This window comes from Eubalaena glacialis, chromosome 11, assembly GCF_028564815.1.
Source record: "Eubalaena glacialis isolate mEubGla1 chromosome 11, mEubGla1.1.hap2.+ XY, whole genome shotgun sequence".
Taxonomy (NCBI): Eukaryota; Metazoa; Chordata; class Mammalia; order Artiodactyla; family Balaenidae; genus Eubalaena; species Eubalaena glacialis.
In genome coordinates this window covers 20,638,961-20,692,655 of record NC_083726.1, presented here as the reverse complement: position 1 = coordinate 20,692,655, position 53,695 = coordinate 20,638,961, and the positions used below count along the sequence as shown (strand labels likewise).

Here is a 53,695-nt window from a genome sequence, read left to right as displayed (position 1 = left end):
AATCATTACCTACACTTTATAGAGGAAACTGGGAGGTTAAATAACTTGTCCAAGTTTACACAGATGGGTGATATGGAGCCACAGTTGGAACCCAGGGCATTATTGTGAGGGTTAAATAATCTATTATGCGGCCTATGTAGAAGTAAATACGTGACAGGAGTAGCACAAAGGATGGGAGGGGATGTAAATGGAATTATACTGTGGTAAGTTTCTTATATTATGAAGTGGTATAACAGTTTCTTATACATGAAGTGGTATAATAGTGGTAGACTTGATAAATTAAGAATGCATATTGTAACCACTAAAGATAAATTATAGAAGTATGTCATACCGTTATTTTACCATGACATTATAAAGAGCTAATGAAGGAAATATAATGAAATAATAAAATACTTATTTAATCCAAAAGAAAGCAGGGAAGGAAGAACAAAGGAACAAAAAATAAACAGAACAAATCGAAAACAAATAGCAAGATGGTAGATTTAATCCTAACTATATCAGTAATTACTAAATTGGACTAAATACTAAAAAGGCAGAGATCATCAAACTACGTAAAAAAGCAACACCCAACTATATGCTGCTTTAAAGAGACATACTTTAAATATAAAGACACAGATAAATTGAACATGTTGAAAGTGAAAAGGATAAGAAAGCTAGTGTGGTTAATATCAAAGGAGACTTCAAGGATTACCAGAAAGGATTACAAAAAAGAAAGAGAGAAATTTTATAATGACAAAAGGCTCAATTCATCAGGAACACATAACAGTTCTGAGTCTGCATTTAATAATAGAGCTTCAAAATACATGAAATCAAAAATTGACAGAATTAAAGGGTGAAATAGACAAATCCACAATTATAGTTTGACATTCCTCTTTGTAATCTCTGTAATCTTTGTAACTGATAGAAAATGCAGAGAAAAAATCAGTAAGGATATGAAAGATTTGAATAACATTATCAACCAACTTGATCTAATTGACATTTATCCAGCACTACATATAATAACTATAAAACACACATTCTTTCAAGTGCAAATGGAACAAGATAGGCCGTATATTGGGCCACAAAACAAGTCTCAATAAATTTCAAAGAATAATCTAGTGCAAGTTATTATTAAAATGAGGGTGAGGATTAGCTATTTGTCTCATAACCTATGGTTCTATGAATTCTACTGAGACATAACAAATTTTCTAGCACCTTCTTCCCGGTCTAGCAAAATTATTTGTTTATTAGGTTTTCAGAGGTCTTACTAAGATTAAGACCCACTTCTTAAGTCCCCTAAAGAATCGAATTATTTAAATAGAAACTGCAAAGAAAGATAAGAGCTTGAATTTAGTCTCCCTTCTCTTGGGTTCTGAAGTTCTCTATTCTCAGAAAAAGCAATTTTCCACCTGAAGCTTGGCACCATAGGATTTAGACTCCACCACATCTGTTGCTTACAATTTTCTAAAATAATATCAGTTGCCACTGAGGACAATGAAATTCTGCAAAAGAGAATCTGTTGATCAGGGATCCTCTCTGTAGAGCTCTTGTTACTCAGCTCATTTCTAGAGTGAACAGAAACACTGATGACCATCCCTAAAAAGATGCTTTGTGTGTGTATTGGGTACAAATGTCTCAAGAAGCAGTCCTTAGATAAGAAGGCTTTGAAAATATTTACAATATAGTAGGAGTTCCTAAACTGGGTTCTATTGGCCTGACTGGGAGAGTTTGCCTGAAAATGTGCTGAAGGCATTTTCCTGGAGAAAGAGCTCATCATAGCTTTCATCAGGTTCTCAAGGAATAGGAACCTTACCCTCTAGAATGCTAAAAGGACAGTGTATCATTTATTTTTTAAGTTGCTAAAAGCATTTTCATACCTTATCTTTACAAAGGACTCAACACTGCATTTCCATTTTTCATCTGTAATATAGAATTGTGCCCCCAAAACATCATGTGATCATTGGTTTTGCTCAACTCTTTTTCAGGGTCCATTTATTTATACCTTGCAGAATAAAACTTTGGAGACACCTGCTGGGGAAAATGTTGGCTTAGAAAATTGACTTGTTTTTTCCATTCATTTCAAATACATAACAAGCCTGTACTACTCTGAGAATCTGCTGGGTGCTATGAAGACTGCCATCGGGACTAAGAACCCTAGTCCAATGGAACCTAATCTGCGGACATAGGGCTCCAACATGGCGGTTGAGAGCGTGTGCATGAAGTCATTTGGGCCTAAATCTGGACCCAGCCCAGCCCATTTCCCACTAGCAATTGGACCTTAGAAAAAAAATCATGAAATGTCTTTGATCCTCGGTTTAGAGTCTTCATCTGTGAAATGGAGCTAAGCAGGTAACTACTATCGTATGTGATTTTTAGATTCTTTTGAAATTTTTTTATATTATTTTCTGGCTTGATGTGTGGATTGATCTGGACCCTTCCTCCTTCCTCTCTAACTTTGCCTCTTGGCCCCCAGACTCATATTGCTCCAGCCCCACCGGCTTTCTTGTTTGTGCCTTGAATAAACCAAACTCATTTCCACCTAAGGCTCTTGGCGTCTGTTGTTTCTTCTGACTAGAGGTGCTTCGCTGCATTTCTGCTTTTCTTTTGCTCACTCTTTCTTATGCTTGGATTTCCGCTCACACACATTCCCTTAGAATTTTTGTGACCATTCACCATGGCTGTATACACTTACTATGACCTTTCTCTTATTGTTTTCTCAGTACTTATTGTTAATAACACTTCTCTAGTTTGCTTTTTTAAAAAAATCATTTTTCCTCACTAGAACTTGTTCAGGGCTGTGGTCCCTAGACTCAGGACAGTGTCCAGCAAAGAGCTCATTTATATATATTTGTTGACTAAATGAACCAAACAAAATAAAGTGGCACGAAAAGGGCGTAGACTGGTGATGGTACAGATTAAAAACTCATCAGCATTAGCGATTTGGTTTTATACACTTGTTACTTAAACATCTACATTTCAGAAGAGGGGATGTGTGTTTACATTTGCATAATAAAACTCGGTCAAAAAAGTAATTGGTGTAGAACAATAGTCCCATATCAAAGGTGAGCTCAGATTCCAACTATGCAAAACAGAAAATCTCTCTCCCCACCCATAACGTTTACAAAAAATTCTTAGGTGGTTTTCCCCCTGGCTAAATGTGACATCTATTAAAATGACAGAAGGTTACAGTTACTTAAGGGCGTTGCCGACCTGCGCTTCAGAGGGGAAAGTTATTTCCACCTGGACTATACCTAAATGTTAGATTGGCCGCTGATGGACAGGTAAGATAAAATGGGCAAATGGGCAGATGGATGGGCTGGGAAGGAAGCATTATAGGTGGAGGAAGTCCCCTATAATTTCCATCAGAGCCACCAAAAACCATCCCAGATAAACCTTCAAGCTAAATAAGAGAACTGGACCTGGTCTATAAATGCAGCAGCTTCAAGCATGTCCAATCAGATCACTACCCAGAAGCTTCTCCTGTTTTGGAGTTGTTACTGGATCCAGGTAAGGAGGGAAGACCATAGCATGGATTCATTTCCTCCTCTTAAATGCATGGTGGTAAATAAGGTTAAGGCTGGAATGAGGAGCCTCGAATGCCAGGGCAAGGGTCTGCGCCTTTAAGATCTCTAAGTAGGGCGATCAGTGAACGACATTATAAGTAAAGTGGTTTGAGAGGAAAGAGACCAGAGTGAAGGCTGTTAATAGTTCAGGCAAGAAAAGCAACGTAGGCTCCAGAATCAGGGGAGAAATAAGAGTAATAAAAAAAGAAAGATGGACAAGGGTTGTACAGGTCAGAGGTGCCCAGTGGGGCTGTGTAGGCCGGAGGAGCCACAAATTATGCTGGGTGGCAGGCGGGTTTCATGGTATTTGTTCTAATGCTTTTGGCCCATAGGATACAACTATTCTGTGCCTCTTCAAAATAATAGCCTCTGGTGTCCACTGGCCATATCATGAAATAGAAATAATGAAGGCACTGTATCTTTTAAAAAAAATCCCCTTTTGTAGCACTTCCTTAAAAACAGCTACTTAATGAAACTCTGCCAGTGAGCTCTTGACAGTTCTGTCTTATTTCTGATATTAATGAAACAACTTGGTAAAGGGCTGAAGTGTCTTCCTGGTAAGTGTTTAGTTTATGTTTTTCAAAATTCTTTGTAATAAGTGTTAATTTTCTTCTTTGGCCTAATGAGTGTTTCTCATTGACTGCCTGTTCCAATACTAGAAATATTAAGCAATTGAAGTGATCAATTATGTTTTCAAGCTTTTTTCTTCCCTTTGGGTTTGCTACTTTTAAGAGTCAAGATAGTTTTGTGGGGTATTTTAGTCAAAGGGAGTAGTCTCATTTAAGTATTTAATTCAAAGTACAACACTCACCGGAGTATGTATTTGCTTCGGTGCTTATGAGCTGAGGCATAATTAATTGAAAGTTATTGACGTGGCCTTTTAAAAACATATGTACTGATAATATTCATTAGGGACTATAGCCCAAAATGTGATTTATGGATTTTCTTCTTCTTTTTTTAAAAGTTTTTGCTAAATTCTTCAATATCTCCCACATTGAGAAGCTGTATTTTTTTTCAGCTTTATTGAGATATAATTGACATATAACATTGTGTAAGTTTAAGGTGCACAGCATGATGATTTGACATACATATACACTGGGAAAGGATTACCACAGTAAAATTAGTTAACACATTCAGCACCTCCCATAGTTACCTTTTTTTATGGTTTTTCTTCTCATATTCTCTTTTAAATGACAGTGATTTCAAAGAGCAGAATGGAATTTTGATGTTTGACATATTGTATTGCTGTGTTATGGATATGTATAATAATAGCATTAGATTATATCATCTTATCATATTATGCAGTGTTAAATATTATAGAGTAGGCTCATTGTGTTTGCAGGATAAATGCTAAAAACTTGTATGAACGGAGTTGCTTCGTGTGCTAAATGAAATGATAAGCAATGTGGACCCACCACCCGCTCTTTCTGGTTATGTGGATTTGTTTGTTTTGTGTAGTTCTATAGAACATAAAGTTTGAAAACATTTAATGTGGGTCAGTATGATAATTTTTTATTTAAAACAAAATCTACATTACTTACAGAGATAAGAATGTAGATAATGTAAAATTATAGACCAGGGTTCTTAACCTAGGATTTTAGAAAGTCCACGGACAGTTTTCATAGAGTCCATTTTATTTATAATGTAAATTCACATTTCATGAGAGAAAAAGCATGTCTTTCACCAGATTCTCAGAAGTCCATATGACACCAGAAACTTAAAAAAAAAATCACTGTTATAAATGGAGAGCCATGCTAAGGTAAAAAAGATTTTGATTTCCAGAACTTTTTAATACTTTAATATTTAAAAGAATTTTAAAATACTTAAACATACTCGAATTATTTCTATATTTTCATATCCATATAAATGGTTTGCATAATTAGCTCTAGCTATTTAATTTATTTTTTTATCTCTTTTTATTGAAGTATAGTTAATTTACAATGTTGTGTTAGTTTCAAGTGTATAAGCAAAGTGATTCAGTTATACATATGTAGCTATTTAACATTTAAGAAGTTTTGTAGGACTTCCCAGGTGGCACAGTGGTTAAGAATCCGCCTGCGAATGCAGGGGACATGGGTCCGAGCCCTGGTCCAGGAAGATCCCACATGCCACGGAGCAACTAAGCCCGTGTGCTACAACTACTGAGCCTGTGCTCTAGAGCCAGCGAGCCACAACTACGGAAGCCTGTGCTCCTAGAGCCCATGCTCTGCAACAAGAGAAGCCACCGCAATGAGAAGCCTGTGCACCACAACGAAGAGTAACCCCTGTTCGCTGCAACTAGAGAAAGCCCGCGCACAGCAACGAAGACCCAATGCAGCCAAAATAAATAAATAAATTAATTAATTAATTTTTTAAAAAGTTTTGTAATGACAGAAAAGCAAAAATAAATTTTTGTAGGAAATTTCTGTAGAAAGAAAATTTGTACACATCAAAGAGAATTCAGACGGTAATTTTGGTTTATATAAGGTATATTCAGAAAATATTTTAAGTAAAGTCTTTTAATTCAGAGCAAATTAAATAGAAACACTATTTAATTTTGTTTTTTAAATATTAATCTTTTTCAGAATTGTCCATTTATTAATGAAGCATGGTAAGTTGGCATTTAAAAATCTTTACTCTTCCTCCCTTTTGAAAATAAAATATATGGGCTAGATTAATAAGGGTATGAAATGGTTTGCAAAACAGTTCAACTTTAGGTCTTGGAGGCATGCTTTTGAAATTAAGAGCATTTCATTTTTAAATAATGATTCAGATTCTGTTTGATTAAAGATATTTCCTTGATCCCTTTTTCCAAATCAGTCTCCTGCTATATAACTCCTTGCTAAAAATTTATAAAACGTTGAATATTATACTATAGAATGAGGTTGCTCTCTAAATACTATGTTATAGAGCAATGGATCTCAGCCAGGGTTGATGTTGTTCCCCAGGGTATATTTGGCTATGTCTGAGACATTTTTTGTTTGTCACAACTGTGGGAGTGCTACTGGCATCTAGTGGGTAGAGACCAGGGATGCCGTTTAGCACCCTGCAATGCACAGGGCAACCCCCCTGCAACAGAGTCTTCTGTCAATCTAAAATGTCAATAGTGCTGTGGTTGAGAAACCCTCCTTTATATCAGGAAAATTAAGTTCTACTGGTAATTTCCTAACTCCAGAGTTCTGCAATTGTTCTAACAGGCTTGTGTTGAACAAGACAAGCTGGGTCAAGCATTTGAAGATGCTTTTGAAGTACTGAGGCAACATTCAACTGGTGATCTTCAGTACTCCTCAGGTAAAGATGTCAGTGCCCTTCTGCTGGTAGTTTGTATTTGTTTATCCCATACTGCTAAATTGTCCCTCTCTGCTTTCCTCTCCCCTTTTGTAGCCCCAAGTTTGTTTTTGTTTTGTTTAAATTTATTTTATTTATTTATTTATTTTTGGCTCTGTTGGGTCTTAGTTGCTGCGCACGGGCTTTCTCTAGTTGTGGCGAGCGGGGGCTACTCTTGGTTGCGGTGCACAGGCTTCTCATTGTGGTGGCTTCTCTTCTTGTGGAGCACGGGCTCTAGGTGCGCGGGCTTCAGTAGTTGCGGCACACAGGCTTGTTAGTTGTGGCTCGCGGGCTCTAGAGCACAGGCTCAGTAGTTGTGGCACACGGGCTTAGTTGCGCTGCGGCATGTGGGATCTTCCCAGACCAGGGCTCGAACCCATGTCCCCTGCATTGGCAGGCAGATTCTTAACCACTGTGCCACCAGGGAAGTTCCCCCAAGTTTGTTATCTATATCTGAGAGTCTGTTTCTGTTTGTATTATTTTTTAGATTCCACATATAAGTGATATCATACAGCACTTGTCTTTGTCTGACTTATTTCGCTAAGCATAACATTCTCTCAGTACATCCATGTTGCCACAAATTGCAGACTTTCATTCTTTTTTTTTATATAGCTGAGTAATATTCCATTGTATATATATATATATATATACCACATCCTCTTTATCCATTTGTCTGTTGATTGGGCACTTGGGTTGCTTCCATGTCTTGGCTACTGTAAATAGTGCTACTATGAACATTGGGATGCATGTATCTTTTTGAATTAGTTTTCATTTTCTTCAGGTATATTGAATATATCCAGGAGTGGAATTGCTGAATCATATGGTGGTTGTTTTTTTGAGGACCCTTCATACTGTTTTCCATAGTGGCTGCACCGATTTACATTCCCACTAGTAGCGTACAAGGGTTCCCTTTTCTCCACATCCTCTCCAGAATTTATTATTTGTAGACTTTTTGATGATAGCCATTTTGACCTGTGTGAGGCGATATCTCATTGTTGTTTTGATTTGCATTTCTCTAATAATTAGTAATGTTGAGAATCTTTTCATGTGCTTATTAGCCATCTGTATATCTTCTTTGGAGAAATGTCTATTCAGGTCTTCTGCCCATTTTTTGATTGGGTTGTTTATTTTTTTTGATATTGAGTTGTATGAGCTCTTTATATATTTTTGGATATTAACCCCTTGTGAGTCACATCATTTGCAAATATTTTCTCCCATTGTGTAGGTTGTCTTTGTTTTGTCAATGGTTTCCTTTGCTGTGCAAAAGCTTTTAAGTTTAATTAGGTCCCATTTGTTTATTTTTGCTTTTATTTCTTTTGCATTAGGAGACAGATCTGCCTATGTTCTTTATCCTAAATAAATTTAACATCTCAATATAAAAATGCCAAGAGCAATCACATATTTAAGCATATAAACATGTATAAGCATCACACACACACACAAATATAAACTTTGACTTTGTCAGTTTCTTTCTCTGTTTTTAAATTAGATTACAAAAATTACCTGGCTTTCATCAACCACTGTTCTCATGTCAGAGGAAATTCGAACAGCTATGGTGTGCTGCCCACAGAGGAACCGGTCTACAATTGGAGAACAGTAATAGTGAGTACTTTTACCAGGGGACCAGCATCCCTCAGTAACAGGCAAATTTCCTATTTGTCCCAGCTTTCCCCTTGGTGAATTTGACGGTCAGTGTGGGGGACCATCAATGCTGTCAAGAAGGAAACTGCGCTTTATCATTGTTCTTCATCTGACTTCAGATGTGTTTGAATGATTTCTATAGAGGAGGTATTTTAGGGTTCTCACATCAATGCTTCTCAGTCCATCCGGAAAACTTCAGGAAAGTTACGGATCCCCTAAAACCTTCCCTGCACTGGCTTTACCCACAATCTTGTATTAACCTGCTCTATTTCCCCTCCCAAGCTCAGAGCTAGCTATGTGTATTGGACCAATTCATTTCTATTTTAGTAGCCTTCTGCAAACGGGAGTGTCCCCACCGTCTACCTCTCCTTCCATGTGTTCTTTTACATTGTTTACTTTCTTTCTTTCTTCTTCTTCTTATTTTTATTTATTTATCTATTTATTTATTTTGACCATGTTGCGGCATGTGGGATCTTAGTTCCCTGACCAGGGATGGAACCCATGCCCCCTGCAGTGGACGCGATGAGTTCTAACCACTTGACTGCCAGGGAATTCCCTGCATTGTTTCCTTGATGTGTCCCTTTTATCAAGCAGTCTTAATGTGGTAGAGTATAAATATTAAAAAAAAAGGTTTTTTTTCAGTTATCACCTTCAACCATACTATGTCAAATGTCCTTTTTCTGTCCCTGTAAATTATACTGTCAGGGCCTCTCCAACAAGACATTTCTTTCAAGAGGGAGTTTTGGTTCTACCTTAACCTCTCTCACCTCCCCTTAGGGTTGCCAGGTAAAATATAGGATGCCGAATATTTTTATCTGCTAGATCTGGCTACCCTATTTCCACTTCAGCTTCCATCCCCAGCATACACTGCACAGCCTCTTGTGGTGGGGACTCCTTGCCTGCTGGGCAGCCCTCCTGTATAGGGAGGGCTCAAGTCCACCCCCTTCCACCACCATGTCTAGTTAACCCATGGAGGCCCACATCTCCTTGCCGTATGTAATGGTAGGAACTCAGGCTGCTTCTTCCTGCCTCTGTTGGCTCTGCCCTCCCTCAGCTGCCATCTTTCTCCTCTTATCTTCTCTTGCCAGATGGGCATCCAGTTCAAGAATGGAAGCCCATCTTCCCTTTTTGCTGGCACCTCAATTTCTACTAATGATTCTTTTGGATCTTTCTTGCTGGGCATTTTTAGGGGAAAGGAGGGAAGCAACCCACTCTCCTTTCTCATAGGGAGGGGAAGATACAGAACTCCTCACAGAGCCTCAGATTACCCTCTGTCCCTTGGCCCTCTCCATATATGGGTTTGATGCTAGCTCTGCCCTGGGAGACAGCAGTTGAAGGTAGTGATTTTCAGAATTTGAGAGATGCTGAACACTCTTTTTGCCCTCAGCTTTTGACTTTGGCCACCAATTGGGGGCCACACGGGAAGCCCCACTTAACATCCTGATACATTATTTATATAGAACAGTGCTGCGGACCTCTATTTTGAAGGAAATATTCATCAGTCTCTGCAGAACATCCCTGAAAACCAGCTGCTGCAACCTACTCTTCTCCAGCAAAAGGGAGGAAAAGGTATGTGGATCCATTACCCCTTGCATAGGTAAAAGAGTCAAATCTTCATCAAAGCAGCTTTAAGGGAATTTCATATCTGAGTTTGGAATTGATTTGCAAAATATTCGCTTCTCACAATTGAGAGTAATTTAACTCTGACAGACAAACTACTCCAAGCTGTTTATCTTGGGTGAGCTTTCCTATAGCTTCATAGAGATGTTGTAAAGGTGCAAAGTGTCACTTCACTCAAATAAATCTGCATTCAAGAATAAGGTGTAAGATATGGAGAACAAACTCGTGGTTACCATAGCGGGGAGGGGCAGTATAGGAGTAGGGGATTAAGAGGTATAATGTATAAAATAAGCTATATATTCTACAACACAGAGAATATAGCCATTATTTTAGAATAGCTTTAAATGGCATATAACCTTTAAAAATTGTGAATCATTATATTGTAAACCTGTAACTTATATAGTATTGTACATCAACTATACTTCAATAAAAAAGGAATAAGATGTATAAATTTTAGGTATAGAAGGGGGAACTTTTCCGTAAATTATTTTAGCAATCTTATTTCAACTGTGAAGCCCTCAGGATAGACATCATCTCTATTAAGTTTTCCACAAAAAACAAGTTCCATAATAACTTTATTTCATAAATTTGAAATCCTGATTTCATAAATGAAGATGATCTCATCTAACAGGTAGGCAAAAGTGTTAAAGCAGGATAATAGCCTCTGTTGGCTAAGATGTGGGCCACACACATTCACATGCATTATTAAAGAAAGTATAAATTTTTACAAAGTTTTATAAGGCAATTTAGCAATACCTACCAAAATTTTAAATGTTCATATCTTTTGACTCTTAGTGACTATATAACTCACTTAGTGGTTGAGTGTGGACTCTGGGTTGATTATGTGAGCCTGGCCAAATCACTTACTTAACCTTCTGTACCACAGTCTCCTTATTCAAAAACAAACAAACAAATAATAATAATTGTACAGACATTGTAAGATTGCTATAAAAATTAAGTGAGAAAATCCACGTAAAGCATTATGCTCATAGTCTGGCACTATGGATATTTCCCAAAATACCTTAGATGCATGTGTGTGCATATATATGTATTACGATGTTCCTTGCAATGTTGTTTGTGATAGTAAATTACCTACGATATACAAAGATGTATAAGATGCATCCCAATTTTATAGTATAATTTAAAAAACGATACCTTATCATAGCTACTTAAAATTATTATTTTTTAAAATTTTTTTTTATTTTTTATTTTTTAATTGAGGTATAGTTGATTTATAATATTAGTTCCAGGTTTACAACATAGTGAGTCAAAATTTTTATAGCTTGTACTGCATTTTTATTATAAAATATTGGCTATATTTCCTGTGCTGCTTAGTATATCCTTGTAACTTATTTCTTTTATACATAGTAGTTTGTACCCCAATGTTGCTCCTTAATTTTCTACCCCAATCTTGCTCTTAATTTTCTACCCCAATTTTGCTCCTCCCTCTTTCCCTCTCCCCACTGGTAACCACTAGTTTGTTCTCTATATCTGTGAGTCTGTTTCTATTCTGTTACATTCATTTGTTAATTTTTAAATTTTTTTTTGTTTATTTTTTAGATTCCACATATAAGTGATAACACACAGTATTTGTCTTTCTCTGTCTGACTTATTTCACTTAGCATAATACCTTCTAGGCCCATCCACTTTGTTGTAAGTGGCAAGATTTTATTCTTTTTTTAATGGATAATATTCCATTGTATCTATATATACATCTTCTTTATCCATTCATCTGTTTATGGACACTTAGGTTGCATCCATATCTTGGCTATTATAAATAATGCTGCTATGAACATTGGAAAGCATGTAACTTTTCAAATAAGTGTTTTCATTTTCTTTGGATATATACCCAAGAGTGGAATTGCTGGGTCATATGGTAGTTCTTTTTTGGTTTTTTTGGCCGTGCCATGTGGCACGTGGGATCTTAGCTCCCCAACAAGGGATTGAACCCGAGCCCCCTGCATTGGAAGTGCGGAGTCTTAACCACTGGACCGCCAGGGAAGTCCCTGGTAGCTCTATTTTTAGTTTTTTGAGGAATCTCCCCACTGTTTTCCACAGTGGCTCTACCAATTTATATTCCTACCAACAGTGTACAAGGGCTCCTTTTTCTCCACATCCTTGCCAACAATTTGTTATTTGTGATTTTTTTTTTAAATTATAGCCATTCTGACAGGTGTGAGGTGATATCTCATTGTGGTTTTGATTTGCATTTCTGAATCTTTAGCGATGTTGAGCGTACACATCGCACAGATTTGCATGTGCCTGTCGGCCATCTGTACGTCTTTGGGAAAATGTCTATTCAGGTCTTCTGCCAATTTTTTAATTGGGTTGTTTGTTTTTTGATATTGAGTTGCATGAGCTATTTACATATTTTTGATATTAACCATTTATTGGTCATATCATTTGCAAATATTTTCTCCCATTCAGTAGGTTGCCCTTTTGTTTTGTTAATGGTTTCCTTTGCTGTGCAAAAGCTTTTAAGTTTAATTAGGTCCCATTTGTTTATTTTTGCTCTTGTTTCCTTTGCCTTAGGAGACAGATCAAAAAATATATTGCTACAATTTTTGTCAAAGAGGTTCTGCCTAGTGCTTTGTTTCCTTCTAGGAGTTTTATGGTTTCTGGTCTTACATTTAGGTCTTTAGTCCATTTTGAGTTTATTTTTGTAAATGTTTGGAAAAATCTTCTAATTTCATTCTTTTACATGTAGCTGTCCATACTTAAAATTATTTTAAATGAATATTTTTTGAGATAACTAGTTTTGTTCTTATAAAACAGTATACTGTATCCTAGAATTATAAAAGTCTAACTATGTGGTAATATTATAATCCAGCAAGGAATAATGTATAAAATCACATAAAGTAAATCTACTGAATATTACTATTGAATATTAAATAATGGTAGTAATTTAATATGAGGACAATAACACTTCTATCTCCGTCACCTATTTTTTTTTTAAACAAACAAACCAACTAGCTACTAAATCCAGGGTGTGCCGCCTGTATCTTTTCACTGATGTTTTCGGCTGTGGATCTTTGCCATTAGGGAACGTATCATTTACAATTTTCTGTCTTTAGAGCTTAGTCTTCCACCTGAAATAGTGATACATATAAAACAATGAAATTTCAAAATACTTCAGGAATTCATTATTGAGAGAAAAATAGTACATGCATTAAAATAGAACATATATAGTTATTAAAGAGCAAAAGGCATACTTTAAGTATTGAAACAGAAAGCTCTAGATACATTTTAGTTTTTGTTTTAATCCTTTTTAATCCCATAATTCAAAAGTAATAATGCTCATTATTAAAAATTCAACTGATTCAGAAGTATGTAAAGAATAAGTGAAAAAATGTTCTTCCTTCCCATGCTATGCCCCACAAATAACCTTTGTCAACAGTTTAGTATTTCCTCTATCTATAGCTAATCTCTATATTGTTCTATGACTTATTTAAGATATATTATTCACTGGAAAAAGTACAAAATACTCTGATACCATTTTTAATTTTTAAAGGATATGCATATGTTTATATATGCAAAACATAAATTATTTTCTAGAAGTATGTAGGATAGATTGGAGTTTTTACTTTCCGTTTGTGCTTCTGTTTGAATTTTTTATCATATAATAATTTTAGTTTCAAAAAGTAAAAATTTAAACCTTTTTTTTCAAAATTGAAAAACAAACTTTTAAAGATGAGGATCCATTATAATTGATTTGACCACTGGGTGAGAGCCAGAGAACTTCTTTAAGACTGTGACTTTAATTCATGTTGTGTTTTTTGGTAAGTCCCTTTCATTTCTCAATTCATAAACTCAAGATAATATAACGCAAAAGATAATCTTTGTAAAAACCTTTGAGGTTTTTGGATGAATGATGACAGATGCATGAGTAATACACCCCAGAGACTATTTAAAGCGGTTTGAGAATCCACTATTCTACTTTCTCAAGGGGAAAATGGAATTTGGCTGTGGAGCTTTTAGCTACTGACAGATCTGGTGGGACATGGTATTTACAGGCCAATTCAGAAGTCACAAAACCGGTTGTCACCTTTGTTCTCCAATCCACCAAACAAGCAAAAACCATAGCAACAAATCTTCCCAAAGTTTCCTTTCTAGTTATTCTGAAATATAAAGGGCTGTGCTCCTAAAAGAGATGAAAAACTCTGGCAGTGCCATTTTATTTTCACAGCAATGAAAAAATACCACAATGCTCATTGTCATTGATCACTAATAATGTCAAAATGTCATGAAGATATTTTGGCATTTCGACTCTGGTTTTTTTCTATTCTTTATTTTTTTCAAGTAGTTATGTAGAACCAGAGTTAGCATTTTTACATGTCTGTTGCTGATTTCATTTGTATTTGCACACTGTTTTACATTTTGCAAAATACATTCACCTTCCTTACCTCATTTGACTTAACTTATTTGAATAAAGCCCCTTCAAATGAGTTGCCTTTTGGAAATGGCTTTTGAGACTTCTCTTTAAAACCACTAAGCTTTGCAGTCCATTTTGCTCAGTTTTGTTGTTCTGTAGACAGTTTAACATACAACATAAAATTAGACGTCAAGGGGCTTCCCTGGTGGCGCAGTGGTTGAGAGTCTGCCTGCCAATGCAGGGGACACGGGTTCGAGCCCTGGTCTGGGAAGATCCCACATGCCGCGGAGCAACTGGGCCCGTGAGCCACAATTACTGAGCCTGCACATCTGGAGCCTGTGCTCCGCAACAAGAGAGGCCGCGATAATGAAGATGCCCGCGCACCGCGATGAAGAGTGGCCCCCACTTGCCACAAGTAGAGAAAGCCCTCACACAGAAACGAAGACCCAACACAGCCATAAATAAATAAAAATAAAAATTAAAAAAATAAAAATAAAAAAATAAAATGGCATTAGAGAAATAGCAATTCATTTAAAAAAAAAAAAAAAAAAGCTCTTGCCCCCTGACTGTCAGTGGGGGTAGGGGGGGTCAGCTTTAAAAAAAAAAAAAAAAAAAAATTAGACGTCAAGATTTAACTGTGACAAAAGACCACATGACAAATGGGAGACTCGGGTAGAGAGGCGCCATGCTTCCCTTCTCCAGTGAAGGACGGTACAAAATTTTGGACAACTTCCCTAACAAAGAAAGGTTCAGTTGAAACTGCAGTAGGCCAAATAGACCCTTGATTTTCAAGTCCCATAAAATGATACCATAAATGCATTCTAAGGGGTGAGTAGGAAGAAAACCAGTCCCAGTGCAACTTTGAATTCTGTAGTCACTCAACAAACCCTTCCCGAGGATGTTCCTTGTGTAGAGCCATGGTGAAGTATGACATTGTTTTCCTCTATTTTAGGCAGGAAGAAGCTCCGACTGTTTGAATACCTTCATGAATCCCTATGTAATCCCGAGATGGCATCTTGTATTCAATGGATAGATCAAACCAAAGGCATCTTTCAGTTTGTATCAAAAAACAAAGAAAAACTTGCCCAACTTTGGGGGAAAAGAAAAGGTAATCGGAAGACCATGACTTACCAGAAAATGGCCAGAGCACTGAGGAATTATGGAAGAACTGGGGAAGTCATCAAAATCCGGAGAAAGTTAACTTACCAATTCAGTGAGGCCATTCTCCAAAGACTGTCTCCATCTTATTTCTTGGAAGAAGAGATCTTCTACTCACAGTATGTTCAACCTGACCAAGGATATCTCAGTTTAAATAACTGGAATGCAAATTATAATTATACATACGCCACTTACCATGATCTAAGTCACCCTGATTGCTAAATATACTCTTATATATCAAAATTTTCTGGCATCAGAAATCCCTACAAGTTTTAGGATTTTTCTCTGAAAGCAAATACTGAAAAACAAAACAAAAAACCCAAACTTCATTATTGCTATCTTTTATGAAGTAGCGTATAATCTATACTAACTTGGTGAAAAATTTTGCCAGTGAACAACTTTAAAATGATCAAGTCCCATTTGAAAATATAGACTAAATGTCCTTCCTTTTACTATTGTCTATGTAATACTTCCTTCTAGATTAATAATGCTAGTGGAGATGCTTTGATTTACATATTGATTTAAACATTATTTTCCTGTCATACACTCAGACAAAAAAAAAAAATCATTCTAACATGTATCCAACAGCTTTAGCAACAAAACAAAAAATGATTGCCTGTGTTAGTGTTCCTGCTAAATTACATGCATGGCTTTAAAAATTTCAGTGACTAAAACTAGAACTACCATATGATCCAGCAATTCCACTCCTGGATATACATCCAAAGAAAATGAAAACACTGATTTGAAAAGCTATATGCACCCCAATGTTCACAGCTGCATTTTTTTTGGCCACACTGCACAGCTTGCGGGATCTCAGTTCCCTGATCAGGGATTGAACCCAGGCTTCTGCAGTGAAAGCGCAGAATCCTAACCACTAGACTACCAGGGAACTCCCATAGCAGCATTATTCATAATAGCCAAGATATGGAAGCAACCTAAGTGTCCACCAACAGATGAATGGATAAAGAAGACATGGTATATATACACAATTGAGTACTACGCAGCCATAAAAAAAGAGTGAAATTTTGTCATTTGCAACAACATGGATGGACCTGGAGGGTATTATGCTTAGTGAAATAAGTCAGGGAGAGAAAGACAAACACTGTATGTTATCATTTATATGTGGAATCTAAAAATTGAAACAAATGAATACAACAAAATAGAAACAGACTTAAAGATATAGAGAACAAGTTAGTTATCAGTGGCGGGAAGGAAGGAGGGAGGGGGCAAGATAGGGGTGGAGTTTTAAAAGGTACAGACTACTATGTATAAAATAAATAAGATACAAGGATGTAATGTACAGCACAGGGAATATAGCCAATATTTTATAATAGCTTTGAATAGAGTATAATCTAGAAAAATATTGAATCACTATGTAGTACACCTAAAACTAATATAATATTGTACATCTGAAACTGATACTGTAAATCAACTATATTTCTATCAAATAAATAAATAAAAAGTAAAAAGTAAAAACTTTAGTGGCTATTCTGAACCTATCTTTTTTCTGCACTTCAGACCTCATGGTCTGTAACCCTGCGGCGCTAAAGACACAACGGTCTAGGGAAAATGCCACTTATAAACTCCAAAGTTACACTTCCCACAAATCATTTCCTTGCATTTCTCTCTTGCTTTGGGTAGATCCAGGAGCTAAAGTTTCTTTCTCTCCTGCCACTCAGCCACAGGGAGGTGCTCTTGCACCGTTACTTCTCTGGCCCAGACTTGGGCCATGATCTCTTCCTTCTTTCCTTGAACTAGCCCAGCTAAACCAGATTGGAACAGTTGGAGGAAAAAAAAAAAAAAAAGAAAAGAAAGACTTTGATAAAAGATGGAGGCTAGCAAATAATAAACCCTAGAGCAGAGCCAGGATTTAGGCAGTCTTTCTTGGAAGCTATGGTTTATCCTCAACATTCCATAAGAAACCCTGGGAAGAAACCCTTTGTTTCTTACCTGCTGCTTGGCAGGTTTATGCATATGCCATCTGTATTACCATGAAACAAGAGAGCTTCCTTGACTATACGGGCCATCTTCAGTCCAGACCAAGAGGGCCTGGCCAGCAGGTCAAGAGCTCCTTGGAGCTTGCCCTGTTAGATTTTCAGCACTGGGACTTCCCTGGTGGTGTAGTGGTTAAGAATCCACCTGCCAATGCAGGGGACACGGGTTCAAGACCTGGTCCAGGAAGATCCCACATGCCGCGGAGCAGCTAAGCCCGTGTGCTGCAACTACTGAGCCCGCGAGCCACAGCTACTGAGCTTGCCAGCCAAAACTACTGAAACCCATGTGCCTAGAACCTGTGTGCCTAGAGCCCGTGCTCCGCAACAAGAGAAGCCACCGCAAGGAGGAGCCCATGCACCTCAACGAAGTATAGCCCCTGTTCGCCACAACTAGGGAAAGCCCGAGCGCAACAATGAAGACCCAACACAGCCAAAAAGAAAATAAATAAATTAATTAATTAAAAAAAGATTTGCAGCACTGCCATGATCGTATAGTGGTTAGTACTCTGCATTGTGTCCAGCATTCCCAGTCTCCCCTTTTCTTTTGTGCCCTCCTCCAGGGACTCTTAAGAAAGAACATGGTAGACCCGGAGTGACTAAATGGAGGCTAACTCAATATTGGCCACATCCGCATGTAGTCTGAGTTTGCTATAGGCAATCTTTGTGTCCTCCCAAAATTCATGTTGAAACCTAGTCTCCAGTGTGATGTTATTCGTTGGTGGGGTTTTGGAGAGGTGATTAGGTCATGAAGGTAGATCCCTAATGAATGGGTTTAGTGTCCTCATAAAAGAGATCACAGAGAGCTCCCTTTCCCCTTCCACCATGTAAGGGTACGAGAAGACGGTTGTATGAACCAGGAAGTGGGCCCTCAGCAGACACTGAATCTGCCAGCACCTTGATCTTGGACTTCCCAGCTTCCCAAACTGTGAGAAATAGATTTCTGTTGTTTATAAGCCACTTGGTCCATGGTATTCTGTTAGACCAGCCCGGACAGACAAAGTTTCAATTAGTGCTAAAATCAAAGTAAGACTCAGCTTTTACACTCATTCTCCCACAAAGAAAATAGGCTTGATAAAATATTAATCAAGCACATAAATTTTACCAAAGATTTGAAAGAGGAAATGGTGAAGAGGGTTTACAACAGATATCATTCAGCCAACAAATTAATAAAATTCTATCAACATTTTACCCATGCCATAGTCCCTCTTATACCCAATGCAAGCCTGAGGGGTTCATCTTGACGATTCTCCCAAAAGCCCCCAGTCAGCATCAACTCTCTTTTCTACAGAGAGTTATACAGAGTTGCTTCCTCTTGGGCAAAAACCTGGGCTCTGCCTTTTACCTAAAATACATTGATCAAAGCCCATTTTCACAAGCAAGTTCTTATAAAGATGCTCATACTAGCTGCTCAAAGACTAACCCTCTCCATATATTATGGGAAATGTTACTCCCTGCCACCTCCCAAGGACAAGGAAGAGAGACTTCTTAGCCTTTACTCATGGTCCCTCATTTTCTGGTATATGAAATCCCATCCTCCGTCTTGTCACTTTCATCCGGTTGAACAGATCAGTTAAACTCTTCTCTAGTGAGCAGGAGTTCCAAGAAGCAAACTCTATCCCGTTACAGTGCATCCCATGGGCAGCTTCCCATTATTTGGTCTTTTGGCCCAGGTATTAAGCATGAAATCTTTCCTTCCTTTAAATCACAGGATCCTCCTCTGGGCTTTGGTCCTGGAACTTAATGGTTCTTCTGGTTAGTTTATCCTCTTTTCTCTCTTCAGTTATTCCTATTCATAAGGCATAAGTAAGGGCTGAGAATATTTTCTTTTTCCTCATCCCAGCCATTCTGTGGAAACATTCTATGGGGCAGCCTTGCTCAAAGCCATCTCCTTTACTAAATTAAGGAAAAAACCAAATGCACAAAGTGGATGGCAGCATTAATTACAATACATAAACTGAAAAATAGCTAAAATAAAGGCCTTTCTTTCTTTCTCCCTCTGTTCCCTCCTTTCTGTCACCCTGTGCCTGGTAGAATATGTTGTGCTCTGGGTATCCAGTGCTAAGTGAAACAGATATTGTTCCTCTGTTATGAAGCTTCAATTCTATCAATATTTAATCAAAGATTTATAAATTCTATTATTATCTAACCAAAATGTACTTAATGGCTCACTGATGAGCAATTTCTTGATGAATTGGGTACACATATGTAGTAAAGTATGTAAAGTGTATTAATATGACAGCATTAATTATATCTAAACTTAACTGTACAGATTAATGTATATACCCATATAACCATCATCCAGATTAAGGTACAGAAACATTTCTAGCACCCCATAAGTTTCTCTCACTTCTCTTCTCAATCTATGCTTACCTTCTTGAACATCATATAAATAGAATTATACAATATATACTCTTTTGCATCTGGTTTTATTTTCCTCAATGTAATGTTTATGGAGTTTATCAATGTTGCTGGGTATACCAGAAGTTTATTCTTTTTCATTGCTTTTCGACTGCTGACTTTTAAAGGACAGTACCAATTTTTTTTTTACAGCCCTGAAACTTCTTCTAATTTCCAGACTTTATAAATATAAAACAGACCCTGATTATTCCCACACTCACATGGATAGTGTCGCTTTACTATCAAACATCATCCATACCTGTTCTTCAAAGATCTGGAATGACTTTTATACATTCATATAGCCACCACTTTAGTTTATATTTAGATACTTTGGTTCATATATTTTTTCCAACTCATATAATCTGGGTGGAATTTGATTTTGTATTTTGATGGTGTGGATTCTGATAGCAAAGATTTTAATGTAAAATAGGCTTTAAAAATTTACTCCTTTTTCATACGTTGATGAATGTTAATGAAAACATTTTTAAAAATTTATTTATTTTAGGCTGTGTTGGGTCTTCGTTGCTGCACGTGGGCTTTCTCTAGTTGCGGCGAGCAGGGGCTACTCTTCATTGCGGTGCGCGGGCTTCTCATTGCCGTGGCTTCTCTTGTTGCAGAGCACGGGCTCTAGGTGCGTGGGCTACAGTAGTCGTGGCTCACGGGCTCAGTAGTTGTGGCTCGCGGGCTCTGGAGCACAGGCTCAGTAGTTGTGGCACATGGGCTTAGTTGCTCCACGGCATGTGGGATCTTCCCAGACCAAGGCTCGAACCCATGACCCCTGCATTGGCAGGCGGATTCTCAACCACTGTGCCACCAGGGAAGCCCCGGGAATTTCTTATTGGCTGAGGCTTGGTCATGTGCTTATGCTTGGCTGCAAACAAGGCTAGAAAAGTGACTATCTAGAACTTTCCATTCTTATACGGGGAGACTGTTTCTGCATCCTATCAAGACTCATAAGTTCAAGAATTCCCCAAACATAGAAAGGGGTTCAGATGCTGGGCAGCCAAAAGAATGACAAAAGTTCATTAGAATTTTAAACTACAATAACAAGGATCAGAGCATGTATAGTTTAATTTTAAAGACCTTTGCCCTCTGGCTAATCTCCAAAAATACTCTTTGTTCTTAGTACTTCTGTGGTCACAGGAATTTAAACAGTTTCTAAACAACTTTTCCTTATCTTTCTGAGAAGGCAATTTCAGCATGGTATTTAAGTTCTCTAGATACCAAGTAAATTTGTAACATATTTCTATAACTGAAGCTAATTTAAGAAATTAAATCCCAAAGTTTGTAACTTTCACAGTATGGAGTCTTTACTCATATCTGTTTTCCTTTGTTCAGGGAATTCTTATAATGTTCCAGTTTCATGATTTAGTTTCATTGAGATTGTCCGAAGAGCTAAAACTAATATAATCAACCAGTTACAAGTATAAAGGTTAACTGATATTCTTTTCCCAAGAGCATTTTTCTGATTGCCAGAGCTGGCCTTGAGGATGTGAGGAGTACACTGGAAGTGCTCAGAGCTCAGTGGTGTCTTAGGACCAGCTCTCAACCAATGAAGGTTGGGGCTTGGTAGATACTTACCTCTGCTTCTTCACCTCTTAGAATAATGCTGAGACGCGTTCTTACACTTTCCTATTCCCCTAATGCTGTTTCCTGGAACCACCTCTCAAACTACTAACATTCACCTTCTTGTCTCAGTTTTGGCTTCTGGAGGAAGGGGAGGACCCAACACAAGCCATTAAGTGAATCAAATTACTTAGGACACTCAGTTTTATCAATTATGGCTGAGAACAGTGGACCAGCAGTTAGAACTTACTAGAATACTAGTATGTTTGCTGTCTCCTTTCTCTCTCTTCCAGGCAGGCTATGCCATGAGTCATGCTGGGTGTTAACGGCCCCATTTGATAGATGGAAAAACTGATGCTGGAAGAATTTAAGTATCTTTTTTAAAGCCACCCTGCTAATGAGTGTCCCACTGTGAATTTGAACTCAGGTCCATCTAATTCTTTCTACTATGCCATACCATCTGCTGATGTCAAGACCATCTTAAGTATGCATGAATATAGGTTCTCTCCTGTGCCAGTGCTAGATCTTCATAACACTATCATTTTGCAGAAAAGCCTTTGCTAAATTTATTAAATGCCATTAACAAAAATCATATATAAAATCACCACCTGCTCTCCATCACTGTTGATGGGGGTGTATATTAGTACAATCTTTGGAGGACAATGTGACTATATTAATAAAAGTTTTAAAACACATAGCTAAAAATTACCGTATTTTTAATTTATATCACCGTTCTGATGTACAGAATTTAAACTTCAAATAGTTCTGAAAGGCTTATAATGGGAAACAACAGAACCCTCCTCCAACCCTTTCCTCTTCCAGGCAACCACGTCACATTCTTTTAGCTGTTTCTTCTGTATTTATGACACATGTCTAAATAAATGTCATTTCTGCTTTTTTTTTTTTTGGTTTCCCAACTTTACATATTATCAATTGACATTATCAACCTGCCCCCACTTATAGGATATCAGGCTTCCTCTCATTTTGCTAAGGCACATCTTCAAAGAGCTTCTTTTTTTTTTCTTTTTTTAAAAGTTTATTTATTTTATTTATTTATTTTTGGCTGCCTTGGGTCTTTGTTGCTGCGCGCGGGCTTTCTCTGGTTGTGGCGAGCGGGGGCTATTCTTCGTTGCGGTGCGCGGGCTTCTCATTGCGGTGGCTTCTCTTGTTGCAGAGCACGGGCTCTAGGCGCGCGGGCTTCAGGAGTTGTGGCTCGCGGGCTCTAGAGCGCAGGCTCAGTAGTTGTGGCACACGGGCTTAGCTGCTCTGCGGCATGTGGGATCTTCCCAGACTAGGGCTCCAACCTGTGTCCTCTGCATTGGCAGGCGGATTCTTAACCACTGCACCGCCAGGGAAGTCCCAAAGAGCTTCTTAATATAACTTCATAACAGGTTAATGTTTTTAGCACCTGTAGGTGTAAAAATACCTTCATTTTATTCTCATATTGATTTTTAGTTTGACTGGGTAGCAGGTGTCCTGAATTTGGGAGGCATTTTTCCATCACCTTCTCACATTCACTGTTTTTCGAGACATCAGATGCCCTTCAGATAGTGGCTCCTTTTCTTTCCTTTTCTGAAAGCTTTTGGATCTCCTTTTTAACCTGGGTGCTCTAAAATTTCTTGATTTTGCCCTGGCATGGGTATTTTTTTAACATATTATGCTGAACGTTTAGTGCAGCTTTCAAACCTGAAAACTCATGCTTTTCAGTTGTAGGCTATTTTTATTGTTATTTCTTTGATAATTTCCTCCCCACTATTTTCTCTGTTTCACACTTCGGAAATCCTAACTATTAGACCTCATGAATTGATCCTGTAAATCTTATCATTTCTCTTCTCTCTCTGTCTCTCTTTGATGCACGTACATATGCATTGCAATTATTCATTTATTTATTTTTAAATTAATTTTTATTGGTGTATAGTTGCTTTACAATGTTGTGTTGCAGTTATTTATTGATGACCAGTCTGTGGGCTAACACAAGCACTATATCTTTTGTTATTAATAAGCCTGGTAGAAACTGAACACAACAGGTTTAGCCAGGACTTACTGTAAATGCCATCACGACATTCATGAGAAAATTTTCAGTAGCTTGGAGAAGTCAGGAGAGAGAGATTTTTAATCTTTTGAGCATAAATGGCAATTAAATACTGGACATAAAATTTATTTTAGAAAGAATACAGAGTGAGAACCAAACTGTGTAGTTAATAAACAGAAGATGACTTTAAAAGAGAGAAAATTGAATTATAACCCCAAGTGTAAAATAAATATCTATGGGTCCATATTGGTATAAATAAATGATTTAATAAATTAATTAAGGACAGTAGACACATGTTGGATGCAGAAGAATTCTGAATAATTTATATAGATACTCTACCCTCAGGAAGGTGGAGGAGAGGGCTTCCCTGGTGGCGCAGCGGTTAAGAATCTGCCTGCCAATGCAGGGGACACAGGTTCGAGCCCTGGTCTGGGAAGATCCCACATGCTGCGGAGCAACTAAGCCCATGTACCACAACTACTGAGCCTGCGCTCTAGAGCCCGTGAACCACAACTACTGAGCCTGCGTGCTGCAACTACTGAAGCCCGCGTGCTTAGAGCCCGTGCCCTGCAACAGGAGAAGCCACCAGAATGAGAAGCCCGCGCACCGCAATGAAGAGTAGCCCCCACTCACCACAACCAGAGAAAGCCCGTGAGCAGCAATGAAGACCCAATGCAGCCAAAAATAAATAAATAAATAAATTTATTTAAAAAGATGAAGAAGGTGGAGGAGAGCTCTCCACCTTCCTTATAGTAGAGAAAACTAACACTACCTCAACCAGGTAACTAAGGTTAGCAACATCAATGGTAAGTCGTATTGACAGTCTATACCCTTGATTGGATGTGATGACAATATCACTTCACCTCTGGGGTCTTCCTCCCCCAGAACCCACAACCCTAGTCTAATCATGAGAAAACATCAGACAAATACCAGTTTGGGGACATTCTACCAAAATACCTAACCGGTAATCCTCAAAAATGTCAATATCATCAAAAACAATGGAAGGAACTAAAGTAACCTCATGTTATCTCTTAGAGTCGCCTCATAGTTTTTTGCTTTGTTTGTTTTTTAGTACATCCTTTCCTATTACCCACCACCCTTTCTCAAAGTTTCCTTAGCTTAATTAAATTAAATCCTAAAAAATGCTGCTGACTTGTAGCTTCCAAGTCTGCATAACCTTGTAGCTCCTGAAACCACAAATAGCTGGTATCTTCTGCCTTTATCTCTAAATTCAAATCCCCAGACATATAATTGACTTGAGCAACCTGTATTTGGTACTAGTTTTCAGATGTCATTAATTATTGGCTCATCTGTAAAAGGGATCCTTCTTCAGTTGGGTGCTCACCCTAGCTCCATTTAACTGTGACTGGTGAAGATGGGCAAACATTATTTGAGAAAGGGTATGCTTAGGGTGGGCACCCCCAAAATATTTCTACTGCAGCTACTGTGGTTAAGAGAACACAACACCTTAGAGTGGTGATATAGGTAGTATAATAACTGCCAGAGATGGCCATGTCCTAATCTCCAGAACCTGTGAATAACTTATGTTACATGGCAAAGGAGTACTTAGGGTGCAGATGCAATTAAGCTTGTTGATTAGCTGACCTTAAAATAGGGAGATTATCCTGATTACCCAGGTGGGTCCAATGGAATCATTCACAAGCATCCTTAAAGGTAGAAGAGGGAGGCAGAAGAGTCAATGTTAGAGTGATGAGATGTGAGAAGGACTCAACCAGCGGTTGCTCGCTTTGAAGATGGAAGGGGCCCAAGAGCAAATGAATGTAGGCAGCCTCTAGAAGCTGGAAAATGCAAGAAAAAATATTCTCCTCTAGATCCTCCAGAAGGGAGTGCAGTCCTGCCGACACCTTGATTTCAGCCCACTGAGACCCACTTTTTGGACATCTGTCCTATAGATTGTAAGAATATAATTTTTTCTTTCTTGTTTTAATTGAAGCAGAGTTGATTTACAATATTGCAAGAGTTCCCTTTCAGGTGTATGGCATAGTGATTCAGTTTTTTTTTTTTTTTTGCAGATTATATTCCATTATAGGTTGCTATAAGATATTGGATATAATTCCATGAGCTGTACAGTAAACCCTTGTTGCTCATCTATTTTATGTATAGTAGTTTGTATTTGTTAATCCCATCCTCCTAATTAGTCCCTCCCCCTGCTCTGGTAACCATAAATTTTTTTCTATGTCTGTGAGTCTGTTTTATATATAGATTCACTTGAATTATTTTTTAGATTCCACGTATAAGTGATATCATGCAGTATTTGTCTCTCTTTTTCTGACTTATTTCACTAAGCATAATATTCTCTAGATCCATCCATGTTGCTGCAAATGGCAATATTTCATTCTTTTTACGGCTGAATAATATTCCAGTGTCTTAAGCCAATTGTCTGTTGATGGGCACTTGGATTGTTTCCATGTCTTTACTATTGTAAATATGCTGCTGTGTACATCAGGGTGCATGTATCTTTTCTAATTAGAGTTTTCTTTTTTCCTGGATGTATATCCAGGAGTAGGATTGCTGGATCATATGGTAGCTCTATTTGTAGTTTTTTTTTAAGGAACCTCGATACTATTTTCCACAGTGGCTACACCAATTTACATTCCCACCAACAGTGTACAAGGGTTCCCTTTTCTCCACATCCTTTCCAGCATTTATTTGTAGACTTTTTGATAATATCCATCCTGACCAGTGTGAGGTGATACCTCATTGTGGTTTTGATTTGCATTTCTCTAATAATTAGCTATATTGAGCATCTTTTCATGTGTCTGTTGGTCATCTGTATATCTTCTTTGGAAAAATGTCTATTTAGTTTTTCTGCCCACTTTTTGATTGAGCTGTTTTTTGATACTGAGTTTTATGAGCTGTTTATATATTTTGGATATTAACCCCTTGTCAGTTACATCATTTGCAAATATTTTCTCCCATTCTGTAAGCTGTCTTTTCATTTTGTTGATGGTTTTCTTTGCTGTCCAAAAGCTTTTAACTTTGATTAGGTCCCATTTATTTCTCTTCTATTTTTCTTTTTTTCTCTCTCTCTCTCTTCTATTTTTCATTTCTTTTCCAGTTTCTGGGAAATTTCCTTAATTTCATATTCCAACTCCTCAACTAAATTTCATTTTAGATATTACATTTTAAATATCCAAATGTTTTATCTTGTTTTCTGACTTTTCATTTTCATTATGTCTTGTTTTTATTCTATGGGCACATTATCCTCTCTCTCTAAAGTTATTAAATATATGTATGAAACTTTAAGTTTTTCTCCATTTCCAGTATAATCTCCTTTCTTTCCAAGCACCCCCCTCTACTTTATTTTTCCTATTTGCTTTTTCTTCTTTGCTTCCCTTTGCTTTTTTTGTTTGCGGCTTTCTTCAAAAGTATGGTGATTCTTATCTCTCCACTAATGTGTAAGGCACTAAAAAGCATTTTTGGATAGAACTTGCTGACTATGGGCTTCACTTCCAGATGTTATTGTTGGGAGCTGGCTATTTCTTTGGGGGTCCCAAATATCACCACCAGCAAAAGAATCTTCCTGAGAAGAATGTTACTAGGGATACTGAAAAGACATAAAACCAGTTCCTGGGGTTCTCAGAGCAGGTTGAATAAGGGTCTGGAGATCCCACCATTCAGTAAGCAGATGTTCACTTAATATTAGTGTTTTCAGCTTCACACTTAACTCTACTTTCCAACCTAAGTTGGAGCCATTCTGATCCAATTTCTCTACATAATAAATCTGTGACCTCCTATTAGATAGAAGAATTATTTTCTGGATAAAGGACCTGGGGATGCAACTTCCCCATTTAAAAACTTTCAACTAATCACTCTATTTTCAACTCAGTGTTGCTCACTGCTTTCCATGATACCTGGTGCTTCCAAGTTTTGAGCTTCTCAGGCAGAGACAAACCAGCTTGGTTCTTAAGTTTCTTCTTCTGTGTACATGTGGATTGAAGCTTTCTCTTCTTGACCAAGGCAGTTAATACCCCTCCACTGGATCATTTATGGGTCTGTTTCTACTGTCTGTTTTTGCTGTTGGTTCTATTTCTCGGTATGTCTGGTAATTTTAAGTTGAATGCCAGACATTGAATATGAAAAATTATAAAATCTAGATGATATTATTTCCCACCAGAAAGGATTTATCTTAGCTTTGATTGGAAGATAGATTAGGAGTAGATCACCTTAATTCAGTCAGGGACTGAGCTAATACAAGACTGGGTTTCAGTCTTTATAAGGTATAACGTATTTTTTATACAATCTCCAAAATTATATCCCTGCATATATGTTATACCTAAATCTTAAAATTTCACTTTAAGGGCCCTGAACCAAGATGGCGGAGTAGAAGGACGTGCTCTCACTCCCTCTTGTGAGAACACCAGAATCACAACTAGCTGCTGCACAATCATCGACAGGAAGACACTGGAACTCACCAAAAAAGATACCCCACATCCAAAGACAAAGGAGAAGCCACAATGAGAAGGTAAGAGGGGGTGCAATCACAGTAAAATCAAATCCCATAACTGCTGGGTCGGTGACTCACAGACTGGAGAACACTTATACCACAGAAGTCCACCCACTGGAGTGAAGGTTCTGAGCCCCACGTCAGGCTTCCCAACCTGGGGGTCTGGCAACGGGAGGAGGAATTCCTAGAGAATCAGACTTTGAAGGCTAGTGGGAATTGATTGCAGGACTTCAACAGGACTGGGAGAAACAGAGACTCCACTCTTGGAGGGCATACACAAAGTAGTGTGTGCATTGGGACCCAGGGGAAGGAGCAGTGACCCCAGGGGAGACTGAACCAGACTTACCTACTAGTGTTGGAGGGTCTCCTGCAGAGGTTGGGGGTGGCTGTGGCTCACCATGGGGACAAGCCCACTGGCAGCAGAAGTTCTAGGAAGTACTCCTTGGTGTGAGCCCTCCAAGAGTCTGCCATTAGCCCCACCAAAGAGCCCAGGTAGTCTCCAGTGTTGGGTTGCCTCAGGCCAAACAACCAACAGGGAGGGCACTCAGCCCCACCCATCAGCAGTCAAGTGGATTAAAGTTTTACTGAGCTCTGCCTACCAGAGCAACAGTCAGCTCTACCTACCACCAGTCCCTCCCATCAAGCCTCTTAGATAGCCTCATACACCAGAGGGCAGACAACAGAAGCAAGAAGAACTACAATCCTGCAGCCTGTGGAGCAAAAACCACATTCACAGAAAGACAGACAAGATGAAAAGGCAGAGGGCTATGTACCAGATGAAGGAACAAGATAAAACCCCAGAAAAACAACTAAATGAAGTGGAGATAGGCAACCTTCCAGAAAAAGAATTCAGAATAATGATAGTGAAGATCATCCAGGACCTCGGAAAAAGAATGGAGGCAAAGATCAAGAAGATGCAAGAAATGTTTAACAAAGACCTAGAAGAATTAAAGAACAAACAAACAGAGATGAACAATACAATAACTGAAATGAAAACTACACTAGAAAGAATCAATAGCAGAATAACTGAGGCAGAAGAACAGAAAAGTGACCTGGAAGACAGAATGGTGGAATTCACTGCTGTGGAACAGAATAAAGAAAAAAAGAATGAAAAGAAATGAAGACAGCCTAAGAGACCTCTGGGACAAGATTAAATGCAACAACATTCACATTATAGGGGTCCCAGAAGGAGAAGATAGAGAGACAAGACCCAAGAAAATATTTGAAGAGATTATAGTCGAAAACTTCCCTAACATGGGAAAGGAAATAGCCACCCAAGTCCAGGAAGCACAGACAGTCCCATACAGGATAAACCCAAGGAGAAACACGCCGAGACACATAGTAATCAAATTGGCAAAAATTAAAGACAAAGAAAAATTACTGAAAGCAGCAAGGGAAAAATGACAAATAACATACAAGGGAACTCCCATAAGGTTAACAGCTGATTTCTCAGCAGAAACTCTACAAGCCAGAAGGGAGTGGCATGATATACTTAAAGTGATGAAAGGGAAGAACCTACAACCAAGATTACTCTACCCGGCAAGGATCTCATTCAGATTCGATGGAGAAATCAAAAGCTTTACAGACAAACAAAAGCTAAGAGAATTCAGCACCACCAAACCAGCTTTACAACAAATGCTAAAGGAAATTCTCTAAGTGGGAAACACAAGAGAAGAAAAGGACCTACAAAAACAAACCCATAACAATTAAGAAAATGGCCATAGGAACATACATATCAATATTTACCTTAAATGTGAATGGATTAAATGCTCCAACCAAAAGACACGGGCTTGCCGAATGGATACGAAAACAAGACCCATCTATATGCTGTCTACAAGAGACCCACTTCAGACCTAGGGACACATACAAACTGAAAGTGAGGGGATGGAAAAAGATATTCCATGCAAATGGAAATCAAAAGAAAGCTGGAGTAGCAAGACTCATATCAGATAAAATAGATTTTAAAATAAAGAAAGTTACAAGAGACAAGGAAGGACACTACATAATGATCAAGGGATCAATCCAAGAAGAAGATAGAACAATTATAAATATATATGCTCCTAACATAGGAGCACCTCAATACATAAGGCAACTGCTAACAGCTCTAAAAGAGGAAATCGACAGTAACACAATAATAGTGGGGGACTTTAACACCTCACTTACACCAATGGACAGATCATCCAAAATGAAAATAAATAAGGAAACAGAAGCTTTAAATGACACAATAGACCAGATAGATTTAATTGATATTTATAAGACACTCCATGCAAAAACAACAGATTACACTTTCTTCTCAAGTGCACACGGAACATTCTCCAGGATAGATCACATCTGGGGTCACAAATCAAGCCTCAGTAAATTTAAGAAAATTGAAATCATATCAAGCATCTTTTCTGACCACAACGCTATGAGATTAGAAATGAATTACAGGGAAAAAACATAAAAAACACAAACACATGGAGGCTAAACAATACGTTACTAAATAACCAAGAGATCACTGAAGAAACAAAGAGGAAATCAAAAAATACCTAAAGACAAATGACAATGAAAACACGATGATCCGAAACCTATGGGATGCAGCAAAAGCAGTTCTAAGAGGGAAGTTTATAGCTATATAAGCCTACCTCAAGAAACAAGAAAACTCTCAAATAAACAATCTAACCTTACACTTAAAGGAACTAGAGAAAGAACAAACAAAACCCAAAGTTAGCAGAAGGAAAGAAGTCATAAAGATCAGAGCAGAAATAAATGAAAAAGAAATGAAGGAAAAAATAGCAAAGATCAATAAAACTACAAGCTGGTTCTTTGAGAAGATAAACAAAATTGATAAACCATTAGCCAGACTAATCAAGAAAAGGAGGGAGAGGACTCAAGTCAATAAAATTAGAAATGAAAAAGGAGAAGTTACAACAGACACCACAGAAATACAAAGCATCCTAAGAGACTACTACAAGCACCTCTATGCCAATAAAATGGACAACCTGGAAGAAATGGACAAATTTTTAGAAAGGTATAACCTTCCAAGACTGAATGAGGAAGAAACAGAAAACATGAACAGACCAATCACAAGTAATGAAATTGAAACGGTGATTAAAAATCTTCCAACAAACAAAAGTCCAGGACCAGATGGCTTCATAGGTGAATTCTATCAAACATTTAGAAAAGAGCTAACACCCATCCTTCTCAAACACTTCCAAAATATTGCGGAGGAAGTAACACTCCCAAACTCATTCTATGAGGTCACCATCACCCTGATACCAAAACCAGACAAAGACACTACAAAAAAAGAAAATTACAGACCAATATCACTAATGAATATAGATGCAAAAATCCTCAACAAAATACTAGCAAACAGAATCCAACAACACATTAAAAGGATCATACACCATGATCAAGTGGGATTTATCCCAGGGATGCAAGGATTCTTCAATATGTGCAAATCAATCAATGTGATACACCATATTAACAAATTGAAGAATAAAAACCATATGATCATCTCAATAGGCGCAGAAAAAGCTTTTAACAAAATTCAACACCCATTTATGATAAAAACGCTCCAGAAAGTGGGCATAGAGGGAACCTACCTCAACATAATAAAGGCCATATACGACAAACCCATAGCAAACATCATTCTCAATGGTGAAAAACTGAAAGCATTGCCTCTAAGATCAGGAACAAGACAAGGATGTCCACTCTCACCACTATTATTCAACATAATTTTGGAAGTCCTAGCCACGGCAATCTGAGAAGAAAAAGAAATAAAAGGAATACAAATTGGAAAAGAAGAAGTAAAACTGTCACTGTTTGCAGATGACATGATACTATACATAGAGAATCCTAAAAATGCCACCAGAAAACTACTAGAGCTAATCAATGAATTTGGTAAAGTTGCAGGATACAAAATTAATGCACAGAAATCTTTTGCATTCCTATAAACTAATGATGAAAAAGCTGAAAGAGAAATTAAGGAAACACTCCCATTTGCCATTGCAAGAAAAAGCATAAAATACTTAGGTATAAACCTACCTAGGGAGACAAAAGACCTGTATGCCGAAAAGTATAAGACACTGATGAAAGAAATTAAAGATGATACCAACAGATGGAGAGATATACCATGTTCTTGGATTGGAAGAATCAATATTGTGAAAATGACTATACTACCCAAAGCAATCTACAAATTCAATGCAATCTCTATCAAATTACCAATGGCATTTTTTACAGAACTAGAACAAAAAATCTTAAAATTTTTATGGAGACACAAAAGACCCTGAATAGCCAAAGCAGTCTTGAGGGAAAAAAACGGAGCTGGAGGAATCAGACTCCCTGACTTCAGACTATACTACAAACCTACAGTAATCAAGACAATATGGTACTTGCACAAAAACAGAACATAGATCAATGGAACAAGATAGAAAGCTCAGAGATAAGCCCACTCACCTATGGTCAACTAATCTATGACAAAGGAGGCAAGGATATACAATGGAGAAAAGACAGTCTCTTCAATAAGTGGTGCTAGAAAAACTGGACAGCTACATGTAAAAGAATGAAATTAGAACACTCCCTGACACCATACACAAAAATAAACTGAAAATAGATTAGAGACCTAAATGTAAGACTGGACACTATAAAACTCTTAGAGGAAAACATAGGAAGAACACTCTTTGACATAAATCACAGCAAGATCTTTTTTGATCCACCTCCTAGAGTAATGGAAATAAACACAAAAATAAACAAATGGGACCTAATGAAACTTCAAAGCTTTTGCACAGCAAAGGAAACCATAAAGAAGACGAAAAGACAACCCTCAGAATGGGAGAGAATATTCGCAAATGAATCAACCGACAAAGGATTAATCTCCAAAATATATAAACAGCTCATGCAGCTCAATATTAAAACAACAAACAACCCAATCCAAAAATGGGCAGAAGACCTAAATAGATATTTCTCCAAAGAAGATATACAGATTGCAACAAACACATGAAAGGATGCTCAACGTCACTAATCATTAGAGAAATGCAAATCAAAACTACAATGAGGTATCACCTCACACCAGTTAGAATGGGCATCATCAGAAAATCTACAAACAACAAATGCTGCAGAGGGTGTGGAGAAAAGGGAACCCTCTTGCACTGTTGGTGGGAATGTAAAGTGATACAGCCACTATGGAGAACAGTATGGAGGTTCCTTAAAATACTAAAAATAGAATTACCATATGACCCAGCAATCCCACTACTGAGCATATACCCAGAGAAAACCATAATTCAAAAAGACACATGCATCCCAATATTCATTGCAGCACTATTTACAATAGCCAGGTCATTGAAGCAACCTAAACGCCCATCGACAGATGAATGGATAAAGAAGAGGTGGCACATAAATGCAATGAAATATTACTCAGCCATAAAAGGGAACGAAATTGGGTCATTTGCTGAGACGTGGATGGATCTAGAGACTGTCATACAGAGTAAAGTGAGTCAGAAAGAGAAAAACAAACATCGTATATTAACGCATATATGTGGAACCTAGGAAAATGGTACAGACGAACCGGTTTGCAGGGCAGAAATTGAGACACAGATGTAGAGAACAAACGTATGGACACCAAGGGGGGAAAGCAGTGGCGGTGGGGGTCGTGGTGTGCTGAATTGGGCGATTGGGATTGACATGTATACACTGATGTGTATAAAATTGATGACCAATAAGAACCTGCTGTATAAAAAATTAAATAAAATAAAATTCAAACATTTCAAAAAATTTTTCACTTTAAAAAGTCTGTTGTGTGGGGCTTCCCTGGTGGTGCAGTGGTTAAGAATCCGCCTGCCAATGCAGGGGACACGGGTTCGAGCCCTGGTCCGTGAAGATCCCACATGCCGCAGAGCAACTAAGCCCGTGTGCCACAACTACTGAGCCGGCGCTCTAGAGACCACGAGCCACAACTACTGAGCTCCCGTGCCACAACTACTGAAGCCCGCGTGCCTAGAGCCCGTGCTCCGCAACAAGAGAAGCCACCTCAATGAGAAGCCCGCACACCACAACGAAGAGTAGCCCCCGCTTGCTGCAACTACAGAAAGCCCGCATCAGCAATGAAGACCCAACGCAGCCAAAAATAATAAAATAAAAAATAAAATAAAAAAATTTAAAGTCTGTTGTGTGATTTTAAAAAATAAATGAGATAATGAGAGTTTTGTAAACATATACTTTTCAAACTATATATATATATTTCCTAGGAATAATAGGAAATGTACCATGTTGTTGGAAATTGGTGTTAAGCTATAGGATTAACATGCTACTTTATTTTGGAGAATAAATTTTACTCACAGATAGAAATAATAAAAATCATTATTTTTTCATTAAAACAAATTTCATTGTATTAATGATAGAATACAGTATTTCCATGAATTCTTATGCTAAATCATAAAATAATTTTTCACTTCTGGTGGATTGTTTTAGTTTACGTACCCCAGGAGTCATTCTCCTTGAAATTTAGGGGGGGAAGTTTGAGAAGCACTGATTAAAGCTAATCTTCTTCTTCCTCCTTCTTTATTGCTCTAATGGGTAGGAAATTCAGAACATCATATCCCAGACATTCAGTAATAAGCAATCCCATTAATTTCGTTATCCATTTATTTAAACACTCATTCATGACTTCTGATTTAATTATCACTCTTGTTTGTATTTGCTTTCTGTTTTTTGTTTCTTATCTTTATTTATCAAATACATCTTTATGTGTATTCATTATCTGCTGCTTTATAAACTTTTTGGAAAGTAGATGGGGGCATAAACTATTTCTATTCTTATCTACCTATCACATTATTTTACTCATTGTCTTTTTGGGTAAGTTTATTTTGAGTTTTTCTTCAAAGACAGTGACATGACATTAATTTTGTATGGCACTTTTATTAAAATCACTAGGAAATTAACCTAATCTAATACAAGGAGGTTAGATAATCAATGTAAGAGACATTAGTATTCCTTAGGCTATCTAAAAGGAATAATTATATTGCTGTACTTTAAAATACATAAGGCACTTTAAAATACAAGGAAAACCATCAGTTCTATGCATTTGGGCACAAGAAACTTGTATTTCTCCTAGGTTTTCCTAAGCAAATTTTTTCAGAGGCAAGAACAACCCAACATTTTAAATGGGTATTTTTAGAAGCATTTATATGTAGGGGCCACATGATATCATGATGATGTAAAAACATTTTTGTAGAGCAGGAATATCCTATCATGTCCCCTGAGTGGCAGAAGGAATACGTCATTCCAACCGATAAAAATATTTTTGCTATCTTATTACCTCCATACTGAATAACTTAATCAGATCATTTGACTTTGTGGAGTACAAAGCGACTCATTTTGGCTGCAGTAAATGAGAGAACTTTTAAAATTATTTCTTAGATTGGCATATGACTTTTGATAAGGGAATTGTGACTACCTGGGGGGGAATTTGTAGGAGAAAGGAAATGACAAATAAATTAAATAGGTGAAAGAGCATTACAATGAGGCTTATGACACAGAAAATATCATCCACATAACAAGGTATAGGGGTGTTATGCTTTTTAAAAATGAGTGTGAGTGTATACCAGACTTAGAGTAGAAAAGACTGTGTTTGAATCTTCAGGATTTAAAATTTTTGACACAATTTATTCATTGTTATAATGTAGATATTACTCTCTCTCAAGGCTATCCTGAGGGCTAAATGACATACCGATATTCACTCCATTTAAAAGCGGCCCCAATATAACTTAATTTCTCATTTTCTCAATGCGATGTTCAAAAAATGTTATAAGTCACTTGAAAACATCAACTTCTAGAGTGTACATTAGTTAAATGACTATGTTAAGTATAGTAATTTTGTTATGACTTCTGGCTTGACCGACCTTGGGCAAACTCTTTACCTATGACCTTTGGTGACATCCCCCATAACAGAGGAAAATATGCTGACCCAACTCAAATGTCTATTGGTAGAATTCAACACACACATATCCTTAGGATATATTGCACCTTGTATTAGTTTGCTAAAGCTGCTGTAACAAAGTATAACAAATTGGGTGGCTTAAGCAACAGAAAATCATTGTCCTACAGTTCTGGAGACTAAAAGTTGGAAATCAAGATGTTGTCAGGGTTCACAGATGTAGAGAACAAACATATGGACACCACGGGGGGCAAAGTGGCAGGGAGGTGGTGGTGGTGTGATGAATTGGGAGATTGGGATTGACATATATACACTAATATGTATAAAATGGATAACTAATAAGAACCTGCTGTATAAAAAAATTAAATTAAATTAAAAAAAAAAAGCTCATCTGCACAACATTGTAAATCAACTACACTCCAATAACAATTAAAAAAATAATAATAATAAAAAGGAAAAGATGTTGTTAGGGTTGGTTCCTCTGAGGGCTGTGAGGGAAGGATGTGTTCTTGGCTTCTCTTTTTTGGCTTGTAGATGGCCATCTTCTCCCCATATCTCTTCACATTATCTTCCCTGTATGCATCTCTCTGTGTCCAAATTTCCCCTTTTTATAAGGACACTAGTCATATTGGATTAAGGGCCCACCCTACTCTGGTATGACCTCATCCTAATGAATTACATCTGCATAGATTCTATTTCCAAAAGGTCACATTCTGAGATACTGGGGATTAGAACTTCAACATATGAATTTTGGAGAGACATGATTCAACCCATAGCATGCCCAGATAGAACTCTATGCTACATATCACAATTGTGTATTGTTGAATATGTTCTTATACCTTCCAAAGTATTAATGAAAAAGACAACCTCTTTCAGATTAAATATTTGCTCGAAATGTTATGCAGTTTAAATGAATCAACATTTGGGCAGAATACCCAGTCGAGGAAAAAGTTGAGGGGAAAAAACCCCTCTCTAAATTGAAGAGGTAGGAAAACTGAATAATGGAGGATGAATTTGACACTGGCACATGGTGCGCTAAGCTTTCTGTTTCCCCTCCGCCATGTGTCCTCCATGTTAACTCTCATGGTCAAGGTGCCTGAAGCTCTTTCATCTCCTACCTTGCAGGTTTCATCTTCTCCTCTCCCAATGTTCTATGCCTTTCCTAGACTCTTATGTAAACAACTGTCCTTGCCCCAAAGATTTCAATGTTAATTAGTTCCTACGAACTGACTATAAACTTGTGGATATGATGCTGATTAATTTGTATTTCTTCTTTTGTCCTCCATTGACTTTTTAGATGTTCTTCGAACCCAAATCTACACATCTACTCAACACAATATATAAGCAATTGAGGGATAATTTTAGAAATAGAACACTTTCTTTCATGAGAATATTAGAAATAATGTTTGAGCTAAGGACCCTTACTGTACAGGATTTCCCTTAACCACTTGGTCAGGGACCAATTTGATCACTGTCTTTTCCCTTCAAAATGAAAATTGCTTCATTTTTTTTTTTCTGGTTTTACACACATAATCCATACTTCTTGTAATAAGTTCATAAAATAACAATATAAAGGCACAGTAACAACCTTTTATTATTTTTATATCTCCTTCCAAACTTTTTCTATACATTTATAGCCATGCACATATTTTACAAAATGGTGCCATATGTGTACACTCTGCTTGTAATAATCTCTCTGCACAGAAAAATGCTGCATGAACATATTTCTTTGTGGCCAAAGGGAGCTTCATATTATCATTTTAATAGCTACATGGTATTCCTTATGTAGCTATGTCATGATGCATTTAATAGACTGACCCTTCAATCTTGAGCTATGACATTTTTTTAGAAAAGTTACCAGAGTTCACACCAATTTTTACCTCTTTGTTAGGGGTCAGCCTTTTAAGGTTCAAACTACTGTTAGGGGCTGGCCTTTTTAGATTCAAACTACAAGTTTTCACAATAAAAATAGAAACCCAGGGCACTGACACCTGAGCCACAACTCCTGTCAAGTCACATCCTGTGCAGAGTGCTACCGTTTTTCCACCGTGAAACATTACTTGAGCAGAGTCTCAAAATAGCTCTCCCTCTGTTTAGCATGCCAGGGTCTCACTTGTGTTATCTGGCCCTCCCAAAGCGGCCAGCAAGAATTCTCAAGTCCTCGGCCTTGGAGTCTCCAAGTCCCTGTGACAGACCAGACTTAGCAATCAGGGTATAATGTCAGGGGAACCGTGGGCAGTTGGAACTCTGGGAGAGCAAGTGAGAATGCAGACGCGTGGAGCCAGCCCGTCCCCTGTCTCCACCCGTGGCAAGAGATCCCGGCCTCATGCATAGAAATATTCTGAGTTGGGGTCAGGGGTACAGGCTTATGGTGTGCCCAAAACCCAGCCTAAGCAGCTCACACTTTGTACATGCTGTTACCTATAAATGACAGACCAGGTTTAGGGGGAGTATAGATTTTTCAAGTCTTTAATTCTTTCATTTTCACCAGTAAAACTTAGTCAAAGAACATGGGCTTCAAAATCAGACAGTCTTAAGTTCAAGGCTAGATTTGCCACTTATTGTTCATGAGAACCAATACTTCAGGCACTCAACAAATACTTATTAAATAAATGTGTTGAATGTATGTCTGTGAATAACAGTTTCCCCAGCTGTAAAATGAGGATGATAATCGTACGAATTCATGGGGCTGTTGTGAGGACAATTTGATGAATGTACAATTGGCATATAAAAGATGCTCCATAAATTACAGCTGGTACTTTATTATTCTCAGAAGAAGAATTAGAACTCTTCTTCCCAGAATCCTTTTTATAGTCCTCTCACCAGATTTATTTGTTCAACAAGTAGTTATCAAATAGGCACTATGATAATTATGGGGAAAACATGTTAATAACACACTGTCCAGGACGGCAACCTAGAAATATCCATTCATTCATTCATTCATTCATTCATTCATTGAACACTTATTTATTCACCACTTGTTAGTCAGGTACAGAGCACACAATCTACCTCCAAAATATTTTTTTTGTATCTATCTACTTGCTTCCATCACCATCGTCATCGTCCTGTGGACCACAGCCACAGGTTCCTTACTATTCTCCCTGCTTCCATTCTTGACTTTTTAAAACCACTTCACATCCAAGGTGATCTTTTAAGACTATAAATCAGAATGTGCCTTCCCTTTGTTAAAGCACATCCATTTAGAATAAGATACAAATGTGTTACCTTGGCCCACATGGCCCTACATGACCTGGTCCCTTCCTACATCTCCAGCCTCAGCTTAGCTCACTCACATCACTCTCTCCCTGCCCCTATGTTTCACAGCCTCAGTTCCTAGAACCAGTCAAGCTTTTTTCAACCTCAAGGCCTTTGCCCATGCTACTCTTTCTGTCTGAAATGCCATCTCCTTGGCTCTTTGGCTGACAGGCTTCTTCTCATCCTTCATGTTTCAGTCAAAGGTCACCTTTTCAGAGATGGTCATCCCTAATGATGATTATTTATTCCTTCACACAACATCTTGTTTATTTCCTTCTTACTGCTTTTTGCAATCTGTATTTATTGTTTTTATTTATTTGCTTACCTTTTTATTGTCTGTCTCTCCCACTAGACCATAAGCCCCATGAGGGCAGGAGCTTTGCCTAGGACTGTGCCTGCCACAGAGTAGGCAGTCAATAATTTATTACATGAAAGAATGAATGAGTGAATTTCCATTGCTTGATAACCTCCAGGAATAGGAATTCTTTTTTTTTTTTAATTTTTAATATTAAAAAAACAATACTTTTTTGGCCACGCCATGCTGCTTGCATGATCTTAGTTCCCCAACCAGGGATTGAACCTATGCCCTTGGCAGTGAAAGCACAGAGTCCTAACCACTGGACTGCCAGGGAATTCCCAGGAATAGAAATTCTGAACTTCAGGTTGGTACATTCTAGGATTCATACCTTCTGATGTGAAAAGTTATTTTTATGTTGGACTAAATTTAAAAAATGGATAGAATGTGACCTGGAGAGGAGAAGGGAAAGTCAGTCTCCTCTAGGAAAGCAGCAGAGTGGAACAGACTGTAACAGCAAAGAATTTTAAAACTCATTTGTATTTAGGGACACAGTGACTTCCTTCTCCACTGTCCTCTCAGTAAGGTTAAGGCTTCATGGTGAAGAGGATGGGCTTTGGCGTCAAGAGCCTGGATTCACATCCCTGCCCTACCGTTTATTAGTTGTGTGACCACGGGCAAGTTAGATAATGGCTGTGAGTCCATTCGAGTGAGAAATGGACCCCTGAGCCCGCTACGGAGTAAGCACTCAGTTCATGTTAATTAAATATCCTTTTTATTCCACCCAAAAGAGTTTTTTAGGCTTACCATTGCAAGTTTAAAAGACACCAATAGCCAAAACCTAGCACAGTGCTGGGTATGTCATAGATGCTTAAAAAGTGGGAGTTCACTGGTGGGGATGTAAGTTGGTGCAGTCACTGTGGAAAACAGTATGGAGGTTTCTCAAAAAACTACAAATAGAACTACCATTTGACCCAGCAATTCCACTTCTTGGTATATATCCAAAAAAAATGAAAACACAATTTGAAAAGATACATGCACCCCAATGTTCATAGCATTATTTACAATTGCCAAGATATGGAAGCAACCTAAGTGTCCATAAACAGATGAGTGGATAAAGAAGTTGTGGTATACACACACACACACACACACACACACACACACACACAATGGAATACTACTCAGCAATAAAAAAGAAGAAAATTTTTGCCATTTGCAGCAACATGAATGGACTTGGAGGGTATTATGCTAAGTGAAATAAGTCAGACAGAGAAAGACAAATACTATAAGATATCACTTATATGTGGAATCTAAAAAATACAACAAACTAGTGAATATAACAAAAAAGATGCAGACTCACAGATATAGAGAACAAACTAGTGGTTACCAGTGGGGAGAGGAAAGGGCGTAGGGGCAGTATAGGTGTAGGGGATTAGGAGGTACACATTATTATGTATAAAATAAGCTACAGAATATATTGTATGACACAAGGAATATAGCCAATATTTTATAATAACTATAAATGGAGTATAACCTTTAAAAATTGTGTATCATTATACTGTATACCTGTAACATATAATATTCTTCATCAACTATACTTGAATTAAAAAAAAAAAGAATGCACTGGTGAGAGAGGCACTAGCATCAAGAAAAAAAGTGGGAGTGCAACATAAGGGTGCAGGGGTTCTCATACTTGAGTGTGCATTAGAGTTAGCTCGAGGGCTGGTTAAACCACAGAGAGCTGGGCCTCTCCATGAGTTTCTGATTCAGTAGGTCTGGTGGGGCCTGAGAATTTGCATTTCTAACAAGTTTCCAGGAGATATTGATGCTGCTGATACAGGGACCACACTTTCAGAATGACTGACAGGGGTTAAATACACCAACCAACTCTGGGTGCCAGACTGGTTGCATTCAAGTCCCAAGTACATCTCCTCACTAGGCATGTGATCTCCAGCAAGTTGCTTAATCTCTCTGGCCTCAGTTCCTTCATCTGCAAATAGAGATAAAATAGAGCCTTCCTCTAGAAGTTTAAATGAGGCCTTTCACCTTGTAATTGTTCAATACACATTGACTGTTATTTGAAAATAAAAACCAATTAAAATGAATTTATAAAAAAAAAAAAAAAAAAAAAAAAAATGAATTTATAACAGTGCTATCCAGTAGAACTTTCTGGGATTATGGAAGTGTCCTCGGCGCTGTCCAATTCGGCTGCCATTAGCTGCACGTGGCTACAGAGCACTTGAAATGTGGCTAGCACAACTGAAGAGCTGAATGTTTAATGTCAATTTCAATTAATTTGAATTTAAGTAGCCACATGTGACTAGAGAAGCACAAATGTCCAGTTAGCATTCCTCCCCGAGACCTGGGCAGAGCCATCTTGGTGGCAGCTCTTTGGAAAGCTGCCAACGCAGGGTGGCGTGAAGACCTGGGTGTGCGTGGATCTGCCACTTTCTGACAGCTGACCTTAAGCAAGCAGCTCAACTTCCCAGTAACTCAATCCCATCTGTAAAATGGGAACAGTAACACCTGTCCTGATTCCTCAGGAATTCTCTGTGTGTTTTAGTGGGATAATTAATGTAAAATCATAAATGCAGTACAATTGCAAGGATTTCCTTAAAGCTTTATATCACTTCTTCAGATTTTCTTCCCTAGGACCTGTTTTAAGGGTTATGATTCTTCAGCCTTTTGTGTCCACAGTGTCCAACACATAGTAGGTCATGAGTTAAAATGCAGCCTCCACACAGACCATCTTCTCAGTTGGCCTGCGTATATCAGTGCTCTAGGACATGTAGTAAAAAGGAGGAAATATCTATGTTATTTTAAATACACCAATATTCCTTTTAAAATTTTACTGAGGGAATTCCCTGGCAGTCCAGTGGTTAAAACTCCACACGTTCACTGCCGAGAGTGTGGGTTCGATCCCTGATCGGGGGACTAAGATCCTGCAAGGCACGCAACATAGCCAAAAAGAAAAGTTATTGAGAAGACTCTGGGGCTGATGCCCACCACTAGCAGGTGAAGCCAGGTCCTGGGGTTGGTTTAGTGCCGGTCTACCGGCAGGCAGAGCTGGTTCCTGGAGTCTGGCTTCAGGGCCCAGGGATCCCAGAGCTCGTTTCAGATCGTTGAGGGAGGGTGGGTTCCTAACACAGTTGGGTATGTGTTCTTTTTTTTTTTTCCCCCCCTAATATTTTCCTTCCAGCTTCTGCTGTATTTAACTCTTTTTTTTTTTTTTTTAGTTTTATTTATTTATGGCTGTGTTGGGTCTTCGTTTCTGTGCGAGGGCTTTCTCTAGTTGCGGCAAGCGGGGGCCAGTTTTCATCGTGGTGCGCGGGCCTCTCACTATCGCGGCCTCTCTTGTTGCGGAGCACAGGCTCCAGACGCGCAGGCTCAGCAGTTGTGGCTCACGGGCCTAGTTGCTCCGTAGCATGTGGGATCTTCCCAGCTCAGGGCTTGAACCCGTGTCCCCTGCATTGGCAGGCAGATTCTCACCCACTGCGCCACCAGGGAAGCCCAAGTATGTGTTCTTGAGTGTCCTGAAGGTTGCGCTGTTCTGCTAGTGGGCAGGGCCAGGGCTCAGATGGTCCCAGGATAGGATCTGGCCTGTGTTCCGGGAATCGTAGTTTCTTGCTTCTGGTGTCTGCCCCCTGGTGGATGCGGCTGGTCTAGAGGCTCATGCAGGCTTCCTGGTGGGAGGGGCCAGTGCCTTGGCCCTCCGGTGGGCTGGGTGAGCCCAGAGGAGGCGGTGGGCCCTTTAATCTTCAGAAAGCTTGTCTGCTGATGGGTGCGGCCGTGTCCCTGCCTAGTTAGTTGTTTGGCCTGAGGCGTCCTGCAGGCTGTTGGGTGGGCCCAGGTCTTAGAGCTAATGAGCCAAGATGTCAGCCGCCTACATCAAACGGGTTCATGCGGCTGAATGTTCCCCAGTGTGTCTGACACCAGTGTCAGTGTCCCCAAGGTGAACCACGGCCGCCCCGGCATCTCCAGGAGACTTTCGAAGACCAGCAGGTAGGTCTGGCTCAGGCTTCTATCAAATTACTGCTTTCGCCCTGGGTCCCGGTGCACGTGAGATTTTATGCCCGCCCTTTAGGAGTGAAGTCTCTATTTCCCCCGGTCCCGAGGGGCTCCTGCCAATAAGCCCTGCTGGCCTTCAAAGCCAAATGCTCTGGGGGCTTGTCTCCCTGGTGCCAGAGCCCTGGGGAGCCTGTGGGAGAACCTCTGCAATATTATTATTCTCCAGTATGTGGGTCACCAACCCAGGGTGTATGGGATTTAATTATATTGTGAGTCTGCTTCTCCTACCCGTCTTGTGGTTCCTTCTTTGTGTTTTTAGCTGTAGAAGATCTTTCCTGGTAGTTACCAGTCTTTGCATCGATGGTTGTGATGCTGAAAGCTCGGCCTCTCTGCACCCAGTGCCGAACTGAATCTGAGAGACAGAGTTTTGGGTGAAGTAGAAAAGAATAGCTTTATTGCTTTGCGGGGCAAAAGGGGGACACAGCTGGCTCCTGCCCTTGAAAACTATGTGTCCCAACCCAGGAGGATTTGATGAAGAGTTTTATAGCGATAGTTCAAGTGTGGGCTTGGTGACAAGATTAGGGTGTGTGCAGGGTCTCAGATGGTCAGTCTCCCAATCTTGATGAGCTTCTCTGGTGCCCCCCACCCCCGCCGCCTTTTTTTAAATTTTTTGACCGTGCTGCATGGCATGCGGGATCTTAGTTCCCCAACCAGGGATCGAACCACCACCCCCTTCACTGGAAGCGTGGGGTCTTAACCACTGGACCAGCGTCTGGTCCCTTTAATCTCGCCTCAGGGGTTTTTTTGCCTGCTCCTCCCTTGATTAGCAACTGTTCGAATCTGCCCTTTGGAACTCACGGAAGGTCGTGGAGGCTGGAGTCTTGCCTACAAGAAATGGGGGACAAAAAAAGGCTTCCATGCCCAAGAGCCCCACAGGGTCCTTCTCGGTTTCAGTTGTTTGGCAGATAGTTGTGATTTTGGTGTGCTCGTGAGAGGAGGTGAGCTCAGGGTCCTTCTACTCTGCCATCTTGGCCGCTCTCCCCATTCTGAAATGTTTTGCCTAGCGTTGGCACTGAAGGTGGAAGCACGTTGTAGGAACCAAGGGAGAAGATAGACCAGCAGGCTTCAGGGCCCACGGAGAGGACTGGCTGGAAGAGGGCAGGCAAAACACTGCCTCTGCCCACCTGTGAGCCAGCACTAGCCCCAGGGGCCCCCTAGGATTCCGCAAGCAGCCACCTGGTGACCGGGCCCTGCTAAGCAGCATCCGTACAAGGCAGGGCCTGGCGACCAACCAGACTCGGGGCCTACCTGACCGCCAACGTAGTTAGCCCATGAAGGACCCATGCAGCCCTCTTTTAAGGGGAGCCCCTAGAGCATAAAAAAGTTATTGTTCAAAAATAATGTTTATTTTGTCACAATTATGAACAACACATACTTATTTTAAAAATTGGAAAACGCAGGGTACTATATAAAAAATATTTAATTCTCCCACAATCCCTCAATCCCAATGAGAGATAACCCTCATTAACTTTTTTTTTTTTAAACTTTGATCACACCGCACAGCACGCAGGATCTTAGTTCTCTGACCAGGGATTGAACCCGTGCCCCGTGCAGTGGAAGTGTGGAGTCTTAACCACTGGACTGCCAGGGAATTCCCACCCTCATTAACATTTTGAGGCATTTCTTTCAAATTATGAGTATGGGTGTGTATTCATTCATTCATTTAATAAATATTTTTTGAATGCCTGCTATGGGCCAGGCACTTTTCTAGATGATGGTAATACAGCAATGAACAAAATAGACCAAAAAAAAAAAAAGTTGCCCTCATGGAGCTTACATTCTAGTGGATGATATTTGAAAACTCAGTAAAATATATATACAAATTTAAAAACATAATTAGGCTAATATTGTTTACACCATTATATATGCTGCTTATTGTGTTTTCCCCTTTGCATTATGTTGGGAGAATTTTCTAATTTTTGTTTTTTTAAGTAGGTCTGTCCTTATACCCATTGCCTGGTGAGCCAATACACGGGGCTTGCTCAGACAAAAGGAAAAATAAATACTTAAGTTATGTGTTTAGAACCTTGATAGCCTGGGGTGTGATGTTCTTAGGGGATCAACTAGACTGTCCAATACTGTGTCCCTTGGAATATCCTGTGCAAAAGCAGATAATCCGAAGTCCAGGAGTCAAGGTTCACATCTCGGATTTTACTGAGTCTTTAGGCATCACCATTTCATCTGTGACTCTGACACATTTCTTTATGTTTTAAAAAAAGTTTTCTGGAGTCCTCAGGACCCATATTGTTTGTGGTCCACCCTCTTCTATTTCTGCACGACTAACCTGGCGAATTATTCTACTCCTTTGTAGGTTCAGGTGAAAACAACTAAAACTTAAATCCTGAAAGAGGCTTCTGAATCAGAGTAGCGAGGAGTATGGGCGGGGGCAGCAAAGCTCATACTATGATGAGGGGAGGGTAGTAGCCACTGGACAGAGAGAGCAAGAAGAGTTTGTCCTCTTCTGTGCCCTGGGCCTTGACAACCATGGTCCCCTCCTTTTCACACGGAGACTTTTTCTTCTTATTTCTTCCCTTCCTCCTCTCTCCCACGCCCCACAGACTTTGCCCCTTAGGGTCTGCAAAAGGAACCCGAAGGAACCCGTATTTCCTCAGAACATCAAGGGCAGGGATCTTGTCTGACTTGAGAATAAAAGAACAAATCCATGAGTGAATGAAATTCACTAGGGTAACCTTTGATGGGCAGCAAGTGTGTTCTGTGGATGGGCCCCAAGGTAAATCATCAAGAGGGGTGTTTTTTTCTATTGTCTAGAAGGCAATAAGGAAGATGTCAATTGGTTGCTGGTGTCTGCCCATCAAAGGTTTCAGCCAAGACAGAGTCAGAAATGAAGAGACATTCTACACAATGAATAGCATCACAGAGCTATATGTGCTGAAGACAATAGCCAACATGTCTTGCTGCTTTGGGATTTTACTGCTGATAATTTCAGATGACATCTCTGCTTCTCTTCTTTTGTTCCACATTCTTCACTGCATCATTCAGGCTGACAGTTCATTTACGTTGCTAATAGTCATAAAAATGCAACCATTAGCAATGAAGGGCTTTGCTACCAGAGGAAGAGACCGTATAACGTAGTATAAGAGTGTGGAGCAGAGCTGTCCAATAGAAATAGAGTAAAAGCCATGAATATATTTGAAAATTTTCTCATAGCCACGCGAAAAAAGAAAAAAATAGATGAAACTAATTTTGATCATGTCTTATTGAACGCTGTGTATCCAAAATATCATTTTAACGTGTAATCATGAGAGAAATTGTTAGAGACATTTTGTATACACGCCTTCAAAACCTAGCGTGTATTTTACACTTACAGTGCATTTCAATTCCCACTGGTGACGTTTCATGTGCTCAACAGCCACGTGGGCCAGTGGACACCGTATTGGGCAGTGCAAGTGTGGCCTCTGCACTCGATACTAGGATTGTACTAGGGGTATAATCCTAGGAAAGTAACGTAATCTCTGTGTTCAGTTTCCTCATCTGTAAACTGGAGGAAATGTTAGTCCCTACCTCATTTAGAATTAGATTTTATGAGGATTAAATGAACGCTTAGAACATTGCCTGACACAAAGTTGGCGATTAGTAAACGTTAGCTCTTACGATCTTCAGATGTATGATGTTCGCCACCATCCTTATAATGATCAAAGCTGTCTTTCAGTATGGTCTTACTCTGGGCTTTCTAAGTTGGGACTGTATGTCTGATATCTTGCAATGATGAAATTATATGCCACTTCAGAATTCCTATCTCACTTCAAAGATTTTCAGGGAGAGTTGGGTCCTGAGCTGTGCTTTCACAAAGCTGGATAACCTGTAATTTAACGAACTTCTTTAATACTATTAACGTCTGCAATTAGAGTCCTTTTGAATTTTCCGAATAAGCAGTATCATATTTTTATTAGGAGGTAAAATTAGGTTGACAACTATAAAGTTATCCAGCTTGCTTTTTGATGATCTCTTTTTTTTTTTTAATTTTTTTCATCCATTGTGCTTAGCACTCTGATGGGCCCTTTTAATTTTTTTTTTAAAGATTTATTTATTATTTATTTATTTATTTAATTTATTTTTGGCTGCGTCAGGTCTTAGTTGTGGCATGCAAGATCTTTGTTGAGGCATGCAGGATCTTCACTGTGGCGCGCAGGCTTCTCTTCCCTAGTTGTGGCGCGCAGGATTCCAGGGCACGTGGGCTCTGTAGTTTGCAGCACGTGGGCTCTAGTTGAGGCGCTCGAGCTCAGTAGTTGTGGCACGTGGGCTTAGTTGCCCTGCGGCATGTGGGATCTTAGTTCCGTGACCAGGGATCGAACCCACGTCTCTTTCATTGCAAGGCGGATTCTTTACCACTGGACCACTAGGGAAGTCCCTTAGATGATCTCTTAAGAGACTGAAACCATGTTTCACTACAGTAAGAAGATAGCACTTGTCTTCTTGAAACTATGGCTTACAGCCACAAATCCTTATTAATATCTCAGGATGTATTTCAGGCCCTAAGCACCATGATATAGAAATTGTTACCTGCGGCGTTTTTATGACAGCTTTTGAATAAACAATGGAGTAATTTTACAACAGTTGTTTTGGACCACTTTAAAAATCAGATCTTCCTCAACTTACGATGGGGTTACGTCCCCATACACCCAGCGTTAAGTTGAAAATATTTAAGTCAGAAATGCATTTAATACACCTAACTTGGGGAATATCATCACTTAGCCTAGCTTACCTTAGTGTAAGTGCTCAAGAACACTTACATTGACCTACAGTTGGGCAAAATTATCTAACATAAAGCCTATGTTATAATAAGGTATTGACTATCTCAAGTAATTTATTGAATACCGTACTGGCAGTGAAAAACAGAATGGTTGTCTGGGTACAGGATGGCTGTAAATGTATCAGTAACTGCGTGATCGCCAGGCCTACTGGCAGCTGCACCGGCTCCCGCTGCCCAGCATCATGAAAGAGGATGTGAGAGAGTATCCTATTGCATAAGCTAACCAGGGAAAAGATCAAAATTTAAAATTCAAAGTACAGTTTCTACTGAATGTCTATTGCTTTTGCACCATCATAAAGTAGAAAAATCCAGCCATCGTAAGTTGAGGGCCATCTATATATCTTAGAAGTTTCCACGTCTCTAATTCTTTCATTTATTTATATATTCACTCACTCATTCATTCATTCATTCAACTATTTGTTTATTCAATAAATATGCATTGAAGGCTTACTATGGGCCAGAAACTTTGCTAGTTACTGAGGAGTCGATAGTAAGCAGAACATATAGTCTCTGCCCCCTCAAAGTTACAATCCAGGGGGGGAGAAAGATGTTAATCAGATAATCATGCAAATAAAATTGCCAACTGACATGATTGCTATTAAGAAGAGGAAAAGTTGCTTTGAGAGTCTATGAGGAAGGAATTTGATTTGGTCAGAGAAGTTTTCCCCAAGGAGGTGCTAATGGGGCTGAGAGCTGGAGGAGTAGGAGGAGTTAACCAGGTGGAGATGGGAGGGAACTGCATTCCAGGCTGAGGGAACAGCATGAACAGAAATCCTGAGGTGGCAGGGACGTGGTGAAGGGAGAGACGGAAAGAGGACCGTGAGCCTGAAACAGAGTGAGGGTAGGCTGGCTGAGGTTGAGCTGGAGAAGTAGGTAGAACCAAACATTGCAGGTTCCTGATGGCCACATTAAGGATTTTATATTTATATTTTTAATTTTATTGAAGTATAGTTGATTTACAATGTTGTGTTAATTTCTGCTGTACAACAAAGTGATTCAGTTATACATATATATATATACGTTCTTTTTCATATTCTTTTCCATTATGGTTTGTCACAGGATATTGAACATAGTTCCCTGTGCTATACAGTAGGACCTTGTTGTTTATCCATCCTATATATAATAGTTTGCACCTGCTAATCCCAAACTCCCAATCCATCCCTCCCCCCACTGCCCCCCACCACCTTCCTTGGCAACCACAAGTCTGTTCTCTATGTCTATGAGTCTGTTTCTGTTTCAGAGATAGGTTCATTTGTGTTGTATTTCAGATTCCACCTATAAGTGGTATCATACGGTATTTGTCTTTCTCTTTCTGAGTTACTTCACTTAGTATGATAATCTCTAGTTCTATCCATATTGCTGCAAATGACATTGTTTTGTTCTTTTTTATGGCTGAGTAATATTCAATTGTGTGTGTGTGTGTGTTTGTATGTGTGTGTGTATACACACACATACATACCACATCTTCTTTAAGGATTTTATTTATGTGAAGAGCATTGGGAAGTTGTCATTGGGACCCCAAAACTCGGGGATGCTTTTCTTTGCTAGGTCAAATCTCACTCTGATTCTTTGTAATTATGATGAAATTAGAATCTCAGCACACCAAAGACGTAGAGACAAGGCAAAGGTCTACACATAACCCTTATTCCTTACCAAGGGCAACCCAAAACAACAGCCACATTAACTCCTGCCTCTGGTCCTCCCTTAAGCTGCTTTTCTTCAGTTTTCCAACCAATTCTGGGCCTCGATCTTTGTGTTTCTCGCTTGGTGTTTGGAAGAACAGACAATAGAGGAGTTTTGACCCTAGCTTAGATGTGAATCCCTGAAGATACCAACTTTCCCAGAAAAGGAAGTGAAGCTCTTACATATTTTAAATCAGACTGATGAGTCTCAATTCTGGATAGGAGACAAAGAGGAGAAACATGATCATATTTGCCTTTTGAAAAGATAACTAGATACAGTGTGAAAAAAAAAGAGGAGGTTAAGAGAGGCTACAGAGAGACAAGAAAAACTATTGCTGTCGTGGTGATGTTAAGGCAGAGGTGTTAGGAGCTGATGTTAAGAGGTGATGCTAAATGTGAATGCAAGTAGACATATTTACATGATAGAAGGCAAAACCAACTGGACTTGGAGATGGATCAGATATAAAAAGTATAGGAGAGGAAGATGTCAAGATGTCCTAGAATCTTAAGCTGTGTGACTAGATGAATGGTCATAGCGTTCAAGATATGGAGCACAGAGAGAAGATTTAAGGGGAAAAAACGAGTTGAATTTTCAAATGGTGGAATTTGAGATGCTTCAAAGATTTCCAAGAGATGGGATTTAAGCAGTGGATTTTAAGCTCTGGTATTCAAGGCATACATTCTCCAAGATGCTTGATGGATGTTTTCAGTCCAGAAGCTCAAGTCCTTCAGTCTGTAAAATGCTCTTGAATTATTTCTTTGAGGCTTCCCTTCCCTTCATTTTTCTCTGTTCCTTCTTCTACAACTCTTGTTATTCAGGTGTTATCTTTTCTCTATTTAAAAAAAAATTATTTATTTATTTATTTATTGGCTGCGTCGGGTCTTAGTTGTTGCACGTGGGCTCTTCATTGCAGTGCGCAGGCTTCTCTCTAGTTGCAGCATGTGGGCTCTCTAGTTGTGGCGCGTGGGCCTAGTTGCCCTGTGGCATGTGGGATCTTAGATCCCTGATCAGGGATCGAACCGGCGTCCTCTGCATTGCAAGACAGATTCTTAACCACTGGACAATGAGGAGTCCCTCTTTTCTCTATTTTTTATCTCTTTTTTTTTTGACATATTTTCTGGAAGATTTCCTCAAATTTGTCACCCAACACTTCTACTGAGTGTCAGAGAAAAAGAAGTAAATGTAGGCCTGGCCTCACAAGGAGATATCTAAAAATGATCACGCAGAGCTTCCCTGGTGGTGCAGTGGTTGGGAGTCCGCCTACCAATGCAGGGGACACGGGTTCGAGCCCTGGTCCGGGAAGATCCCACATGCCGCGGAGCAATGAACCGGGCGCCACAACTGCTGAGCCTGCGCTCTAGAGCCTGCAAGCCACAACTACTGAAGCCCACGTGACTAGAGCCCATGCTCCACAACAAGAGAGGCCACCGCGGTGAGAAGCCCACGCACCGCAACGAAGAGTAGCCCCCGCTGGCCACAACTAGAGAAAGCCCGTGCAGCAACAAAGAACCAACGCAGCCAAAAATAAATAAATAAATAAATAAATAATAAAATAAAAATGATCACACAAACCTGAGTTGTGATTGGTGCTGCTATAGACAAAATGTTTGTGTCCCCACCAAGGTTCATAGGCTAAAACCTAATCCCCAGTGGTATTAGGGGGTGGGGCCTTTGGGAGGTGATTAGGTCATGGGGAAGGGGCTCATGAACAGTATTAGTGTCCTTATAAAAGAGACCCTGGAGAGCTCCCTTGTCCCTTCCACCATATGAGGATACAGTGAGAAGGCAGCCGTCTATGAACCAAAAAGCCGTCTCTCATCAGACACCGAATCTGCGGATGCCTTAATCTTGGACTTCTCAGCATCCAGAACTGTGAGAAATAAGTTTGTTGTTGTTGTTTGTTTGTTTGTTTTAAATATTTATTTATTTATTTGGCTGCTCCAGGTCTTAGTTGCGGCATGCGAGATCTTCGTTGTGGTGTGCAGTATCTTTAGTTGTGGTACGTGGGATCGTTTAGTTGCAGTATGCGGGATCATAGTTGCAGCACGCAGGATCTTAGTTCCCTGACCAGGGATCAAACCCAGGCCCCCTGCATTGGGAGCACAGAGTCTTAACCACTGGACCACCAGGGAAGTCCCAAATGTTTGTTGTTTAAGGCAACCCAGTCTATGGTATTTTTGTTATAGCAGCCTGAACTAAGACAGATACTTTTCTAAAATCTGTCAATTGTTGCCTCTCTTGCTATGATGACTCCTCCTCCCTTCTTCTACTCCTTCATATTATATTAAGGTTGAGTTCTGCCATGCACCTATGCAGTGTCCATGGGTATTACTGGAAAATCTTATACGTAAGAGAGGAAGAATCTAACAGAGATTCAGAAAATGAAAAGAAGAGGTAAAAGGGAGAATAGTTTACGATGGGAATTTGGATAGCCTCTATCTCTGCATATCTTTGATTAATTAATTTTTCTCTTAATTATTCTGTCATCATAATTTGGAGGGGGAAAAAAGATGCTAGTTGCATCTAAAAGGTCATGATTTCAAAGCAGTCCAGGCTAACCAAACTCAGAAAATGAGTTTGAAGAAAGTGTCCTCATGGCTTAAAAGTAAAAGTTGCAGCTATTGCTTCAATGGGAGATTCCATGAGGGACAGTGTTTTTGTTTTTGTTTTTGTTTTTGGCTGCATTGGGTCTTCATTGCTGTGCGTGGGCTTTCTTATTTGCAGCAAGCGGGGGTTACTCTTCGTTGTGGTGCATGGGCTTCTCATTGAGGTGGCTTCTTTTGTTGCAGAGCACAGGCTCTAGGTGCGCGGGCTTCAGTAGCTGTGGCGCATGGGCTCAGTAGTTGTGGCGCGTGGGCTTAGTTGCTCCACAGCATGTGGGATCTTCCTGGACCAGGGCTCGAACCCGTGTCCCCTGCATTGGCAGACAGATTCTTAACCACTGCGCCCCCAGGGAAGTCCCATGAGGGACAATGTTAGATGGTGCATTGTCCATATTTTTTGAAAGAGAGGCTTGAATTGACATTTAACATATACTTAGGTTGACCTGAACCCTAACCTGATGCCCCTGATAGAGAAGAGAATCTCTATCAGGGGCATCAATAGTGCCAAGTGAAAAGTCAATTTAACTTCCTGGAATATGATTTCCCAAAGTGGCCCTATGCTTCAAGCTGACCTTTTTCAAAATATACATGCCCCTCCCCCACTTAAAAAAACAACACCACCACCATATTGATTTCTTCCTTTTATTTAAATCCCCATCCTCTAAGCTCCAGCATTTTGAGTTCACTAAAAAATATTTTTCAAGTCGCCTTTGCAAACTCCTAAAACAGAGTCCTGAAAATGTTACTAGGATAACAAAGGCAGTCCCATTTCCAGATGGAGTGACCCTAAATAACTCTCTGTGTCTTAGTTTCCTCATCTCTCAAAGGAGAGTAATAATAGTACCTACTTCAGAGGGTTGTTGCAGGGAGAAAAATCAGTCTATACACGGAAAGTGTCTATATGCTTAGAATAGTTTCACTCAAAAAGTGTTAGTGATACTTTGTTATTATTATCAATGCTATAATTATATGAGAACTGAGTGGCTGGTAGGAGACATTCCTGGCCCAACAT

The 53,695-nt window shown here is 39.1% G+C and overlaps 1 protein-coding gene across 1 annotated transcript; it reads left to right on the top strand.

The window, feature by feature from the left end:
* Positions 1 to 6,103: 6,103 nt before the first annotated feature.
* Positions 6,104 to 15,861, top strand: SPIC (Spi-C transcription factor). Its single transcript, XM_061206183.1, has 5 exons — positions 6,104 to 6,132; positions 6,719 to 6,812; positions 8,338 to 8,450; positions 9,950 to 10,058; positions 15,434 to 15,861. Exons 1-5 carry the CDS (start codon positions 6,130 to 6,132, stop codon positions 15,859 to 15,861), a joined length of 747 nt encoding a protein of 248 aa, XP_061062166.1. The 5' UTR covers positions 6,104 to 6,129.
* Positions 15,862 to 53,695: the final 37,834 nt, after the last annotated feature.

Excerpts from the sequence above, each read along its gene's own strand:
- SPIC (XM_061206183.1), top strand. Across the intron at positions 6,813-8,337 it reads TGATCTTCAGTACTCCTCAG|ATTACAAAAATTACCTGGCT; the intron begins GTAAAGATGTCA and ends TTTTTAAATTAG. Across the intron at positions 8,451-9,949 it reads ACAATTGGAGAACAGTAATA|AACAGTGCTGCGGACCTCTA; the intron begins GTGAGTACTTTT and ends TTATTTATATAG.